The 72,089-nt window shown below is 41.5% G+C and overlaps 1 protein-coding gene across 1 annotated transcript; it reads left to right on the top strand.

Moving 5' to 3' along the window:
* Positions 1-43,579: 43,579 nt before the first annotated feature.
* Positions 43,580-64,195, top strand: LOC142490795 (uncharacterized). The gene is made up of 6 exons (XM_075593217.1): positions 43,580-43,818; positions 43,915-44,070; positions 46,155-46,171; positions 63,020-63,097; positions 63,461-64,141; positions 64,188-64,195. Exons 1-6 carry the CDS (start codon positions 43,580-43,582, stop codon positions 64,193-64,195), a joined length of 1,179 nt encoding a protein of 392 aa, XP_075449332.1.
* Positions 64,196-72,089: the final 7,894 nt, after the last annotated feature.

The following is a 72,089-nucleotide window of genomic DNA, read 5'->3' as shown; positions in this document are numbered from 1 at the left end:
TCCCAATCAAGGGATTTTGGCAGCTCTGGAACAGATCCAGCGGTGGCGTCAGGAACATCGTGCCAATTTGAGTTCCAGGACATTTTGGGCCAAGTCCCAGTCAACCTAAAGACTTTGTTATATGGACTGCTTCACCTAAGAAAGGCTAGTTTTGCAGCCCAGTTTTGCAACCCCCTGTAAGTGTGTTTTCTCTTGTATTTTGTAATCCAAAGTGTGGACGTCTGTTTCAATGGAATACATGACAATTTGTTTTTACTATTTGATTTTGCTCAGTGATATGATCCCCGGTATAAAGGTGTAAATGCCTGGTCTCCCGTGACAATGGGCTAAATCGCTATTGTCCAAATCTGGCTAATAGGGATTTTTCCCATTATTGTGTGGGATGGTGGTAGGGGGCAGTTTAGGGGTCGAGGGGGTGGGTACTAGGTCTAGTAGGGTGCCAATTGATAACCAATGTGGCTATCTGTGCGTCAATGGAGAGCATATGTAACCACAGTAACAATCTATGGATTTGATGGCTATTACTTGATTTTATTGAAATGTATACTGTATTTTATAGTATTTTGTAATGTGTATTTTTTTTTGCTTAAGAAATGGGCAAAAGTGCAGATCTGACTGTGTATCTATGAATTGTATGTATATCTTTATTTATATAGCGCCATTATTGTAAATAGCGCTTCACAGCAGTAATACACATGACATAATAATATAAAAAACAAATAATACAAATAACTCATAATGGGAAGATGCGCTTCAGACATAAAAGTAACATTTAGGAAAAGGAGTCCCTGTCCAGAAGAGCTTACAATCTAATTGGTACATGTAAGTAGAAAGAACATACAGAGACAGTACTGCACCGACACACTTTATTCGAGCAAATACCCAGTATGTACCTGGCAGAAACCTGGAATACGCCGCTCCTCACCTCTGACAAGCCCCGTTGTGTTTGCCTTCCCAGCCTGGGTTCATGCCTGGCTGACGGGCGGCTGATCTGTTAAATGATAATGATTAGGATTTAATAGGCTGCAATGCTTCGTGTGTCTACCAGATGGCATAAATTCATGAATTGTAATGCAGTATATATATATATACTGTGCAGTATTGCAGCCAGCGGGAATAAAATGCTTCAATCCCAGCTTAGAAAATACCTCAATGCACTCGGGCAGAAAACAGTCACAAACCTCAATACACCCGGGTATACCCGAATTCGTGGGACTAGCCAAGCTCGAATAAAGTGTGTCGCCAGTGTAGGAAGGTTTTCTGGTAACTGCGTCTGCAAGGGCCATGGTCAATGTATGAGTTGTACAGTAGGGGCCAAGGAGCTACAATAATCATATGCATTGTTAAGGAGGTGGTTTTTAAGATGGGTATTAAAGGTGGAGAGAGAGGAAGCTAGTCAGATATTGAGAAGAAGGGCTTTCCAGAGGGGTTCGGCAGTCAGTGAGAAAGGTTTAAGGCGAGAGAGGGCTTTAGGCACAAAAGGGGTAGAGATAAGACATTGTTCATTAGAACGTAAGAGTCGGCATGGTGTATAGAGAGAAATTAGGGCTGAGATGTACAGTAGGTAGGGGCAGAAGAGTGTAAAGCTTTAAAAGTGAGGAGGAGAATTGAGTGTGTAATACGGGATTTGATAGGAAGCCAGGAGAGGGATTTCAGCAGGGGAGACGCTGAGACAGATTTAGGAAAGTTTAAAGTGATTCTTGCAGTAGGGATTAGGATAGATAGTAGAGGAGAGATGTGAGAGGCAGGAAGGCCTGACAGCAGGAGGTTGCAGTAGTAGAGACAGGAGAGAATGAGGGCCTGTGTCAGAGTTTTAGCAGTAGAGCAACAGAGGAAAGGGCGTATCTTTGTAATATTATTGAGTCAAAAAAAAAAAAGGTGACAAGAAAATGGAGCAAGCGAGAGAATACAAGGCATACAAGGAGTTTAGAGTCTGAGGTTATGTGTGTAGCGGAGTCCTCTACCCTGCTTCTGGTGCATGGTACTGCTCCGTGCGACCGGGGAGAAGTGGTGGAGGCCATTTTGGATTCAGCACGCATGCGCAGTATTGCCAGCACAGCGGCCACCTTAGGTTTGTCTAAAGTCCCAGAATCCTTGGGGGGAGGGTTTAGTCCCTTGGCTGATCCAGCCAATAGAAGGAATACAGCCTAAAAGAACAGGATATCCTCTCTGGGCAGAGAGCCTGCGAGTGAGTCACGTTGGAGCCAGGACAGAGTAGGTAGTGTCCAGGGAGCAAGTGGCTTCCTGGACTAGGCCTAGATACTGCCGCTAAGGCCACAGATAGGACCTGAGCCAACCATAACTCTGAATTGTAGGGAAGGCCCCAGATAGGGACCCTCCTCACCTTATCAGTACCACTACACTGCTGCAGCGGTGGACGGATGTCCATGTGGTGGCCTGCGGCCTGGGACCAGGCTGCAAGTGTTCAGAGACATTGTGTGAGATGCTCCAGCTGGAGCTAGCACCGCGTGGAGGCCAGGATCCTTAGGCGAGATGGGATTGCTATATGAAGCCCCGCTACATGGGACCTGTTTCAGAAAGTTTGCAAGCTGCCCCTGGTGTACTGGTGTACCCAGGCAGGTATCATATGTGCACCAATGGTTACACGGGGTAGTGCTACCTCACATTGTGTGGGCATTGTTCTGTGCACACCGGTTGTTTTGGTACCCAGGGCATCCTCAATACTTTGGAAGACACATCGGGGTATTGGGATATTGCATCAGTGTGTTTTTGTTTTGTATTGTATTGTTGCATTCTGTGGGGTTACAGTAAAACCAAGTTATATATATAGTCTGGTATTGTTATTACTGTTTGTATTGGTTCCTATGAGGAGTCATCCCGCCAATGCTGGGATCTCTCATAGGTGGAGGCGCTACACTATGAGAGGGAGAGCTCACCCCAGGCTCCTAGAAGGGGAGGCTCAGGCCTCCTGTGAGCATAGAGGTAATTGCAGCACATATAGTCGCCCGCAGTTCTATTACGCATAGGGAAAGTTGGCTACAAGTGCAAGAATGGCAGAGGGAAAGAGGGGCATGTAGATCAAGAGAGGAGGATAGGGCAGAGTTGTAGTTCCTGACCAGGTTGTCATGGTCTGGAGCAGAGCAGAGAGAAGAGAGGGAGGAGCGCAAAGTGGAATCAAAATCTGGTACAGATGCAGCGGCCGTTATTTGAACATTTCACGGAGCCTTTTTCGTGTGCTCTGCTGTATTTCACACGGCATTCACATGGCCAATCACACCAGGCACATGTGTTTCTTGCGGTTGCTTTGTTTGAATTTCATGGATTCTGTTTCTTTGTGTACAAATCTTCACGTATCCGTGGCAGAAATGAATGAATTGTAATGTGTACAGTTCTGTGCTACTGTGTCAATTTCAGGTGTTTAAAAAAAGAACATTAAAATGCCATTTTCTGCACTGGCATCTTAAGCCAGTATGGTTGGAAGAGATCACGCGCCATGACATGGGTATTCCGAGGTATACAACACGTGAAATGTTCGAATAATGGCCGCTGCATCTGTAGGTTAATAGAACGCAAGTCTATGATGAAACGAGGGGTAGATAGAGGTGGAGAAGGAGAGAGGTGATAGAGAGAAAATTAGATGAGATGATAGTCAGAGAGAGGAAAGAGGGAAATGGAGAAATCAGAGAGAGAAAAGTGGTCATCCTTGTGGGTGCTGGCTGCATTCCACTGTAGAAGGCCAAAAGAAGAGGTTAGAGAGAGAAAGCAGGACGCCCAAGGGAGAGAGGGGTCATCAATAGGGCAGTTGATGTCTCCAAGGAGAATAAAAGGGGAGTATGAGGAGATAAAAAAAGAAGAGCCAGGATTTAAAGTGAGAGAGAAAGACAGAAAGGGGTGAGTAGAGGTAGATGGGTGATAGATAACTTCCACATTGGCAGGGAGATGAGAAAAAAGCTGGACAGTGTGATCCTCAAAGGAGAGAAAAGAAAGAGGGAGGAATAGAAATGGTTCGGTAATGGCAGATAGAGGAGAGGAGGCGCCCCACGCCTTCACCCCTGTTTTAAGGGCACGGAGTGGGGGAGAAAGAAAGACCACCATTAGAGAGGGCCGCTTCCGGAGCAGAGTCAGACTGATGGAGCCAAGTCTCGGTTATAGCAAAGCGGAGCAGAGAGTGAAAGAAAAAGAAGTCATGCACAGAGAGGAACTTGGAAAATATATCTACAATAAGCAGTCTTCTGCAATTACACCTTTTGGCCGGGAAAGGCACCTTACAGTCCATTAATTTTAATAGGCTGTAAGACTAATTTTAATAGGCTTTAATGTATTCCAACACCGAAGGTGTCTTATGGCAGAACACTGGTAAATATGGCCCACTGGCTTTATCCTTTGTAAGATTAGAAGTTCTACTAACTCAAGTCACCAGTTCCCTTTGTTATATTACTTTCTACCTGTACAGTATCTGCTTTATTTGCTATGCTTCACCTTGTTTGTACTTGGAAACCCTGTGCTTTATGTAATTTCACCTGGCCTTTGTATCTCATACCCCTCAGTACATATTAGTACTTTGTGCATAAAGTCCTTTCAAGGTTACTATAAACAAAATAAATATGCCTGGTAGTAGATAGTGGAGCACTGTTAGCCATCAACTGGTGTAGCTCACTCCTTAGTTCCTCTCCCTGACTCACACTCTTACTCAAACTCCTCTCACGGCCTTGACCACACCATCGCTAAACTAGCTGATGGCTAGCCATGGACAACTGTCTACTACTGTCTAGCATATCTCCAAAGGATATCTACAACCATACTTATAGGCCAGTCTTTCTCTCCCTGACTCCCCGCTGCAATGACACAAGCTATGTGGCCACATGACTGCTGTGTTTGTGATGCGCTGTGTCACAAGGTTGTGTCATTTTTTTATAGACGCTGTATAAATTATGCCATTTGTAATATAGAATATGGATGGCTGTGAAATGATATTCCACTACTTCTGACCATGTCAAACCATGCGGTTTGGCAAGGACAAACTCACAGCTACTAGAATATGCCCCTTATTAGTTCCTACAGTAATTTAAATATGTTTGTAACCATACTGTAATTTATAATGTTGTCAACATATTATTATGTACTCAGCACATACTTCAAAATGAGAGATATCTCTCAAAGTATTATGTCCTGGTAAAATATTTTCTAAGTAAATACATTTAAGCATCAGGAACCCTAACACTAGGACACCTACTAGTATTACTTTACTGAAGTGTATATATATATATATATATCAAAAGAATGACCTAGGCGCATGGGAGACAAGAAAGAAAAATAACATAGGGTAGTATGTCTAGAAAATTAACCCCTTAATTGGTAAGATATGCACTCACAGCGTTTCTTGCAATTCAGGCCTTTTATCCACCCTGGGATCTGGAACTGCATACAGTGCTCTGGAAACGTTCCTGGATCTATTTCTTCAGTTAATCTGCAACAATTCCTCACTGCCAAGCTTCCATCTCATAGATTTGGGTATATATAGATGAGGAGGTAAAGAACACACAAAATAGTGTAACACTGTTTAATAATAAAAACTTAATAGATCCTAATAGGTAAAAAACTCACATTCTATGAGATCTTTAAAAGCAATTAAGAATGTCAGAGTATCTCACACTCATCAAGTCTACCGGCTTTCAGCTGGGCTCACAGCATTCACTGTTCCTTTAATAATGTCCCTGTACACCTCTGCTGTTCCTCTGGTATATAGTGTCTTAGACTCTAATTGCACAGTCACAGGCAGTTCATATATCTGGGTCCCGAGTGCTCCTCATAACCCTCCTGGTACTCACGGTACTCACGGGGTCTTGGTGCACTTCCAATGTGCTTCGGTGTGTTCCCTCACGTCACTCCTGGTTGTTGCTGCTTCCCAGTAGGTAGCTCTCTGAACCTCCTGGGCGCCTCCGGTGCCTCTGCGCGGCGGGATGACGTCACTCTGTCTCGCGTGAACACCGAGCTCCTGCTTGTGACGTCACAAATGCCGGTAGTACTCACAGGATTAGAGTGTGTCTCCTGGCTCCTGCCAACTCGTGAACACTACAATTAACATGCCCTACGCGTTTCTCCTTTACGGCTTTGTCAGGGAGTGGTTATGAGGAGCACTCGGGACCCAGATATATGAACTGCCTATGACTGTGCAATTAAAGTCTAAGACACTATACACCAGAGGAACAGCAGAGGTGTACAGGGACATTATTAAAGGAAAAGTGAATGCTGTGAGCCCAGCTGGAAGCCGGTAGACTTGATGAGTGTGAGATACTCTGACATTCTCAATTGCTTTTAAAGAGCTCACAGAATGTGAGTTTTTTTTACCTATTATGATCTATTAAGTTTTTATTATTAAACAGTGTTACACTATTTTGTGTGTTCTTTACCTCCTCATCTATATATACCCAAATCTATGAGATGGAAGCTTGGCAGTGAGGAATTGTTGCAGATTATCCAAAGAAATAGATCCAGGAACGTTTCCAGACTACTGTATGCAGTTCCAGATCACAGGGTGGATAAAAGGCCTGAATTGCAAGAAACGCTGTGAGTGCATATCTTACCAATTAATGGGTTAATTTTCTAGACATACTACCCTATGTTGTTTTTCTTTCTTGTCACCCCATGCGCCTAGGTCATTCTTTTGGTATCTAACCCTTTACAGTTTGTGGAGCTGTAGACCTAAACGGCAGCAGGCTGAGGCAGGGACAGTTATATTGTAAGGGTTAATACCCTCTGATTTATATGTGGTAATATCAATGTATGAGATTGATAGTTCTGTGGGATTGTGCTGTGTGTTTCTTTATATATATATATATATATATATATATATATATATATATATATAGTATTTTTACAGATTAATCACTTAGTAAAAAAATGAACTGAATCTATCCCTTCCATATTTCAATGATGACAGCTATGCCAAGCAAGCTAGACTATATCAGAATCTTTTGGTCTATAATGAATTCTCTAAAAATTTAACTGATGATGATTAATATCAGAGAAAATGCACACTAAGCACAAATCATGAACAGTTTATTGCTCATTTTGCATCACAGAAGGAAAATAAATAAGCGCCTGTGCAGGATATTAATTATTTAAATGATTGCAAGCTATTGGTTGAATTATTTAAAAGGGTAAAACATAAACTCCATGAAGCTGAAATTCACATAATTAAACCTTTTTTTCACACTTAAAAGGATAAATCTGTTATTTTGCATCTTTTTTAAACAGATTCTTTTTAATGACAGGTAATTTTCCATAATTCTTCACATTATGAAAATGGCTTATAATATACAAAACGACAAAAACTTCTACATTTATTTGTATTTTGTTGCTAAGCAATGCATTTGTTGCACTATGTTCTTCCCTCTTTCCTACTTCATGAAGCTAGAAAAAAAGAGAATGATATATTTTTACACTTTTCACTTAAATACTACAGTATATTATTTTATCCTTTTTTTTCCCTCAAAGATCATATGCCCTAAAATAAATAGCATGAGGTGTGAATTGGGAGTGGCTAACCGCATTATTAATCCTCTACCCGCAGTGGCTTCCCATAACCCACTCCAGCAGCACTTCTGACTTCCCAGCTGCTGCCTTGTCCAGCTAAAAGGCTAAAACGTGTCTTAATGAGATGACTGGACAAGTGGCTGCAAAGGCTAAAAAACTCAACTGAGCTACAGCCTGTGACCTTGTGTATCCTGTTTTCCAGGACATACTACAGTCCTGAATTAAATATTTGAGATGGACAAACCTGTCAAAATCCAATCTGCAGATTGTACGCTGGATTTTTGGAAACAATCTGTTCTGCGCATGAAAATCCACAGGTGGATTGGGTGCACCTAACTTTGTGCAGATATCTCATAATTCGCCATCAGATTCCATTAACGCAGTTTCTTCAGAATCCTTTTTGTGGATTCCAAAGAATTCAAAACTAAGTGCATTTACAGTATTTTGCCACTCCTGTTTCTTGCCTGTTTTTCTCCCACTTGTGATTGGCAGAGAAAGGTGAGGGTGTGTAAGAATGGGCTGATGGCTGAGTGGGTAGGCACTAGGCAGCAGGCAGGGAGAAAGAGATTAGAAAGAAAAATATTGTTTTATTTTGTTTTATTTTTTGTTTAACTTTTATTTTTATTATGAGTGGGGTGGGAACTTAGACATTTCAATCATTATTTATATTGGAGTGTCGCTTGCCCTACAGGATACTTGACCAGCCGGTCTGGGTGTTGGTAGGCTAATCATTTGCCACCACACCTAAGGGATAGCTTATACATGCAATTATCCTTTGGTGCTATTTGTAGTAACATTTTTGTTTATTCAACATATACTACATATTACTATAGAGGTCACTCTTTACTTTAATCATTGACGTTTCAGATCACACTTTCTGTCTCAGTGACACTGGTGGTTTTAATAATTATATGTTGTATGTGATGCATTTAATAAATTGTATATTTTTGTACGCTAGAGTGCTTGTACTGGGATACTTTTTTCTTTTCGTTCATATATATATATATATATATATATATATAGCATAGTTACCAGTCCGTGAACTAATAAAGGGGACAGCATACAGCAAGGGGTAGTCCAAAAAAAGATGTATTCAAAACATACTGTTGCACAAATGCATTTGTGTAACAGTATGTTTTGAATACATCTTTTTTTGGACTACCCCTTGCTGTATGCTGTCTCCTTTATTAGTTCACGGACTGGTAACTATGCTGTTTATCTCTATGGGACTAGCATCTGCCTATGCTTTGTATTAATGTGCTGACTGGCTCTATCTATTATATATATATATATATATATATATGTAACACCTCCCCCCCCCCCCCAATCGCAGATAGGGACCATGTGGGGAAATACACTTGTGTTACCGGGTGTGGTGCGTTACCTGATAGGCTCACAGAAGACCTGAACCTCTGCCACAGGGAGCCTGGGGTTACCTGATGATTCGTTGAACACAGTGCCTCCACCTGTAAGGGTTCCCACCTGAGTGGGATGGTCCTCTTACAGGAACCACAATAAAAAGACACGCACACAGTGTATGCTAACAACTGTTTTACTATTGCAACTACTAATGACTCCGGTACTCTGTACCACACAGCAAGATGCATATAACCACACACATGGAAGTTGACCGGGTGCACACTTCAACATAGGTATTCCCCAAAGTACCTTATGTCCAATCCCACCCACATGTGTTGGAGATAGCGCTATCCCTTGACGTGTTGGTGCACTACTGTCAGGGTCTCCTTGACCTCCTGCCTAACCATAGTTCTTCTTTGTCCACTGGGTGTGCTGCTGCCTTCTGTTTCCTCTGGGTTCCTCTGTCTGTCCTCTTGTTGCTCCTCTCTCTGTCTTATAGCTCTGTTTCCTGTTTGTTTCTTTGCCTTTGTTTCAAGTCAGACTCCTATGCACATGCCTCTGTCTTTGATCCTGATCTGTTCCTGTACCTGTACCTGTATTTGAGTCTGTTCGCAGTAAAGGCCCTTGCTGAAGAAGTTATGGCTCCCACTCTGAAAACAGTCTTGAGCAGTAAATGTGAACACAATACCACTGATTCTTCAGAACTTCTCAAAGCAAGGAAGAAGAAAAAAAAGAAGGGAGGTATTACTGTGGAAGTTGAAATTAAGGATGAACCTTTAACCCCAGAGTCTGTATTTGATGAAAGAGATATGCTGCAGCTTAAGGCAACTCACAGACTTAGCCCAAGAATAGTGGAAGAAAAGAACGATGTATTTAATCAAGGAAAAGATGCCCTAACTCAGACACTTCAATCTGCATGAAAAGAGATTGTTTGTCTTCATGGACGTTTAGATAAAGCGCAAGAAGCCAAGGCTGCACTACAGAGCTGTCTATCCTCAACAATTGCTAAGTGTGTTCTCCAGGAAAAAGAAAAGCACCAGTTGGAGAGAGCCCTGGATGGCATTTCAGCTGAGCTGGAGAAGGCATATACTGATGCTGCTGAGAATCAGCGCCTCGCTTCTAAAAGTAACGAATTCCTGCAAATCTCTAAGAAGGAAATTGACAGGCTTAATACAGAGATTAAAGTCTCCCAGGAGGAGATTTGCTACTTCAAAAAAGAAATGGAAGTCGTTCGGGTGGAGAGATGCTACTTGAAAACAGAGATACGTTCTATGAGAGACACCTCCGAAGAGTTAAATAGTAGGTTTGAAACTATAAACCAAATGAGTAAGAATTTCTCTGTCCAAGCCAGTGAAGGAGATAAAAGACTCCATGAATCAGAAGAGGAGAAGAGACTATTGATAGAAGAAAAGTCAAGGATGCAATTAGCGCTGGAAAAAGCAGAGGGTGACTGGGAAAAAGAAAAATATCAGTTGGAGAATGACAGGGTGATCTTGTCAAGTAAGCTAAGAAGGCTTATGCTGATTCTGCCCAGTACCAGACTTCCATGGCTCAAGTTGACGCAGCACTGGAAGCATCTCAGAAAGAGGTTCACAGGCTTACTACAGAGCTGGAAGCCTCTAAGGAGAAGAGTTTCCACTTCAACACAGAACTATGTTCATTGAGAGAAATCTTTGAAGGGTTAAATATCAGTTTTGAAACTGTAACCCAAGAGTGCAAGAATCTCTATGTCCAAGTCAGTGAAGGAGATAAGAAACTCCATGAATTAGGAGAGGAGAAGAAACAGCTGGCCCGGGAAAAAATAGACGTGCAGACAGCACTGCAGGATGCAGAGAGAGTGTTGCAAGAAGAACGTGTCTCCTTGGAGCAGCGCACACAAGCAGAAAATATGCTATGGAGTCAGCTGCTAGAACTGCATACACATCTGCAGGACACGAAAGAGAAATGGGTGAATGCTGAGGAAAAGCAGCGAGTTCTGCAGGAAGAAAGTTTCCAGACTGCCTACAAGCTAAAAATGCTGCAAGAGTATTTAAGTACCCAGTGTGTCCCCAAAGAGCAGCATGAGGAGCTGAAGACCACACTGAGCATAACCAGAGCCTCCCTGGAGGAGGAGCTTAGAGCCCAGGTAACCCTGTATAAGAGGGAGCACAAGGCGGTCCAGACACTGAAGCAAGACTTGGGGATGGAGCAGTGTCTCTGCTCCTCTAACAGCCAGTACACCCAAGAGAAAGAGACCTGGAAAAGACAAGCTGCTGAGACCATAGCAAAGGAATTTGCAGAGCTCCAAGACTTGATTAGGGATGCATGGAAGCGAGCTCAACATGATCCCAGTGAAGAGATAAAAGCCCTGAGAAGAGAATTGCAGGATGCACTTAACCAGAGATCTCTCACTGAGGAGTGGAAATTGCAACAACACCTTCAAATGAAAGAGCTAAAGCTGACAGCTGAACACACCTCACAGTATCTCACAGCGCTACAGGCACAGATCGCTGAGCTTAAGACACAGCTTGCCAAAAAAGAGAGGGAGGAGGTGTCCGTCCGTCAAGTGGCTGGCCTGACACTGCGCTATGGGGTCATGATGACTGATGCATTCAAAGTGTTGAATCACAGAGCCCATGAGAAGGCCCGGCTGCAGCTGGACAAAGTCTGGGAGGAGTACCGGCAGCTACAGGTCAGAAATAAAGAAAAAGAAACACATTTAAGCCTTGTTCCAAGTCAGCTGGGAGAGATGGAGTTGCGACTCAACTCCAAAGAAGCTGAACTGACAACTGCTTTGAGTGGGAAAAGAAGTGCTGCTTCAAAAGCTGAAAACTCAAATAGCTGGTCTTTCATTGGGTGATACCACGAAACGGCAGTCGCAAGAGGAGACCATGGAGAGCGAACTCTGTGTCACCACTGACTCATGTGGAAAGGCTGCACCATCCTTGATGCCCATATTCCTTATGTCTCTGCCCCTGCATTTGGGTTGAACACACCCATTCGGAGGTTCCCTGCAGCACCCAATGTACCTGTGGAGTACCCTCTGCCCGCTGAAAAACTACCAGAGGTGGGCCACCTTGAGTCCACTTTTCATCAAGGCATTCGGGAAGAGCCTGGAGGATCGTCCGGAGAACGCTCTTGAGAGGGGGGAGTAATGACAGGGTCTCCTAGACCTCATGCCTAGCCATAGTTCTTCTTTGTCCACTGGGTGTGCTGCTGCCTTCTGTTTCCTCTGGGTTCATCTGTCTGTCTGTCTGTCCTCTTGTTGCTCCTCTCTCTGTCTTATAACTCTGTTTCCTGTTTGTTTCCTTGCCTTTGTTTCAAGTCAGACTCCTATGCACATGCCTCTGTCTTTGATCCTGATCTGTTCCTGTACCTGTACCTGTATTTGAGTCTGTTCGCAGTAAAGGCCCCCTGGTAATCTGGCTTGTCCCTGTTTGTTCCCGTTCTCAGTCCCTGCTCCCCATTCTCAGTCCCTGCTCCCAGACCTGTCCCTGCTCCCCTGTCCTGTTCCAGTCTCCTCATTGCCGACCTCTGCTTGTTGCCCGACTACGCTATCTGCCGCCTGCCTCGGACCCCTGCTTGTTGCCCGACGTTGCTATCTGCCACCTGCCTTGGACCTCTGATTGTGACCCCTACTACGCTCGTGCTGTTCCGGCCACCGAAATCCTACCCGCCACAGGAGTCTCCCGTGACATCTACTTATAGATACCTGCCCGGGCTCCAGCCACGGGTGCCGCAACACAACTGGATTGGATCCGCCTGATCCGACGTGATGTCCTCCTACGCGTGGGGTGAATTCCGGTGTGGATAATATCACCTACTCGCACAGTACCGTCTATACCTTGCAGGGTGTCGTCTGCAGCCGGCAGGCCGCAGTCACTGCTTGGTGTGGCCTCCGTAAAGATAGTCTCTATATAACTGAGGGTCTGATCCCAGATCCAGGAATCAGGCTGCGTGCCACTGAGTGCTTCCTTAACTAACCACACAGCTAAAGGGGGCAGATCTCCTTCCTTAAGGCCTGTCCCTGAAGCAACCAACAAACTGGGGCAAAGATAATAACTGGGCCAGGGGTATGAAGCCTAGTGTAGAGGATACTTGCCTCTCTACACACTAAGCTCCTTCTTCTTCCCCTTCCCAGTCTTCTCTCTCTCTCTAATGTGATAGGTTCCTATCCTGGGGCCTGTCCCTGTGACCACCCACCCTCACTAGTGGGGAGTCAGGGCCTCAACTCTAGCCAGGGGATTTCTGGCCTAGGGCAGAAGCTCGCAGCTCTCTGCCCCCCTTCTTTCCCCCTCTGTGTCCTCAGCCTGACTGAACAATCCCTGTCTGCACACAACATTGTATCTTCTTTGCAGCATGAGAATCTGTCAGCCTTAGTGGCTGTCTGACTGCATGTGACCAGGGTGAAAGTGCAGTCCCCAGAGGCTACTGGGATTTGTAGTCCTTGGCACAGCTCTTTCCTATGGGGACCGCGTGCGCGATCTTTACTGTGCATGTGCGAAGCTGTAATGGCCACCGCTACGCTTAACTGTGCCTGCGCAACCTCCCAGAGCTCTTGCACACTGGCAATGGCCACCGCTACCCTGGCCAACCTCTGCGCATTGCGCGAACCTCGCGCCACAACCAAGATGGCGGTGCCCACCGGGAGAAGTCGCCGTCCCCTTCCCCCACTGCCCCAGGGGTAAGGCAGGGGGCAAAGGAAGATCAGGGGAACCAGGGGTGACCCCCTTACACTCTACCCCTGGTGAAAATACCAACTACCCCGCTTGGAGGACAGCGTCACCCAGCACAAAGTTATCTAATAAAAATGCAGAGCATGATATATACAACTTATCTCATATGCTTTGTATGAATTGGTACACCACATAACGACCACAGTAATACCCGAGGCCAGCTGAGTGTTAGCTGTTTGCTGAGACCAATTGTGGGGTGCCCCTAACTGATAATGTGGGGGTACCTCACTTTGACTTTTGTGAGCCTACGCCTAGATAATCTCTTGGAGATCATGCTCTGGGGTATCAGTCACTGGTTCCTTACTACTTCCTCCCCCTGGTAGAAGGAATAGCACAGTGTCTCTTGGCCAGACATTTACCCGGCCATCAGTGGCATGACTGCGGTAGGTCAGGAGATCTTGACCTTTTCCGCGGTCCACCACATGGTGAATGAAGCGCTCCCTTTTGTGCTTAAAGGAGGCAATTTTCACTGAATCACTCACAACACAGTCCTGGTCCCTAAGAACTTGGGAGGCTTCCATTGGGAAGCGAGCAAGTAGCAATGTCTCTGTACTCAAAGTCTTTGTTTCATCCTGCAGGGGGTAAAGGGTTGATACCATACCACTGCGGTGATTCACGGTGGCCAACAGGTCCTCGGGGACGCTGTCAGTTCCCACCTCGGCTGTCTTGGGACCTGTCCCCGGCACTTCTTGGGTAGTCCACTCACTGTCTTGAAACTCGGGAGCAGTTGGATCCCAGTCCTGGGACCAATTGGGTTGGAGCGCACGGCCTCACAATCCATTCAGTTATGGTGACACATGGCCCACCGTCAGGTCATAAGCAGTGTCACCTCGGGCACACGGATGTCCAGCGATGTTCTGCTGCTCAGCATGAGCCTTAGTTGGTGCCTTTTCCACGGCCACCTCCATCGGAGCCTGTGGGAAGTAAAGAGGTTTCTCACCACTCTGCTGGCTTGCGATGGGTTCCTCTTCCTCCGGTCCCGTCTCTGGGTGTCCCTCCGACACACTGGGAGTCCCCACGGCCGTGGGACTCTTCTGCGGCTCCGGCCGCACCAGCACTTGCTGCCGAGGGATGTCGATGTGCAGCGGGCCCACAGCAGGGTCAGCAGCAGATGCTTCAGCTTCACTTGGGTGGTCTGCCAACTGGTGCATCACCACGGCTGGTTGGCTGCTGTCATCAGTAGACAAGGATGGGGGTAGGGACACCTTACCCTGGGATTCCGGAATCTGTGGTTCTGGAATCTGCAGTCCTGAGTGTGGAACTGAGTCTAGAACTGGGGTTAGAGCGCACGGGCCCTCCGAAACCTTCGTAGCTGGGGTTGATGGGTCAACAGCATCGATCACTCCAGTAGAGAGGTCAGTAGCCTCTTCCTCTGTGGGTTCTGTAGGCCGCAGCAGCATGGGCGTCAGGAACTGTGCCCCGCAGCAGGCACACTTGGGCCCCCAGCTCAAGTCGCCATCTGGAAAGTCACACTTGGAGCATAGGCCTCTGACGTACCTTTTTCCTTCCAATCTCACTGTCTGAACCCCTCCTGGTAGCTGATAGAGCTCAAAATTCATACCACCAGAGAGTTTAAGGTCTTTCTGTAAGCACGGGCACAAAAGAAACGTTACACACAGTCCTTCTACTGGCCAAACACCATACAACTGAGGATGTGGTTCACGGCATCCTGTACTTTCCTCAGTGGAGACAGCAGTTACTGGTTGAGGCTCACTGTGCTTGCTCCCCCTGGTGGAATTTAAAGGAGGGACGGCACACTCTTTCAAGATTTGTTTCTGGCTCTGCACTGAGTCACTCACATTGCGGGGGAGGGGCTCTGGTTTTCCCGCCAGTCCCGGACAGATTTTTGCCACACAATTGAGTGCAGGCTGGTAGTCAGCAGCACGTGCTCTTTCCTGCTTTGGCGGGACACACCATTTTATTGGGTTACCATAGACTAAAGGGTAACCCTCAGATGGGCCCCCTGACATAAACAGTGTGGACGGTGCCTCTGACAGGCATATATCCTCAGTGAAGGTTACCACGAAAAGTATCGTTTTCCACGTGGACGTGGGGTCTAGTTTTTCACCTATAACACATGTGTAGGACCACCCAGGAAGTTTACGCATATGAGCCCGGACCTCCATGACGGGTATAAGTGCTGGAAGGCCTCCTAGGGCACCCCAGGTCTGATCTCAGCAGCACCTCCAAATGTAACACCTCCCCCCCCCAATCGCAGATATGGACCATGTGGGGAAATACACTTGTGTTACCAGGTGTGGTGCATTACCTGATAGGCTCACAGAAGACCTGAACCTCCACCACTGGGAGCCTGGGGTTACCTGATGATTCGTTGAACACAGCGCCTCCACCTGTAAGGGTTCCCACCTGAGTGGGATGGTCCTCTTACAGGAACCACAATAATAAGACACGCACACAGTGTATGCTAACAACTGTTTTACTATTGCAACTACTAATAACTCCGGTACTCTGTACCACACAGCAAGATGCATATAACCACACACATGGAAGTGCACCGGGTGCACACATCAACATAGGTATTCCCCAAAATACCTTATGTCCAATCCCACCCACATGTGTTGGAGATAGCGCTATCCCTTGACGTGTTGGTGCACTACTTATAGATACCTGCCCGGGCTCCAGCCACGGGTGACGCAACGCAACTGGATTGGATCCGCCTGATCCGACATGATGTCCTCCTACGCGTGGGGTGAATTCCGGCGTGGATAATATCACCTACTTGCACCGTTCAGTCTATACCTTGCAGGGTGTCATCTGCAGCCGGCAGGCCGCAGTCACTGCTTGGCGTGGCCTCCGTAAATATAGTCTCTATATAACTGAGGGTCTGATCCCAGATCCAGGAATCAGGCTGCGCGCCACTGAGTGCTTCCTTAACTAACCAAACAGCTAAAGGGGCAGATCTCCTTCCTTAAGGCCTGTCCCTGAAGCAACCAACAGACTGGGGCAAAGATAATAACTGGGCCAGGGGTATGAGGCCTAGTGTAGAGGCTACTTGCCTCTCTACACACTAAGCTCCTTCTTCTTCCCCTTTCCGGTCTTCTCTCTCTCTCTAATGTGACAGGTTCCTATCCTAGGGCCTGTCCCTGTGACCACCCACCCTCACTAGTGGGGAGTGAGGGTCTCAACTCTAGCCTGGGGATTTCTGGCCTAGGGCAGAAGCTCGCAGCTCTCTGCCCCTCTTCTTTCGCCCTCTGTGTCCTCAGCCTGACTGAACAATCCCTGTCTGCACACAACATTGTATCTTCTTTGCAGCATGAGAATCTGTCAGCCTTAGTGGCTGTCTGACTGCATGTGACCAGAGTGAAAGTGCAATCCCCAGAGGCTGCTGGGAATTATAGTCCTTGGCACAGCTCTTTCCTATGGGGACCACTTGCGCGATCTTTACTGCGCATGTGCGAAGCTGTAATGGCCGCCGCTATGCTTAACTGCGCCTGCAAAGTGTCAAAAGGAGGGCTACTGGGTGTGGCAAAATGTATACAACAAGAAACAAAGAAGTCCAGAGCAACATCCAATGTGCAAAAATACACAGTGAAATACCTACAGTATATATCTCTTGAAAATGGGTCATTTAGTAAATACACTTTGGCCAAAGGGTTAACTTAGGGGATTTTAACAAAATAGAAAAAAATAAAAAAATAATTTCGTCTGTGTGTGTGTGGTTTGTTTGTGTGTCTCTCTATTTATTGCTCTCTCCTTCGGTCTCTCCCTCTGTATCTGTCTCCCTGCTTTCCCTTCTCCAAAATCGGTGTGCAGGCAAGAAGTGGGAGTGGAATTATACACCTACGGCTCAAATTTTGAATGGCTGATTGATCTGCCAGCATTTATTTTTAAGGTACTTCAAAGAATTAATCAGTCGCATTTCTTTTTTACAATCCAACATCAGATCAGAAGCAAACACGGCCCATGGTATGAATTTATCTTAAACCCGACATCGGATTATTTAAAATCCGAGAAACCAAGACTCAAGGAGGGATTTGAAATGAAATACCTGGGAAAGTTTGGGGAAATGATTAGGACCAGTTCACCCATCTCTTATGTTTACCACTACGGTTTCCGTTACCGTATATCGATCTGCCAATAACTAAGTTTAGCTTGTGTGGAGTAATATCTAGAGTAATATGATACTAAACTTTATACATTTGTAACCAATTTTTTTTATAATGTAAATGTAAGAAGATTATTAGTTATTTGAAGCAACAAATATTATTATATGCATACATCTGGTTCAGCCACAATTGAGTATGTATTGTAAGAGAGCAATGAAAACTGAGCCCTCCCTCCCAACAACGATGCTCATTTAATTGATTCTCATGAACTAACTTAGATATTGGTTTAAATTATTAAGGGTGATTATTTATCTCCTGAAATGCTCTTGTTTTATTTGATCAATTTCCAAGCATATACTGTAGGAGTATCCAACGTGAAAAAAATAACATAATTAATTTGATGGGTTTTAAATATCAACTGTGAAATATGTGATGTGTCCTTCAATCTGCCATTCACCTTCAAAGAAAGTGCTATCATATCTATATTCTGATATGGTGCTGATTCCAATCAGTGAATTCTGTTATAGGCCTTTAAGCAAAAAAGAAACTGCTGATGATGGCTATAAAAATAAATGAAGCTTATCGCTTCTTGACATCTTTACCACTTTCTGAAGCTTCCTGAGTGAGCCATAGTGACAGACAATAGCTGAGAGATTGTGTGTAAAATAATGAGAAAAATAAATGCATCTTCAGAAGCAGCCAGAAGGATCTGCTACTAACATTCATTACCCAAGGTCTTGGTTGTTCACAGTGTGATGTTATTAATTAATGTGTTGAATGAGTTAAAAAGTGTAACAAGAAGATACTGTTCAGTAGTAACCTTATTGACCATCATTTTGATTATTAACTGAATGAGCAAATACTGTATGTCACATTTGGTTGTATCTTGTTTTCACTAGTAAATCCTTATTCTATATTGATGTCACAATGCAAATGGTATTTATCTTTTCATGTCTGCACATCTTTCTTGCTTTCATCAAATTTAAGCTAACCATCCGATTATTTACCAAATTATTACATGGTGTGTATGGAAAGAACTCAGTGATAAATCATTATTCGTCACATTAAAAAAGAGTAAAAACATTTTGACATCAATTTAATTTGGAGAATATTATTTAAAATAAAGAGAACCAAACTCAATCCTCAATATGAGAAAATCTTTTGTGTATTGTTGACATTTAGATTTCAGTGTCCAATAAATTTACTTCAACCTGAAATTGTATTTGCAACTGGAATATATGGTTTAAATATTTTATTTTATTGAACATTATCGAAAGAGCACACACATTCAACATATAATTACAATTAAAAAGGCTAAATACATCAAATGTTCCTCATTCTATCAAAAAATGCTGATCATGTGCTTTTTACTATATTTTGGCATAATATTCAATATCCTTTACATAATCTTTTCTGTTTACAGTAGTAAATCTACTGTTCAAGCAGAAGCAACAATTTCTCTAATAACTATGCTTTGTAGCAGAACTCAATAAAAAAAATACACATGAATAGTTACAGTGAATATTTATCTCAAAAGTATTCATACAGTACAAGCACATTTATGATACAGTAAATTTGTGTTGCAGTGCAATAACTCTACAATGAACTGAAACAATTTAAATAGTCAACACAATAAGTCACAATACAGTATGAGTGATTCTACATATATTCAGTGATCATGTTTGCATATTATTATGTGATATACTGTACATTATCATAGTGTATCATGTGAATGATGTCAATTCCATGCTGATACATAATTATATTTAAAGCAACATACATTGGCATATCATGAAATGCAAATACTGATACTTTGTCTTACTGAGGTTCATCCAACTCCTGTGTTATTCTGGAAAATCTTATTTAACTATAACTTTTTTCAGCCATATAGTATTTAGACACCTCTAGAAAGGTTAGCGTGAGTTTGAAAATTTTATTTATGCTTTCTAATTCTCCGTGAATAATATTGTATTATTATTGTATTGAATACATTTTACATATACAGGTGGTCCTCGCTATCCGACGATACGTTATCCGTCAAATGGATTATCCGATGCCAGATAATGCATTACGCTGAATGCATTATCCAACGTCGGAACGGATTATCCGACGCTCACCGCCGTGGATTAACATTGGATCCACAATGCGACGGTCTGCTATCTGGCGGTGGTTTGTAAGACGGATTCCAGCGGATTAACGAAGACCGCCTGTAGTGTCTGAGGGATGATAGCTTTGATGGTACTGCATTTAAAGATATTCCTGAGTCTGCCCAATATTGTTGCCTCACCTTTACCTGCTGCTGAGAATTTCCATTAAGCCTAAATTAAAGCCATTCAGTAAAACTTAAAAAAAAAAAAAAAAACTGAATATCCAAGAAATTATTTTAAAAATCAACAACTGCGTGTATCCTGATAGCCTGCATGTATCCAACATGAAATGATTGCCTTTCTGCTCTGATATTCAACACAGGTTCAAAATTCCCCTCTGTCTCTATAGTAGAACCCTCCATTGATTTAAGTCCTTTGCGTTGAAGTCTACATACAGTACATACAAAAACAAACATATACATACTGTATACTTACATATTATCTTTCTGGATATAGATATTTTCAGCATCTACCTGTATCCTTGATAGCACCATTGTCCAGTCTCTACTCTCATATCCTAGTGGCTGAGCGGGGTTACCCCACCTCTTTCCCCTTCCCCCCCGTATTACTGTATAGATATTTTTAAACACACATCACTGTTTATACACCAGATCTTGAGGAATCTACAATTGCAAGGACATTCACACCCCACTCAGGCCTTCTCTGATGAGGGTTAGTGTCATATAACAGCATAAAAAGAACAATTTGAACTATTTAATACTCTTTGGCTCATTAGAACATTCTGAACAAACTGGAAACAACAAAAGACATTTGTACATCATTCACCTATCACAGCAATACAGCCTTAAAGAAAGTATACACAATCTTACTAGAGCAAAAAAATACAGCTAAAAAAGACTATTTTGCTCCTCCACAAACAAAAGTGATGTATTTACCTCCTCTACTTTTTTCAGTAACCTCAAAGTTTTACCCCTTCCCCCATATTGAATGTTTCACTACTGATCTGATATATTAATACCTATATTTTATTTATTCACTCCTCCCTTTATGCTGACGGTCCCTTTGAACCATCCTATGCATACATCCTTCAATTTCTATTTATTGCAAAAATAATCACCTTCTGTGGCAGGTAAGCAAGATTGCAAAAAAGCCACCTCTCTCTTCCCTACCTTCCTACATCTTTTACCTTCCTGCTTATCTGCATTGTCAGAGTGAAGATAGAAAGGGTGTCCAATATATAGTACTGTATATAGTCGAGAGAAAAGCAGAATTAGGGTCCTGTAACAGGGAAAGTTTTGTTACCTTCGACTACAAGGTTAATACACACTTGCTGTCCAGTTCTGGTTTTCCATTGAGCAGAATTTGCCTGAGATACAAAACTAAGGAGTAGAGAGGGGCAAATATATAAAAATTTGATCCATGTTTTTGCAATATTTTGATTTGCGATCAAATATTCAACATAGAATTTGGCATTCAAAAATGAGGTCGATTGTACCTAAACCCGACACCATATTCACGTTGCCCTCCCTATTTTGTAAAGCAATAATATTCAAATCTGGGAATCGATATTCGATTAATTTTATTAGATTTTATTGCGAATGTCCAAACAAATGTCGCCTAATGCAGATATTCGCACTTTCGCATGGGGCGAATACTTGTGCATACTTTGTGCATAAATATTTATTTATTTTTAAAGAGACAAATGATTTATCAAAGAGTAATTTTGAAATCTGGACAAAAAAAAAAGGCATGACCAGGGAGGTTCCAGGTGGTTCCCCTCTCCCCCCCGCCTTGTACCCACATGTAACGTACAAATAAAGACAGGAAATGGGAACTGGAGGTAAAATGGCTGCGGCTATTTATTTATACAGAAAACCTAATGGGGTAAATGCACTCCCTGCCAGAGTGCTCCTTTGACAGGAGGGGGAGGGGACGGTCAGCCTGCCCTTGAACCGCTGACCTGCGAGCGAGCGTGCTCTCGAAGTCATGGATAACTGACCTTGCCCACTCGTACACCCCCCGGGCTCAAATGCCCAGCTCCCAGTCTGGCAAGAACAAGCACCTACCCCCCAAGAGCCGCTGCGACAAAGGCAAAACTGGTCAATGACCCCTCCTGTTTAGAACCTCGTTCCTTTCACTCAGCACAGTATCAGCAGTTCATGCTGTAACAGAACAAAGAAACATTAACACGGCATACAATGCATAAGTCCACATTCCTGGGAATACCCTGGCCCTGTTCAACCTTCTGCTGCCGTTCATTACATGATTGCAATCACTACCTAAGGGGATGGGTGAGCGGGAATCGTCTGGCGGGCAGCAAAAGAGGACGTGCTGCCCGCCAGCCTGGCCTTTAAGTAGGCCTTCCGGGAACTCCTCCCCTAGGCCGGGGAGGGAGGTGTGGGGGTGGGCCAGCGAGGGGAAGGCCAGACCCCCCTGGTCATGGAGCCCCCCCGCCTATGGCTAGGGAGGCCGCTTGACCAGGGAGGTTCCAGGCGGTTCCCCTCTCCCCCCGCCTTGTACCCACATGTAACGTGCAAATAAAGACAGGAAACGGGAACTGGAGGTAAAATGGCCACGGCTATTTATTTATACAGAAAACCTAATGGGGTAAATGCACTCCCTGCCAGAGTGCTCCTTTGACAGGAGGGGGAGGGGACGGTCAGCCGGCCCTCGAACCGCTGACCTCATGTCCCCTACGTGAGCGGGCTCTCGAGGTCATGGATAACTGACCTTGCCCACTCGTACTCCCCCCGGGCTCAAACGGCACAGCTCCCAGTCTGGCAAGAACAAGCACCTTTCCCCCAAGAGCCGCCACCAACGGGCCTATTTAACCCCCCTTAAACTAGGCCCGTACCGCCAACCCTGTCAGAACCCTCTCCAAGCCCTCCTGCAAACTTAAATAAGTCTATCCCGCCTGGCATGCCTAGCAGCAGGACCCATGCTCATCTACCAGCCCGGGAACCAGGGAGTCTGTAGTGCGCTTCAGTGTATTACACAGGTCTGGAGATATCAGACACTGGAGTAGGTATGAGGGAGCTATGCAGGGCCACAGAAATAATGGGTGCAGGGGGATAATATTGTTACATCCTCCTCCGGTTTGGGACCCACTCTCCTCGCCTACTCCTGCGTGCCACCGTCAGAAACGATTCAGGAAAATGGAGGAAGTTCGGCGCAACTGCGCATGTCTGAAAGAAGGCTCCCGGATGTCTCTTCAAAAACTTTATTGTTCACACACCAGGGCTACACCAGCGTCTCCCCCTCAACGCGTTTCACCCTTACACAGAGGGCTTACACACAGGCCTGGGGACCATCACGACTCATTGCCCCCTACTACTGGGGTATGCACCCTCCAAAAGTCTGGGACGCCGGGGATTCCATTCTGCTGCAATGAAGAGCTGCAGTGATGCACAATAAACCCTGTTCAATATACCTCTGCTTGGTGACAGTTCCTTGGCAGGAGGGGTAAGAGATGTTGAGTGGGAGCTGATGTCCTGCAACCCAGAAGCCCATCACAACTGGAGGTGCTGAAGTACCAACAAAAGAACCCAGAGATCACTATAAGCCTGTCCTGGTCTCACTACCATCATGCAGACGACTCAGTATTTCCTGGAACCTAACAGGTACCGCACCACACACATTAGTAACAGCTGTGGATCTCCCGGGGGGGGGACAGTGTTATAGGTAAAATGTGCCTCCCTTTCTCTAAGCCTATTCTTACTGCAGGCATCTACTGCCCTCTATAGCCCCACTACAATCCCTGACTGATATGAGTCACTTTATTGGCACATTCTCCTCTCTGAATGGGAATAGTGAGGTGTTCAGGCTTGGTGATTTCAAACTCAATTAGCTTGACCCTAAAAACAACACAATCTGGACACAATTCAAGGCACTAAATTTAACTGATTTCCCAACCCACACAGACAAACCTAAAATCTTCCAACATTCCTTGCTAGATTGGATCCTACCCTCTTGTCCCAACAGAATCAAATCCTCTTGTAATCCAACCTGACATTTTCAGCGACCATTCAATAGTGTACTGTCAGGAAAGTCAAACCACCTAAATCAATCCCGAAAGTTCTACTTACTAGAACATTTAGAAACTTTAACCCACAACAGTTTTGTTTCTGATCCTACCAACTGCCCTTGGTACAGAATCAACTTGATTCCTGACCCCGATTCTTTACTTGCTTATTTCAAAATAGAGTTCATAAAACTTTGTGATACCAATGCTTCATTATGCAGAATTAGAGTTTGAGGGGCCCACCTTCCGTGGGTTACAACTGACCGTATTGAGTTTTACCATTTTAGATATTGGCACTACCAAAGATATTTACTACAGATACTTGCTAAATATACTGTATCTACAAGGCAAACAAGACTAGCAAAAGCCCGATATTACTGAGGGAATCTTTATCAAAATACATCAAATCCAGCAAATTTCTAGAAGGCCATCAACAATATATTCCAAACTTTTAGCTATCAAAAACCATCTAATTTCCAAAAGGATGATACTACCCTGACAAATCACACTAACATTGTAAACACATTCAATGAATACTTTGTGAGGTGGACTAACTCTCTACTATCAAGGCACAACTCCAACTACAAACAAGAAGCTCAATCTGTACGCACCCCCTATAGTCTCACCCCAATGTATCCCATATTTGAAGATTAAATTGCCATCTTTGTATATATTAAATTATAATACACAGAATCTGTGAGTTCCAGTGAATTTGTCAGATAGTAAACAAGAACAAAACTAGATGGATGCTTTAGATAGTTAGATACTGATTTTTTAAGACCACCACAGTCAATAAAAAAGACAAAGATAAATAATAGAATGAGACAGACCACAAGTAGGAAGTTGTTATTGATTAAAAAATAGACTCAGCAAATCAATCCCAGACAAGGATTTACTGTGGTCCTTTAGTATAAAAGAATATAGAGTCATCAAGGACTTGGAGGAGTTATATGAAGAAGGTAGAATAGATGACTGTTTACGACATTTGGGGGTGGATATAACCTATGATGAAGTATCTATGGACAGAGGAGATAGCTAATTAAAGAAGAAAAACTTTTTTCCATCATGGACCACCTGCCCACCAGTAGATATGTTAACTAAATTTGTTTATCATTACATTAAAAAATTAGAAATTATTAATACTGATGATAATCTAACTAAGGATGAATGTCAGGCTTTACAAGAATGTATGAGTAGGACGGATTTTGGCATTACATCCATGGATAATGGTGGGTTTTATCATTATAATGAATCAGTCTTAGTATGTTAAAGAAAACATGAAATTCTTAAATAATATTCAATTTAATAAAAAACTTACCTGTAATCCAACTAGTAAATTAAATATCAAATTAGATAGAATTATCTCTGAGATCATGAAGTCATTTTTAAAGAGAGAGCAAAATATCTGTGTGTACCGATCCTAAGGTACCAACATTTTATAGCATACCAAAAATGTACAAATCTCTCTCTGCTTCACCAGGTACTATATGCCCATTGTGGCTGGTATAAGCTCTATGTTTGAACCCAGCTCTACTTAAATTAATAGTTTTCTGCAACCTTTAGTTCAAACTCTCTCCTTCTTTTTTATGTGAGACGACTGATTTGATTTACATTTATTTATTTTATTTATAAAATGTTTTTACCAGGAAGTAGTACATTGAGAGTTACCTCTTGTTTTCAAGTATGTCCTGGGCATAGAGTTAAGATGACAAATAATACATGGTTACATAGTTACATAGTACATAGTTACATAGTAGATGAGGTTGAAAAAGACCTACGTCCATCAAGTTCAACCTATGTTAAATTTAAACAAAAGATACTTTATCCTATATTGTATTTACAGTATATTGATCCAGAGGAAGGCAAAAAAAAAAAAAAAACCCCAGTGAAATTTCATCCAATGATATCTCATAAAGGGAAAAATAAATTCCTTTCTGACTCCAAATATTGGCAATCAGATTACTCTCTGGATCAACATCGTTCCAATGTTAACTTATTCGGTATATCCCTGTATATATTTCATTTCTAAAAAGATATCCAATCATTTTTTGAAGATTTCTATTGTATCTGCCATCACAGTCTCCATGGGTAATTCCATATTTTAATACAAATGTGTCTTTTTGTCTGTATTTTGTGTATCGTGTGTAAGCGAATTTATGCCAAATAAATTACAATTTATTTCATTACCTTGTTTTGCTCAATTAATGTTCCCGGTAAAAAGGTGTAAATAACCTGGTCTTCCATTCTATCTTCATGTCAACAGATGTGGGATCAGTGAAATTGACTCTTTTTTAGATGTAACCACTAAAAGTGAATAATGCATTTTATTAGGCTGTTCAGTCTAAGTGCTAGTTTAGTAATCATCTGTATGTATATTTTCCTTTAATAGCATGTGAAACACTTTGTTTTTTTTAATTATGTAAATCCTGTCATGCATGCACAACTTGTGCTGTTCATGGTTTGTTTACATGAAATCAACAGCTGCCAGATAGCAGTAATTAGTAAAAGAATTACCAAAGTGAGGAAAAGAAGCTATGTGCCTCTATAGCAAAATTAGGACACTAATCAGAACTAGTGAATTTGTGCCCAAGTGAAGAAAATTACTGCTCTGGGCATGTCAAATCCCATTATAGCACTATAAAAGATAGTATTAATTAAATGGGTCATTTTCCATCTGCAGATTAGTTTATGTAAACAAGATTTTGTCTCATTGAATTTAAATACTGAATTGCATAAACCCATAGCTAAAATAGGAAAATATGTGTCATACCTTATATTGCTTCTTGTTTTTGGCCAGTCTAGGATTATTCAGTGTGGTACCTTCCCAAGTTTTAGTGTAAAAGTACAGGAAAACAGTGTTTCATACTGTGGGTCCGAGGTTCCATTTTTCAATTATTAGACATATTAATTTGAAACAATACAATTTTACAATCAGCAACATCATCCTTATTTCTATTACTTCTATGGGGGTAATTCTACATATGCCAAAGCAGCTGTCCGTACCATTCTTCGACTAAATTTCCATTGAAGTCAATTGGAAGTCCAAACAGATGCCTCAGGGTGCATACAATAATTCCAAAGGACCAGGAAAACAGCCATTTTAAAAAGTAGTAAAAAATCAAAAGAAATATGTAGGCACAGATTTATTATTATTACCATTTTGCTTAGTTTAAAAAATGTTTTTGTATCCACTGACTTTATTTGATTTGTTTTATCCTGGTTTCATGCTATAAACTACTTTCATTTTTACATTTTAGTTTCAAATCTATATTGTTGTCAATTGTTGTGATTCTTAGAAATGCCCTTTCTGTTATGATTTTGAAAAACAAGTGGTTGGTCACTCACACTGGCCTGAAATGTGCAGCAATAGAAGAATATAAAACATATCTACCATTAAGTTTGTATTTCTTTAAATATGTGTACAGTATGTTCAAAGTTAGAACAAGGCAGCAACTTATATAAAAACAAATACAGAAAAATGTAAAAATGTACATCATTTACATTTTAACCAACTTGAAGAGATAAATGCAGGATGCTGTGAAAGAGGGAAATGAAAGCAAAACATAAAAAACGTATTAACCTTTTTTTCCTCAATATTTGTCAAAAATGTTTTTAGCCCTGTATATTGGGGCATACAGTACAAATGGGATGAACAAAAAACATTGTATCTATGTGTTAAAAAAAAAGAATTATTCAACCTCCATCAAAATCATCCACTAGTTTGAATCTGGTGTAAACCATAAAAAGTCTATTTATATCGTTTGCCTAGAATGAAGTGGTTACTGTATATATCAGCCAAACATTTACTTGACACCACACAGATGTTTTATTACATATTGTAGGTGAACAAAATGTATTATTTTCACTAATAATTTATATTTACTAATACTAGGTATACTTAAAAAAAATACACATCCGTCTGTTTTCATTTCAATTGTATCAATCAGGTATTCAATATAATGCAATGCGTCAAACTTAATTTCGAAAAATAAACAATGTGTCATACAGTATGTATGATGTCACTGAACAGCCTTCAAACATAGGGTGCACAGTTTTTGGAGGTTTGATCTACTTTTAAGGACTAAAATGGTGACGCATAAAAAAATTCCAAATTTAATCGTGGTACAAAACACCCCAAAAGATATTAGAGATTTAGCTCCTTTTGTTTAGACAAACTCGATTCCATTCTTCTACGGAAATATGAATATGCAGCAGGGGTACGCAGGGGTACCAAAGAGAAAAATAATTCCATACACAGCGCACAACAGTAGTAAAGTGATTAAGTTAAAATAAACAATTTTATTATACCAATGTTTAAAATAAGGCATCCAAATGCAATGAAAACAAATTGATTAAAATAGAATTAAATTAAGTATAAATTGATTCTCTGTACAATGGGGGATGTGTCTTGAGCTATGTATGGTAACAAATGTACCCCTCTAGACCGCAACACATTAAATAAACTGGATGAACTAAGGGCATTGTGCCTTATGCATAAACCCTAAGCCATCGTTCACGCAGAAACATGGCTAACCCCTAAAACCCTCCAGGCAAATATCGCCATTCATGGATACTCCATTTCAATGAAAGATTGGTCAAAGAGAGGAGGAGAGGTGTTATTTTATATTGCAGAAAACTTACATTTACACTATTATATTTCCCCCCAAGCCACCCTCTTTTGAAATCCTAGTTGGCAAAATCTGCCTCTCCTTTTCTAAGTTTGTCCTGATTGCTGGCATCTACCACTCCCCTAAAGCCCCTCTACAGTCCCTGACTGATATCACCCAATTTCTTAGCTCCATTTCCTCTCTGAATGAGAAGAGTGAGCTGCTAGTTCTTGGGGATTTAAACTACAATTGGCATAAACTCATAAAATCCAGCTACAGCTCAAGTTACTAAACCTAAAGCAACTGATTTCCCAATTCACACGGACAAACCTGAAATCTCACAACCACTCCTTGCTAGACTGGATTCTCTCCTCAAATAACAAAGATACGCCCTTTCCTCTATTGCTCGACTGCTAAACCTTTGTCTCAGGCCCTCATTCACTCCCGCCTCGATTACTGTAACCTCCTGCTATGCGGCTTTCCTGCCTTTCACCCGTCTCCCCTACAAGCAATCCTAAACGCTGCTGCCAGAATCACTCTACTATTTCCGAAATCTGTCTCAGCGTCTCCCCTGCTGAAATCACTCTCCTGGCTTCCAATCAAATCACGAATCTCGCACTCAATTCTCCTCCTCACTTTTAAAGCTTTACACTCTTCTGCTCCTACTTACATCTCAGTCCTAATTTCTCGCTATGCACCATCCCGACTCATGCGTTCTTCTCAAGGATGTCTTCTCTCTACCCCCTTTGTATCTAAAGCCCTCTCCCGCCTTAAATCTTTCTCACTTTCTGCCCCGCACCTCTGGAATGCCCTTCCCCTCAATACCCGACTAGCACCCTCTCTATCCTCCTTTAAGACCCACCTTAAGGCACACTTGCTTAAAGAAGCATATGAGTAACACCGTGGCTAATACTATATATGATACATAAAGCTTGGCCCCCTGCAGATGCATTTACCTGAACGCCCTCCTACTGTCTCTGTACATTCACCCCACCAATTAGATTGTAAGCTCCCCGAAGCAGGGACTCCTCTTCCGAAATGTTACTTTTATGTCTGAAGCACTTATTCCCATGATCTGTTATTTGTATTATTTGTTATTTATATGATTGTCACGTGTATTACTGCTGTGAAGCACAATGTACACTAATGGCACTATATAAATAAAGACATTGATACATACATACATACATACATGCATACATACAGTACATACCAATCCTGGCAGAATCCAATCCTCTGGCATCATTCCTGACATTTTCTGTGACCATGCAATAGGGTACTGTGTATGGAAACTTAAATCACCCCAATCAAGCCCTAAACTTCTCCTCACTAGAACATTTAGAAACGTTAACCTTTCAACAGTTTCTGTCTGACCTTACCAACTGCCCTTGGTGCAGAATCGACTTTTTTCCCGACCCCGATTCTGCTCTGGACTATTTCCAATCCGAGTTCTTAAAACTGTGATACCCATGCTCCACTATGCAGAATAAGAGTACGGAGGGCCCAGCGTCCGTGGGCTACAACTGACGTTATAGTGCTATACCATTTCAGGGATGCTTTGTGGAAAAGCTACAAAGTAACTAGCACTACCAAGGATCTTAATAACTACAGATGCCACACAAACACAGAATGACTCGTCGCTCTCCTAGTAGTAAAGAGATAAATACCTCGGTGCTTAGGGAAAGTTTAACAAATGAACACTTGGACAAGTGACTAGAAGAGGTCACTATAAGCCCTAATAATAGCACTCAGAGTCACCATACATAAATCTATATGGTGGAGATGGATGCACAGTGAAATCACTAGGACCAAAAAGGAGGTATATAACCTCCAGCCAACGGACTTCAAACACCAATTAAAACCAAAAATAATAAAATGTTATTAAGTAAATTACCGACGCAAACTAAACAACTATAGGGAACAAATATAAACACACACTGGATTTAAAATCCTCACGGACCAAACGGTGATGGGCTAATAAGTGGGACAGGCTTTATGTGTTAATACACATATATATCAGAAGGGTACACCATATTGCAAAGGTAGGTATATAACTTGGTAAAGTCACAATAGCACTGTTTGTCTATAAACTGGTGGTTTGCTGAAATTCTTACTAAAAGTATACAGCATAGCATGAACCCTTAATGGAGGTATTAATGTTACTACCCCGTGTGTAGATGGAGACACAATGTGTAGTGCAGTCAGCAGGGGTACAGCCAAACAACGGAAATCCATATATAAGGACACCAGTAACAGTGAACTAAAATCACTGGACAAGTTAGCTTAGAGATAAGTTATTGTTGATTTAAAGCTAACTTGTCCAGACAGACAGAACTTGTGCTCTCTTCTCCTCCCAGCACAAGACTAACTAATTTTGCTACTCTCACTTGGAAGTCTCTGGAAGGGGTGGGCTCATGGACTGTACCTATCCCTGATAGGCTTACACAGGCCATGAGTCACCATCTTACTTTCTTCACTTACAAGTGGCACATAAGGGGGGGCGGGTCACTGGCCCATAGATAACCCTATTACTGCCCTGAACATACTAGGGGCTTACATACCAGATACACTATGTGAGAAAGAGAGGTATTATGGGACATAAACTGTTACACGCTCCCCTAGGTGAAATTCCCAACAACCTCACTTGGGTCCAAATTTGTGGCACCATCTGTTATTCTGGATATGATACAAATTTTCACATGACTAGCATATATACATCAGCCGATATACATACAAAACCCATATCACCCACACTGAATAGGCTCTGGGGCCACCGGCTTGCTGGCGGCCTCCACCCTATCCATGTAGATACATGTTCCAAGTAACCATTCCCTCATAGTGGAACAAATAAGGGTGTTAGTTAGGAACTCCTTATAACTGGTTTTACGCTGGAGATAGTCAGTGACTGCTAACTTTAGCCACTATGACGGTGATCCTCAATCTCCTGCATAATGGGTTCAGGAACATAGGGAAAATGGTACCCATGAGACTGCCGGAACCTGGCTTCTATGGCCCGGTCAGCTCTAATCAACTTAAGTACCTTCCAACCAGCTCCCTGGCCGGTTAGTACCCAAAATCCTGGATCCTTAGGGTTTACTCTCCTTTTTAAACTATCGGAGCTCTTAGGAGTATGTACCCGCAACTTGATTTCACTCTACACCCACCTAGTCACTGTCACCCAGTCACTGTCTCCCACCCACCCAGTCACTGTCTCCTACCCACCCAGTCACTATCACCCAGTCACTGTCTCCCACCCACCCAGTCACTGTCTCTCACCCACTCAATCACTGTCTCCCACCCACCTAGTCACTGTCTCCCAGTCACTGTCTCCCAGTCACTGTCTCCCACCCACCCAGTCACTGTCTCCCACCTAGTCACTAACCCACTCAGTCACCAAGTCGCTGTCACCCAACCAGTTGCTGTCATCCATCCAGTCGCTGACACCCAACCAGTCGCTGTCACCCACCCAATCAGTAAATGTCAGTCACTAACCCACCCAGTCAGTCACTAAACCCTAGTCACTAACCCACTAACCCAAGTCACTAAACCACCCACCCATGCACTAACCCACCCAGTCACTAGCTCACCTAGTCAGTCACTAACCAACCCACCCAGTCAGTCACTAACCCACCCACCCAGTCACTAAAAGTCACTAAAGTCACTAACCCACCCACCCACCCAATCACTAACCCACCCAGTCAGTCAATAACCCACCCAGTCAGTCACTAACCAACCCACCCAGTCAGTCACTAAAAGTCACTAACCCATCCACCCACCCAGTCACTAACCCACACTGTCAGTCACTAACCCACACAGTCAGTCACTAAAACCCAGTCACTAAAGCAACCACTCCCCCAGTCAGTCAATAAAAGTCAGTCACTAAAGTCAGTAACTAACCCACCCACCCAGTCAGTCACTAACTCACACACCCAGTCAGTCACTAACCTACCCAAACCCAGTCAATCACTAATCCAAGTTACTCACCCACCCAGTCATCCACCCAGTCACTAAACCCCACCCATCCAGTCACTCACCCATCCACCCAGTTAGTCACTAATCCTCCCACCCAGTCAGTCACTAACCCACCAACTCAGTCACCCACCCACCTAGTCACTGTCATTCACCCACCCAGTCACTGTCATCTACCCACCCACTCACCCACCAAGGCACTCAGACAGTCTCCTGTCTTTTGTTGAACATATACAAATAAACAGGTTGCATTGTAATGTTTTTTTCTGTATCACAATAAGGAAACAATTAAGTAAAAGTTGCATGCTAAAAAATATTTTTTTGTGGTAGGTGCGCTATGGATTCGGGAGGGGGCCCTGCTCCTTTCATTTGTCCTGGGCCCCATGATTTCTGTTGGCAGCCCTGATTGCAGTCTCAGGAAGGAAGGTATATTTGAACAGGATCACACTTTATTCTTACACTGCAGATGGTCAGCATATACATTTCACATAGTGGTTACAGCAGTTCTTGGGGTTTCACCCTCAGGATGTACCCTGGACCTCCACTCCAGGCCAAGGGGCCCTGAAGCAGTCCTTGCGGAGGGATTACAGATTGGTAGAGCCCTACACAACTGTTGTGGGTAGACAAGTCTCTCTCAAGAAGATACAGGCACTCCTTAAATTTAGCAGTGCAACTCCTTAAGTACAAGGGAAGCAGGTACCAGGTCTGATTCCCTGATTGGACACACACAGGCCTTGAACCACCTCCTCCCCTGTGACTCATTGAAGCTGCAGTGGGTGGGGAAAACTCATGATTACTCCTGGCAGGCCTGCACTTACCAGGGCTTACCGCCAGTGGGGGCAGCCTGGTAGCTAGAAACCAGCATTGGCTACATAAGTTTTTAAGGTAACATTACCTTTAGGTGATTAGTGTGATGTGGTAACTGTATGAATTATTACATTTAGTATTTTGAGATAGTTCACAATAAATAACTGTTTTGATATCTATAAGTAAATGTACTGTATGGTTTAGCCAGTGTTTTGGATGTGTTAAGAGTTGGGAGGCTTCCTCTGTTACAGTATGTCTGGTATATAATTTTTCAAGATAAAAAATATGAACACTTACTTGTGGAACAATAGAGCATTATATAATTTAACTAAAATACAGTACAGCTAATGATGGGGATTTATGGCTGATGATGCATACGAAATGTAGCTAATATGTTTCTATTCTTTAAAAAAAGGCACATACTGAAATTGTCCTTAAAATTCTGCAGTGCATTTTATTATTTCACAATTGAGCAAACATTTTATAAAGATCTATGTTATATTATTTCTTAATAAAAGAATACAGCAAATGAGCAACCCATGCACTGTATAAAATGTAGTACTTTTCCCCACCAGAAGATGTTAACTTCAGCTACTGCATTTTACGCTACTTTAATTAAATTAACTTCTTCCATAGATTACCGTCTACTATGGTATCAATGACAACTTATATCTTACTTTTGCCATACCTAACAGTAAAGATGTACAGTAAAAAAAGACTATGTAACGGTGTTTCCCTGGGCCCTTCTGATCCTGACCCCATATGTGAAAAACTGTCCCATTTATATGTCTGTGTAGTGTGGTGCACCTGCTGGCTTACAGGACTCCTGAGTCTCCCGCTTGATGTTGTTGGGGATATCACCATGACAGGCGTCTGAGGTAGTGTGCTGAGTCCTACTCACATTTGGTACAGCGCCTCCACCCCATCAAGATCCCTACGATAGCAGGGAGGAGTTTCTGAAAGGGAACTCCCGGGTGCACCTTCTCCCTGAGTAACTCCACTCACAGGCAAGAAGGGTCTTTCATGGGCATCTTTATTAGCATGTCGTGTGGCAGACTGCCCATCACAGCGGGCGACACTTAGCCGCACATCTTGTAGCTGCACTCCATTCAGAAGGTTCCTCCTGTCCTCTAATTAAGTTGTCTTTCCACCTCTCCCCTAAGGGAGACCACCAGCTGTGCCAGAGCCCTGGACACAGTGTGTACTAAGCTTGTCACTTGCCTCTCTGACAGACAGACTTGAACTGCTGCAGACCTTGAACGCCAGAGATCAACCACTGGATGACACACACTAACTTTTGGGAGTGCTGTGCAATATATAGGCTCCAGAAAGACCCACCTCTGTGTCACTAACAGTGGACACAAAGCATGCTGTCACTTCCTTTGCTACATGTGACACATCAAAGAGGTTTGAGGGCAAACCTCCATGATAACTACTGGCAACCCTGCCTTTTTACCAGGATTACTGCCAGCATGAGAGAGATCTGTACACCAATTTTACACATGGCTACAACCATATTTGTTTCCCAATATCATTATCTCTATATGGTGTTCCATTGAAATGGAGAACAAGTCCATCTAAGACGGTGTGGACCCTGCAGCAAAAGACCAGTGTGGAAAAGAAAAACCCAGCCCCAAAATGCCAGAAAACATTACAGTTTTTTCCAGATCCAACTAATTTGGATACAGGCTCATTTAATCCATCTAATTATGAGTGCATCTCTCACCATTCACACGTGACACCTAATCAGACACACTACTTGTTTGTTCCCCCTCCCCCTTTTACTTTTTTTTCTGCACATAGGTCATTTTTTTCTTTCACAAAGATGTACAGTAGCCTGACTTATTTTTGTTTCTGCTTTAGGAAGATGTGGGATCCCAGCCGTGGCTTCTCCCAGCAGCAGGAAATTCTCACTGCGGGTTTGTCCCATCCGGAAATAATGGACAACTCGCAGTGCTGCCGAGAGAAGACATGGCTGTCACTTAAGTCTGAGTGAATAGAAATAATTTTCAAGCCATATGGGTTACCAGAAGGTTAAAACACAAAACAAAAAATTATTTAATAATACATCAATTTACTCTTCTAACTGAAATCTAAACAAAAACTTATTTAATAATACATAAATGTACTCTTCTAATTGAAATCTATTTATAATTTTAGCTTATATATAAAAGTTATCTTAAAAAAATTCTCTAAAGAAAGCAGCGACAGAGCAAGTCAGCAAACCCTGGTGTGGGTGTATTAGTATAGGACAAATGTCTGTAATCAATATACTATCATGACGGTCCTATTTGTTGATATAAGTGCATAAATACAGAACTAATCAATATAAGTCTGTATATAGTGCAATTGACAGTGTGGAAATAGGCTTAAGTATGCCTAGCTTTATACACTTCATACACTAAGACTGGCTTCCATATGCCCAAGACCGTCTCTAATGCGTCACTACTCAGATTGCATCTATATTCCCATAAAGTGTATACTCCTCAAAGATGGGACATAGTACTCCTTAAGTGTGCATCGTGTCTATAGTGCGCTAAATATCACCCGTTTTCTCGATGTAACCCGTCAGTTACTGGGTAATAGCCTCCCGCTCCGTCATCAAGCTCCAAGACAGAAACTGGCTGACGTCATTGGTCTGCGCGTCGCCTGACACCCGACGATCGTTTCACGCCTCTTGGCGCTTCTTCAAGGGGGAGGATTTCTTCTCTGTTGGTCATCTTAGATCATTCCTACACATAATGTGACTATTTCCCATGCACCACTTTTTACCTATGTGATTTGAATATTAAGGTTGAGCAGTGGTTATACATTTCCTATGGCTGTCACTTACACTGAAGCCATGGCTTCAGCATAAGTCAGTCTGGCTACATCATACTGTATACAGTACAGTATATTTTACATTTTTGTATATAGCACTAAAGTCCCAAACTCATAACAAGATAAATGGTGCATGTAGAGACATTATAAATAAGTCAAGAATAAATTAAAAATAATTATACGGTATGTAAAAACTATGGTATGATTGTGAAACAAGCAAATATCTCTTTAGAGATTTCTTTTTACCCCTACTGTCATTTATGCTTTTTTTACTACAGTAATTCATTTTATATGTCAGAATCTTCATTCAAGCATATCCTACAGTATGCTAACTACTCACTACATTAAAAATGAGGATACAAAAATCTGAGTAGTTTAATTTACATAGCAATAGAATTACACTTAAGATGTGTAATCAATATAATTGATGGGGAAATCTGTTCCCTTACCAGATTGCTTAGTGTCAAAATATTGTCCTTTCTTATGGATATTTAGCATTCATTTGCATATTATAATAATACATTACATAATCTAAAATTAATCTTTAAAAATGAATGAATTGCTCTGTATGTGATATAATATAAAGATAAATATATTCATACTAATACATTGCTCCACATTAAAAAAACTAACAATTAATAATTGATTTCTGAGTGTTTTGCTATTTTGTCTCAGAACTACAGTACTGTACATTTGAAAGTTGCCTATTTGTATTTTGTTCTTCACTGTAATAAGTTCCTCTGGACCCAGGCATCCTTTAATGGTAATATTTGTACTAAGTCATTAAGTGGCATATTGTCTTTCAGTATGAGACAGCCAAATCACCTTAGTGAATTAGATATGCTTGCTGGTGCATTGCTGTCATAGTTCTCAAATAATTACCCATATGTTCAGGTAGGTTTAAAACGTGTCTGTCATTCCCATGCTAATTGCAGATTGATGCTGCACTCATTTTTCATTTATGGTATAATGTCAGACCTATGGGGCTTGATGAGTTGTTTACTTCTTACTGTTATATTTCAGACTTACCGTATAAGAAGTCATATTGGAATTGGCAATGTGTTTGAGGTGAAACATGTATTTTTCATTACATTGCTGCACACATTTTAAAATTATATTAATCTGGGTATAGTATATACCATTCAGAAATAATTACAGTCTAAGATCTACATTTTCCCTACCAGATGACTAAATTCAGCATGAAGCCTGAAAAGTGTTTCATAAACTTTGCTCACGGAATTTTGCTAGCATTTTTTCTTTTCACTCGTAAGTATAACGCATACAAAACAAAGACTTTCTTTTCTGATTTGAAAGGTATACAGTAGATTTGTAGAGTATCAGTGCATCAGGCTGAACCAGTCCCTGGAGCATATAAAGGTCTGTAGCAGGACCACTCCCAATGAATTAAATATATACTACAATTACCCTAATAGGGTTAGGGGACTAGTACCTAATGCTGTAAAGCACCAATAAAGAGTACAAACATTGTCCCATACAGTTAGAAATAAGGGTATGAACACCCACAGAATTAACTCACTGTTTGTATCCATGGTCCATAGGAGTAGCCCGCAGCAGTAGATTCAATAGCGTGCAGTCCACCAAGGCAAAGCAGGAACAGGTGAGGAAAAAGGCAGTGCACTGCCTGAAGAAACAGGAGGAGGCTCAAGGACGCAAAAAGGTCTATGGGCCTCATGCAGTAAGCGCCGAAAATGTGCAATGGCCAAGCTTACCGATTTGGCATGATTGTGGCGATTTTCCCTCTCCGTATGCAGTTTGTGCCGAATCCCTTCCCAATCAAGCCGAAAACATTTCCGCCCACTCTCACGATGATTTGCCGATCACACACAGGTGTATCGGTGTGCATGGCGGGGTGCTGTTAGGTTCGCCAATTAAACTTCTTGCTGAATCAGGTGAAGCAAGCATGTTTTGGCTAGCGCGGCCTATTTAAAGGCAACGTTAATCATTCTCTGTGTTGTTGGGAGTGAGAGAGAGACGCACAGAGCTGGGCGATTTAATATTTGCATATTGACTGAGAGAGTTGTTGTGTATTGTGAGTGCTTTGTCCTTTGTTGTTTTGTTTACATCTTTGTCTTGTTTTGTATGTGTAAGTGTTTCGTGTGATTGGCTGTACATTTGTTTTCTGTTTTTTGTGAGTGCTAGAGGTATGACCGCAAAGCGTGGGAAGAGTGATGCTGGTGTGAGTGGTAGTGCTAGTCGTGCGAGTACGCGTCGGAGTGAACGTAGGGTTCAGGGGAGTGATGTTGCTGGGAGTGCGAGTGCTGTTGCTGGGAGTGCGAGTGCTGTTGCTGGGAGTGCGAGTGCTGTTGCTGGGACTGCAAGTGCTGATGCTGGGAGTGCGAGTGCTGTTGATGGGAGTGTGAGTGCTGCTGGTGGCTCAGTTGCTGATGGGGTGTCTGGTGGTGGCGTGCTTGCTGGTGGCCAGCTTTTGCAGTCTCTTCCATTGGAAGAAGGAGAGTCCAGTCAGCACCAGCCAAGCTCTGAGCCTAAACGTGCTCGGAAGAAACGTGTGGAGCATCCACGTAATCCTTGCTTCAATGACAACGAAAACACAGCTCTTGTCACTGGGATTCTGGAGCACTACGACAGTCTGTTTGGCCATTTAGTATGTAAGTCTACCTTTGCATTCATTATTCAAATACATGTTATCGTAGGTCATGTGAGGTGTCATAATATGCAAATATGGGTCCATAATGTCTAGCAATTTAACTTTTGTTGTAGACACATATTTTAATCATGCTTTACAATGACAAGAACACTCAGTTGTTCAATTTGTGCAAACTTCATACAATATTAATGCAAGCTTCATTACATGTCTATGTTTACAAGTGAATGCTCATGGGCTACACATATTACACCTAAACAAGCATGTTTGGTATCTCTTGGAACACCTAGCATTGTAGGAAATGGTTCGTTGTATTAATAAGAATTAACGTCATATATTTTTTATGTATTTCAAGCGCGGACAAGTTCAGCATCCAAAACAGAAAAGTGGAGAGAAATACTACTTGGTGTGAATGCGTGTGGGAATCGTGTCAGGGACAAGAATAATTGTTGCAAGAGATTTGACAATATTAGGGTAAAATTAAAAAAAAAATACAACAACAACGCTTCCATGCTTCTGGCACTGGAGGTGGCCCGCTAGCAAAACGTCTCATCTTAACTCCATTGGAGGAGCAGCTTCGGGAAAAATTACTTCCCGTCGTCGTTGAGGGTTTGGCAGGTGACAGAGATATTGGAATTTATTCGTCAGAATTTCCACCAGGTGAGAAATGTTACTGTACTAGGCGTGTCGTAGGTTACAGTTATTTTATATATTTCCGCTGCTATTTATACTTTCTTCCCAATAGAACCATACCTACATCTATATATGTATATATCTCTCTCTCTCTATATATATATATCTATCAATATATATTTATATTTCGTTGTCCTACTACAATCACTAAATAATATATAACGTGGCACTGCGTGCTCATTTGCATGTCATCTCCCACAATCCTTTGCTGCAGTGGAAGCAATTTATACTGGCAGAATATGGGGAACAACAGGGTTGCACACATGTCTAAGACATGCAAATGAGCAAACATTAATATGTACTGTTGCAGTACATACATATATATAATAGTAATTTATAGTGAATTTATTTAACACCTACAAACACGACATTACTGCTTCTTCAAATCATGCATCGAAGATATTGCATGCAACGGCCAACAAACATCTCTTGCACTAACACATTTGCTTTTGTTTAGAAAAAGGTTATTTTTTTGCTGCATCTCATATACAGAGAGCATAATGAGGCACACGTTGCATATGTTATGTAATTGTGTTCATAGGTAGCACACTTCAGACTACTATTTAGCTCATCTACCATTGTGTTCAAGCAGCTGCAATTAATATGTCATCACAGCATACACGTGAACTCAGGGGGTGGGGTTGTGCACACAGCCAAATAACAGGGTCATGTTAGGGTCAACTTTGTTGACACCATTTTCTGCTGCTTGAATTAATTGAAAGGTCAGGGTGATGTTAGTTTTTGGAGGAGGGACTACAGTTCTTAAAACCTTACAAGCTAAACAGAAGTTAATCACAGTCATTTGAAATGGTAACTCTATGTACAAATTCACCCACCGAACCATTATGTATCAAAGCGTACGTTACACATTCCTTCACTCAGATCTATTGTTCAACTTAGATCAACACCACATTTTCACACACGTAGCATCTGTGAGCGACACACTGCATGTGTTGTTGAGTGGCAGCCACATTCAGGCCTGCAACAGCTTCTATTAATGTAGCACACATATCCTGTAAAAAAAAACAATACATTTTCCAATATTACCTACTTAATGATAAGCATTGTCAACGTTGATCTCATGATAGTGATGTACATTATTATTGTGATATTACTGCACAACATACGCAGGGTATGTCCAATATTCTTAATATTTTGCTAACACATTACTGCATAAACATTGTATGTTGTATGTTAGTGAAGTAAAAGTCCAAAGTACACTGGCATGTACATTGTTATTACAACGATTAATGTTCAGTTTGCCACACACATTTTCAGTTCATGAAGTGATGCTGTTAGTTAGCCATAAACACTCAAGATACACTAATTCAATGTTCATTATGTACACATGTCCATTAACAACTGATGTTATTGTTCTATATAGTTGCTCCTGGAGGACATGTGTCACCTGAGACTGAACAAGTGTCTTCACCGGGGTCATGCAGCTCATCGCACCTGGAAGATGAGTGTATGAGGTGCAGGGCATATAATATGTTCATTTATATATGTTATGTTGTCATGTTAATTAATTGTTTTTGACATGTTATTTAAATTGGATCACTTAGTGTCATTGAAAATGAAGTTTTTTAAGAGAACATGTATTGTGTTTGTGATGTAAAGTATCATGTAGGAGTTGTGAGGTTTGGACAACCTTTCATTCATTCTTATTTCACACTGAGCCCAAACATAATTCTTAAGTCAAGGTACATTTTAATGTGACGTCATAAAACGTATGGAAACATGTTAGGTGTTAGTTGTTAGCACAGTGTATAATTACATAGTAAAACAGCAGACATTAGCATGCCATTTCATCATGTGTTCATTTATTTTTAGAACATGATGATGCCAAAGACACAGAAATGCAATCAAGTGACCATGAAGAGGCTCCTATTCAAAGAGTAACAAAGGCCATTCCTCCAGCAAGTAACACATACGCAGCAATAGCAGCTTATGAAGAAAAAATTGTTGAAGCAGAAAATCGTCGCCATTCAGATCTGATGTCAGTGCACGAAAGGATGATATCACTGCTGGAAGAAACGATATCACAATTGTCACATCTCCACAGAGTCTTCATTGAAGTTCCTAAACAGATACAAAAATTAAACACGACATTAGAAGCAGTAGTTGTTCAGCTAACCCAAGCTAATCACTTGAGAATGACTACAGCAGCACATCATTTCAACTTTAACCCATCAGAGGAAGGATCTTTAGATGCTGCTACTTTTTCACCCCATGCATCTGATATTCATTCCCCAGGTCGGGATGTTACCGGTACAGTAGCTGAAAGTTCTGTGCATGTTCCTCTCAACATTCAACAGCTGCCATCTGTAGAAAGTCTGGAGCTGACACCTACAAAGGAGGCACCAAAAAGAAAAATGCACAAGCAGTTACTACTGACCAGTTTTTGGACACAAACTAAAAAACACAAACATGAAACGGAGCAACCATCAGTTGTGCACTGTGTACCAACTTGTTCAAAGTGTCACAGGCCACAAGCCCTGCCCGTGAAGTGTCACAGGCCACAATCCCTGCCCGTGAAGTGTCACAGGCCACAAGCCCTGCCCGTGAAGTGTCACAGGCCACAAGCCCTGCCCGTGTAGTGCCACAGGCCACAAGCCCTGCCCGTGAAGTGGCACAAGCCAGTCAAACTGGCTCTGTTTTGCTTAAAGTTGTAGCCAAACGGAAAAGAAAAACCCAAGAGACAACAAGCAGGCCTGTGACTCGGTCTCAAAAGGAAAAAAAAGAATAAATGTTATAATTAAGTAAATCTGTATTTGCCTTGTTTTGTTGATTTGAGATTATCTAATGAATATTGTATGTATGATGAAGACCTGTTGTTTCCAAACATTCAAGTATGTCCTTGTACACGTGAAGGTTTGGAAATGTTCACAGTCCGAATGAATGCATAATGTAATTAATATTTATGTATTAATCATCTGTTCAGTAATGGTCCAACATTACACACTTGCAATGTTTTGAGAAGCTGACATTCACTTAGCTGCAAAAGATTGTATTTGGGTGTGTTTGGTAGGTAATTTAGGTAATCATTGCATGTTAATAGTATTCACATGCAAGTTAAAATAAATATATATTTAACTGCTAACATTCTACATTTCAGTTTTGTGCAGGATGAACTGTCAAATATTACTTACTTTCACCTTCCTTGAAGCTTCTTAATGTTGGCCTTTCATCATGTACTGTATGAGTACTGGTTTCAATAACATATCTGTGAATGTGTAGTAATATATATGTAGTATCTATGGATATATGTACACACACAGTGTAAAAAAAAAAAAATATATATTAATGTTTTAAACATGTAAATATGTCTAGAGGTTTTGTATCAAAAGATATATATGATGCTTCCTTGTGAAAACACAATATTGAAATAAAACAGGCCTTATGTTAGTGAAATATACATGATCTGAACCTTTAACAATATGGGCCTAATATTATGAAGCACATAATTCACTCACCTTGATCACCATTTTAATAGTTTTCAAACAAGGCCTACTTACTGCCATCAATATGTTCAGTATAGAACTGGATTAAATAGATATATTATATGTTGTAAACTCACAAAAGGCCTTGTTTGATGTTAACTCCAAATTGGACACAGCTGACTCTAATAGGCCCTCAAACATACTTACCCTGTAATGTTTAAACCTTTAAATAAGTGTGAGCAATCTAACAATCCCTGTTTACATACAATGCATTAAATTCAGTAACATACACACACACACACATATATATATATATATATATATATATATATATATATATATATATATATTTCATTGTTGGTTTTAGAGAGAGAGATATATATATATATATATATATATATATACACACACACACATAGTCAAAATGTGTGACACAGACAGAGAGTTAACCAGACAGAAAGATACACACACTGAAATGTGGAACAAAACACAGAGAGAAAAACATTAGCAGGTGTGTTTATATCTCATTATGTCAGTGTAGGCAGTATTTTCATAATGCCAACACTAGATTTTCTCACCCACATTTTTTTTTAATTAAAATTGTACCCTTGTTTTGAGAATGTAGATTACAGGAAAAATAATTACACTTTCACTGTGAAATAACTATCTTATCCCAAATAATGTGTGCCAATTATTTATACACATTCTAATTGGTGCTTGAAAAAAGGAGTGCAACATTGAAATTGTATAGCGACCTTGGCAAAAGCCACAAAAGATAACATTTAAATAGTTTCACATTCAGCAGAAGAAAACTTCAACTCCTGATTCACACATTATTTGAGACGCAGCAATGGCAGACCAGACAACTTTGAACACGCATCCGCACAAACCTTTCAAAATTATGATAGCAAAGGCTATCATCTCAACTGCACAACACAAAGCCAACGTTGGGGTAATCTATGACTTGATCAGAAGTAAATATCCATATTACCAAGACTCGGGCTGCGCTGAAATTTTTAAATCATCTGTACGATTCACTTTAACAACAAATGAGTTATTTGAACGTGTCCAAGATAACCTACAGGAAAGGTATGGATTTTGGCAGATTGCACCACAATTTATACTTACCATGGAACATGGCACATATGTTCTGATAAATAGCATATTTATTCCTAATACCAATAGCAATGGATCGGCTACTAATGTTCCGTCTGAATCAATACCTGCTGCAATATCTGCACCCTCCATTCCAGAAGCACAGATGCAAGAGGAACATAACTATTATGATGTGTTTCCCAACCTTTTTGGTCAATACCCATTTGAATGGCAAAACCAAGAACTGTACGTACCTCCGGACGTATCGTTTGAAGAAGGCAGTGCCGATTCCTATGAGCGCCTCATGGAGATGTGTCTCCTACAGGATTCAACGGTTGCCTCAACCATGGATGAAAATCCACTGTTTTTCTGGAGCGACCAGTTGCAGCCAAATGAAATGTTACTTCTACAAGAATGGTAAATATAATAATCGTTATGCGTTGACTCACCGTTAAAAGTTGTAACTTTTAAATATCCACCATTTGTACGCTAAATGCGTGGATACAGCGTAACATTGCAGACAGCATTACATGTAGCGTTCACAAACACATTGTTTCCTATTACAATATACTACAACCAGATACCTTAGTACACATTGCTAACGGAAAAAATATACCTAGTTTCCTATATCTTAAAACATATCATTGCAACATGTTACCATAACTGTAACACACAACTCTTTGTTTATCATGCAACATCTAAGAGGGTCGGCCACATATGACGTGGGACCCTTGTCATGTGCCAAGGCATCCTTAAAAAGGATTACGGATGTAAGCCCCGCCCCCAACCAACGTGCGCGCGTCAAAGCCTATTGGCTGTGTCCGTTTGTTATAGTTACGGTCACTGCACTGTGTCATGCGTGCGCGCCTGTGTTGGTGGGCATGCACAGTGCGGTAGCCCAATGTTAATTCAGTGGGAAGAGTGTTTGCGTGCACTTCACGCTGCCTTAACATTACGTCACACGTATTGTATTCGCTCATTGGGTGATCGTCCGTTGTTTCCGTCCACACACGTCCGTTTAAAAAGATTATAGAAGTACGTGTTCTGAACGAATTTAGTTTCGCGTTCATTGGATTTCAAATACATATTATATGCTTAATGCTAGTAACAACATGTATTGAACGCACAGCGTACACATTGTTTAGCGCATGCGCTAACACTTAGTTGATCCAATCAGGAAGTGCGTGCGCAAATTAAGATGTGCGCGCACATTATTATGTATACAGGCAACGGAAATATCATATCCATAGTTATGCCTGCAATGCAATTAACAAAAGGATACATAATGATGTTTACTTGTAACCTTGCACTTCTAACATATAAGTGAATTACGCGTGGATATACACAATCATATAGAGATGTGTAACGCGTTGTAATGGCTACACATATATAAAGGTGCCATCTGTGACCATCATGTTTTTGCTGTATTTCAGAGATGTCGGGGAAGAATCAATAGGATCAATGTATGATTTCAGAAGAGTCAAACGTTATATGAGATGATTGTGAGGAGGAGCGACCGACTAATATACTACATATGCAAAAAAATTATAATGCTTGTAGCGCATATTAACAAACAATACAAAATGTGATACGGTTATGCCTATATTTCATAACCACTTAATTAACATAATGATGTTGCTAAACAGTGCAGTTTTTACATTTGATGTGTGTACTTTATTTTTAACTAACATTATATGCCATGCTCTGTTTAATATATAACAACCAATCCCACTCAGCAAACACATTTGTGTAGTATATTGTATAATGGGACGTATGAATGTAGAAAGTATGTAAAGGAGACTTAAAACCAAGTAGCCATTTCATGTAAAAGTTATCAAGTTACATGGGGATGTTGTTTTAATAGTTTTGGAGTGTGGGAAAAAAAACTATGTCAACATGTAGTACTCAACTATAATGCATGAATTTATTACAATTAGGTACTGATATTGTAAACATATAAGTTTCTGTGTATATTTCATTTAGCAAACTAACTATAGTTTACTGTGTTTAGTAAACGTTCAACACATACAGAGTAAAATGAGTATGATGATATAAGCTAACATAATAAACCTGATGTTATCATTTGACGGTGTTATACATGCATCATTCACAAATGGATACAGACACAAACAGTGGTCTTGAAATGTGTGCCTATGCAAATGTGAACGTGATTTACGTTCATATGTTGACAATACTTTCAAATGATCTTCATAATAATGATTAACTGACGTGTATGACATTCCAACTATATTACCAACATTGTCATTGGGTGAAATGAATTATGCAAAATTACTAATAAATTTTATAAATATTTTGGTTTGTATTAACAGTTTGACACTTGTTACATGTAGGTCACATCAACACACATGTGTGACTTATACATACACATGTGACAATGTCAAAATAATGTTTACAATTCATTGATACCATTACTAATCACATACATTGCAACATACAAGATGTACAAAGCATTGGTGTGATTACAGGCATTCATGTATGGAGTGTTATGATCACTCATGTGCATCCGTGGTTAATCACCTCCTCTAAGCAAAACACTAGCAGCATTTATCCCCTTCTCTCCACCCACCCCTATAATAGAATAATGGAATTTTTAAGGGTACATACTTTAAATGTGATGTCAAGTCACTAATAATTTTCACATACAATGCACATGAAACATCAAGAGTATGTAAACGCATGTACATGATAGAGAAACGAGATGTATGTAAGATTTCTAGTTGACAACTATGTTGGGTTTATACATCCTATAATAATACGTATATAGAGGTAGGCACATCTTATGAAAGATGTCAGTTCATATACATACCATGATCAGTCATAGAGGAGATATACCTATAAAAAAATAGAACAATACTTAAATTGTAAACATTGACATGACATCTTCATTAACGTAAGCAACACACCAAAGTGTCTATTTGGTGTTACATATGAAACACCATGTATATTTACTAACATAAAAATTGAAAAGCTGCCTGGTGTACACATCATATTGATGCACATGTAACAGTGTAACAATAAGATTGTATGTAACCATACTGCAAGAATGAATGACTATGGCCATACTCTGTGTATTGTGTTTGCATAATCAACAACACAATGTAACGAAATTACTCATTTGTAACACTTGTTGTATTCACATACACACAACTAGTTTACATTCGAAGAAGGATTATATAACCTGTGCAAGAATAACATACCGGTGCCACATGCCCTTGTCCACACAGCAGAGAAGAGAAAGGTGTGCTAGCCATATTCATCTGTGTCCTAACAGAAGGTTATTATAACAAATGTAGTGTTAATATAACATAATGAATATATCAAAGTAGTACTAGGAACATATATGTGTTTACTTACAAGAAAAAAAAGTATTTATGACATTCTGGCGTGTCTGGGCACCACTGGCTGTTTGTTCATTTTCAGCTGGTACATTGGTACACTGGTACATTTGCTCCTCTACCAAAGCCTGACCTATGTCTGTATGTACATTATGTCTGAGTGCCACATTGTGCAAAATGCAACAGGCAATTATAATATCAGACACTTTTTGTGGCTTATATTGAAGAGCCCCACCAGTTCTGTCGAGACACCTAAATCTGGTCTTGAGTAGGCCAAATGTCCTCTCTATAACAGATCGCGTAGATATATGGGCAGCATTGTACCTCTCCTCTGCTTCAGTTTGAGGGTTTAGCACCGGAGTCAAGAGCCACGGCCTAATTCCGTATCCTGAGTCACCTATAATCAATGGAGCACACATAAGGTAACATTAGTGATAACATTCTAAAATAAAATCATTCCTAAACAAAAATTAGTTTTGTGTTACAACATCCAAATATGTACTGCTGCGACACACTTTATTCGAGCAAATGACCAGTTTGTACCTAGAAGATACCTGGAATGCGCCGCTCCTCACCTCTGACAAGCCCCGTTGCGTTTGCCTTCCCAGCCACGGTTCATGCCTGGCTGACGGGGGCCTGATCTGTTAAATGATAATGATTAGGATTTAATAGGCTGCAATGCTTCGCGTGTCCACCAGATGGCATAAATTCATGAATTGTAATGCAGTATATATATACAGTACTGTATATACACAGTATATATATATATATATATATATATATATATATATATATATACTGTATAACAACTACCCTATAACCCCTAACATACAGTACTGTATACATACAGTACTGTATATGCACATACATAAATGATACTACTGTATGGGCGGCGGGGGAGAGATATGTTTGCAGCAGAGAGAGTTCCGCTGCTCTCTCTCTCTGCGCAAACATCGGCACATTAAAAATTATTTTAAATACATTTTTATTGATAGTGTAGATGTGCAGGGGGTCTCTGGAGCTGAACCACACTGGTTTCAGGTCGGGGGACCCCCTGCTCCCTGAGATACAGCCCCCTTTATGAGGTGCCGGTATCCCTCTGCTTGGTTTAAAGGTCCCGATCACGTGATCGCGGCCTGTAAATCAAGCAGAGCAGAGGGATACCGGCACCCCCTAAAGGGGCCTGTATCTCGGGGAGCAGGGGGTCCCCAGACCTGAAACCAGTGCGGTTCTGCTCCGGAGACCCTCTGCACATGTACAGTATAAATAAAACACATATATAAATAAACACTCGTTCTTTACCTTAGCGGCTATGCGCTATGGTAAAGAAGCAGCATTTCTGTATTTTAATAATATTGTACAGTGAGCAGGGGGTTCCCTGAGCCAGAAATTAATGCTCAGGGACCCCCCCCTGCTCCTGCTCAATATTATTAAAAATACAGAAATGCTGCTTCATTACCATAGCGGATAGCCGCTAAGGCAATGAAGAGGTTAACCCACCGTGCCCGCTTTATTGTGGGTAGTGGGGATGGGTGAGGGGGGTATTTGGCCCTTGGTGTGAGTTTAGGACTTGCGGGGGGGTTGCGGGTCCACTTAACCCCTTCACGACCGTAGCAGTTAATACCGCTACGGTCATGAAGGGGTTAAGCCCTCCCGCTACCAACCCGCAAGCCCTAAACAAGCACCGTTGGGGCTAATACCCCATTCACCCACCCCCGCTACCCACAATAAAAAAAAACTCACACACAGCAGCCGCCAAAAAAAAAAAAAAAATCTAAATAAATAAATAATTAAATGACAATAAATACATTTGAAATACATTTTTATTGATAGTGTAGATGTGCAGAGGGTCTCCGGAGCTGAACCGCGTTGGTTTCAGGTCTGGGGACCCCCTGCTCCCCGAGATACAGCCCCCTTTATGAGGTGCCGGTATCCCTCTGCTTGGTTTAAAGGGCCCGATCACGTGATCGCGGCCTGTAAACCAAGCAGAGCAGAGGGATACCGGCACCCCCTAAAGGGGCCTGTAACTCGGGGAACAGGGGGTCCCCAGACCTGAAACCAACGCGGTTCAGCTCCGGAGACCCTCTGCACTTCTACACTATCAATAAAAATGTATTTTAAATGTATTTATTTATATTCATTTATTTATTTATTTATTTAGATTTATTTATTAATTGTGGTGCTGCTGTGCGTGATTTTTTTTTATTGGGGGTAGCGGGGGTGAGGGGGGTGTTTGGCCCTTGGTGTGAGTTTAGGACTTGCAGCAGCAGCACAATTAATAAATAAATCTAAATAAATAAATGAATATAAATAAATACATTTAAAATACATTTTTATTGATAGTGTAGATGTGCAGAGGGTCTCCGGAGCTGAACCGCGTTGGTTTCAGGTCTGGGGACCCCCTGCTCCCCGAGATACAGGCCCCTTTAGGGGGTGCCGGTATCCCTCTGCTCTGCTTGATTTACAGGCCGCGATCACGTGATCGGGACCTTTAAACCAAGCAGAGGGATACCGGCACCTCATAAAGGGGGCTGTATCTCGGGGAGCAGGGTGTCCCCAGACCTGAAACCAACGCGGTTCAGCTCCGGAGACCCTCTGCACATCTACACTATCAATAAAAATGTATTTCAAATGTATTTATTGTCATTTATTTATTTATTTATTTAGATGTATTTATTTATTTTTTGGCGGCTGCTGTGTGTGAGTTTTTTTTTATTGTGGGTAGCGGGGGTGGGTGAATGGGGTATTAGCCCCAACGGTGCTTGTTTAAGGCTTGCGGGGGGGTAGCGGGAGGGCTTAAAAACTCTCTCTGCTGCAAACACATCTCGCCCCCGCCGCCCATACAGTAGTATCATTTATGTATGTGCATATACAGTACTGTATGTATACAGTACTGTATGTTAGGGGTTATAGGGTAGTTGTTATACAGTATATATATATATATATATACAGTATATATACTGCATTACAATTCATTATAGGGGACGGCTTCAAAGAGAACAGCTCGCAAGCGCCACCATGTGTTTTTACATGGCATTGCAGTATTGCAGCCAGCCGGAATAAAATGCTTAAATCCCTGCCGGGAAAATAACGCAATGCACTCTGGCAGAAAACGATCAGAAACCTGAATACACCCGGGTATACCCGAATTCGCGGGACTAGCCGAGCGACAATAAAGTGTGTCGCCACTGTACTCACCCAGCAGCCAACCATGTCCAAAATGGCCTTCTTCGAAAGCATGGAAGACTGATGAGTTCTTCAGGATAGAGGAATCGTAACTGGAACCAGGGAATTTGGCTACCACATGCATTATCTTCATCGTGGCATCACATACCACCTGTACATTCAGGGAATGGTAGTGCTTATGGTTGCGGTAAGCATGCTCACTCTGACTAGGTGGAATCAAAGCAACATGGGTGCAATCGATTGCACCCAGCACACATGGTATCCCGGCTATGGTATAAAAGCCATTCCTGACTTCCAGCCACTCTGTCTGCTCTTTAGGAAAATGAATATAATTCCTAGCGCGTCTATTGAGTGCATAGAGAAACTGGGTAAAGGCCCGCGAGAATGTAGATTGCGAGACCCCGCCCACTATGCCCACAGTTGTCTGGAATGACGCGGAAGCAAGATAATGTAATGAGCACAGCATTTTAACAAGCCCAGGGACTGCACGGCCTCTGGCTGTCAAAAAATCTAAATCTCCCCTTATCTCTTCATAAAGAGATAAGATTGCTGCTGAACTCAAACGATAGCGACTTACTATCTCCTCCTCACTCATCCCATCTAACAGGGTTCTCTCCCTGTACACACGCGGACGAGCTACAACTTGTCTCCTCGGTCTTCTCCTCTCTCTGTCCCTCTCCCTGTCCCTCTTCCTGTCCCTGTCGTGTCCGCGTGCCTGTCCCTGTCACTGTCCCTGGCTCTGTCCCTCCCTTGCCCTATGTCATTCTCTTCATCAGCCAGCCACTCATGCAAAAGAATGTTCCTCCGTCTCCTAAACAATCGCATCATTTTGAAATCAATAGCTGTGAATGAGCAGGTATTGGGCGTCCTTTAAATAGCTATGTGATGATGTCAGGTGAGTTTGTAAAATGCAACGTGTTACATTAACATATTAAAGAACTTGGCTCCCAAGTTGTATCCATTTGATGTAAGAAGTATTATTTCTGTGTATTCAGCAGGCAATCGTGATATTTGACAATGATGTAACGTGAAGCTTTGTACAAGCATTCATTGTAAATGATTAGTGTAATGTGTAATGCATGTAGCACTTCTGAACGCAACACTCAGTCATGTAAGTATGCTAAAAGCATGAGATTGACGTAGAAAAAGTTTGCAGCAACATGTCTAATTTGCCATGTTAGTGTCACATGTTTACAACAATGAATTCTCGTGTGCATATGCATACATTTATGGCATCAGGATAGTTGCTATTGAATCAGTTTGAAAGGTGTAACAATGAGTAACTATTGTAGATGTGTGTATAAGTTAGCATGAATTGCTTGTAATGCAACGTTTACAATGTAAACATGCAATGTGATTGACTGTCCAATAGCGGACGTCATCAAAAAAGGGAGTACCCAAAGTACATGTAAACATGAGAAGAAAGATGTACATGAAAGTTTGATGATGCGTTACACATTACAAGCATTGTGTAATGTAAAGCAACATGAATATACGGTGGATGTGTTAGATGTGTGACATGTGTAACATCATATAAACAATTGTCGCTCAGTTCAGTAAAATGTGTCATATGATGTGAGCTTCTCCTTTAAGAGTTGAGTATAGGATTTTCCTTTGACACATCATCACATGATGAGTAATGTGACACGCTAATGATGAAAACATATAAAAGTACAATGTTATGCAAATAATACACGTCAGGTGTGACACAATGCAGTGAATGCCCCCCACACTGTAATGTTCAACACATTTGTATTGTGAGCAATCGTACGTAAACAGTACTATAATGTTATACGTCCCCGCTCCATTGACTCCATTGATGTACAGAAGAGTTTTTTTTTCTAAGTGCCATTCCGGCAGCTTTAGCGATCGTTCTCCCCTCCAACTTGCCAACTTTAGTTGGCGGGAGAAATTGGCCATGAAGTCTCAATTTCTTAGTGCCGATCAGCCCCGATAAGCTGATTTTGCTACTTGAATAAAGCCGAATTAAAAAAGTGGCGAAAAGTGCCGAAAACCGGCTTATCGGCAGGCGACTGGCCATAACAAATTTATCGGAAACGAAAATTGTCGAAATCAAGCAATTATCGGCGCTTACTGAATCTCAAACCCAATTTTGGCAGTAAAATGGCGAAAAATACCTTATCAACGCTTACTGCATAGAGCCCTTAATTCCTTAAAAAAGATCAAACAAAGTCCCCCATAGCCACAGTAGGTATCCCACCTACGCATTTCAGGCTGGATGCCCTTTATCAAGTTGTATCATATTCCCCCAAAAGCCGGTATATAAATACATGCGACGATCGCGCTAACGCATGATGTCACAATCCCCAAACCAATCGGCTATCATCTCCGTCGTGCATACATTCCTATTGGATGGGGAGGTAGTGTCATATTCAAAAGAACTTTATTAAAACTAACAGGGCCCTGAATATGAACAATTGTGTGTGGGCTGTTTCAAAGGAACCCTCTGATTGGCTAATGATAATAAAACTTTATAGAGAGTTCACACAGCCCACATTGACTATATAAATTGTGACGTCATTCGGCTTTATATTTTACCCAGTGCAGAAGAAAAAATATAAAAAGAAGACACAAACTTATAAAACAAAAAAATAAATCTAATATTAAAAAATAAAAAAATAATGAATTCTGAAACAAAAAAATATAAGATTTAAAAACATTATTTGCACAAAAAAATCAGAAAATACACACATTAAGGAAGCAGAAAAAAACAATTTCCTTTAAAAACTTACTTTAACAAATCCCCTGATCCTGCAGATACATCAGTAGCATAAGAAAACAATGTATTTATTATTAATCATGGCACCAATAGCCCAATATACGCTGATGTAAACATTAGAGCCAGGGGGATGCAAAAGGCAGATTACTATGTATGATTAGGAAAAAATATACAATTGATCATATCAAATCTAATTTAGTTTAAATATATTCATACATAAATTAGAGAGTTTGTTAAGTTAATAAAAAAAGTAAGCATGTATTTGCATACAGGGACTCTATAACATTTCCTCATAATGTTATTTATTGCCAGAAATGTATTTTTTTTTTTTTAATAAACACTGTTTTTATTCCATGCATTTGTTGGTATTTTGTTAACCAATATTAATAGAAACGTGCATTATTGCTGGCTATATTGAGCTATATGACACAATTATGTATAGAAGAAACAGCCAGTCCTGAACCAATGGCAGGGAAAATTTGTTGCCATCTCACAGGCTTCTCATGTGGCATATTCCCCCTGTTCGTGGATATTTGACGAGTTGACAGAGAGTTGTCCATGGCGGCAAGTTGTCGACAACAAGTTGTCCCTCCTGTATTTAGAGGTCAAACGGAATTATTATTTGTTTTGTTGCAGTAAAGTGCGTGTCCGGCAGATGGCAAAGTGAATGGCTTTGCCTATATGGAACATTTTATGCTACATAGGGGACAATTGCCTAAAGGGGACATTTGATGCATACACTGGCGACACACTTTATTCGAGCTTGGCTAGTCCCACGAATTCGGGTATACCCGGGTGTATTGAGGTTTGTGACTGTTTTCTGCCCGAGTACATTGAGTTATTTTCCAAGCAGGGATTGAAGCATTTTATTCCCGCTGGCTGCAATACTGCACAGTATATATATATAAACTGCATTACAATTCATGAATTTATGCCATCTGGTAGACACGCGAAGCATTGCAGCCTATTAAATCCTAATCATTATCATTTAACAGATCAGCCGCCCATCAGCCAGGCATGAACCCAGGCTGGGAAGGCAAATGCAACGGGGCTTGTCAGAGGTGAGGAGTGGCGCATTCCAGGTATCTGCCAGGTACATACCGGGTATTTGCTCGAATAAAGTGTGTCGGTGCAGTATACTGTATACTCAATGTCTTAAAACAGGTGTCTTTAAGGCCAGATAAAATAAATGACCTTAGTCACTCAAGATGTTATAAAATGTAGGTTTTTCACATTTTATTACAGAACAGAATGTATCGTACATTATTTTACATTGCCTTGACAGTGACAATTGCATGGGACATACAGTACATGATGTCAACTCCTTGTAGTCGACCCAAATGCAGTTTCGCATACATGATATTTTCTACAATTAATGCAGGGATAGATAAGAAGACAACTATATCTGACATCTACAGTATGACAATATCATTGACAAGAACGAATACTTCAAAAATTCACCAAATCAGTGCAGATGGAAAAAAGTAAGACACAATCTGACACAATCTGACTTTGAAGGATTGCTTTATTAGAAAACCACGTACAAGTTCAAAAGTAGGTTTCTGGTCACTGCACCCATCTTTGTGGGTATGTTTGATCATGGCAACTTCAAAAGGAGAAAGATCGGGACAAGCCCATTGAATAATTGTATTTCCCAATCCGAGTCCCTCCAATGTGCCACCACCCACTTACATGTACTATCAGCTTCAGCCGGTCTTCTTGCCTCAATGCCAATACTACTACGAGTATGGTACAACCGACACTGAAAACTAGATGAACCTACATCCTGAATATCTGCCCCGACGTGACTACCAGCCTCAACCTTATTATATGGCTCTGCCTGGCTATCTGTTCCAAGATCTTTATCATCAGGGATCAAACAACTCTGTGATCGACTCCAGCATCTACACACAGTACACCCCTGGCATCAACATTGGGTCACCTCCACCCGGTAGGCAAGGTTTATATGGAAGGTAAATATGATGTACTGTACAGAAGTAACTGGAATTATCAATGACTCACATACTGTACGGTACTGTACTGTGTGCGTGCCATATACTATTAATGCAATGATGCACGCGCACTACTGTATAATGTGCGTTCACGTATGCGCACTTTGGTGTGCACTCGTGCATGCATACTACAGTACCTGTATGCTAAAAGAATCATAGAATTTTTTTTGTTTTACAGAAATTAAAGCGTCAAATTGACAACCTGAAGATGATGTTGTTAGAAGACGTAAAGAACTATATTTCAAACTTTCATTTTTTTAACTTTTATATTATCAGCTTTACTATTCTAACAATGTGAAATTCATATTATGTTTCTTAACTTTTACGGTACTTTTTAAATGATTGTATTTCATACTTGTTTGGCACAGCACATACTGTATGTGATTGATAGATTAATGTGATTACCTTTAATACAATTTCACACTGAAATTTAGCTTAGATTAAAGTTAGATCAAGGTCTGTGAGGTCAATGACACAAGGCCTGCAATGAGCATTAGAATCCCTTGAACAACAATGGAACATTGAACTTGTAAAACATTTTTTTTTGGTGATCCAATGGCCTCGGATCCAGGACGGGCGTCTCTGCGGGAGTTTGTACCAGGACCCCTCCGAGATGGGAAAGGGTCTTCCGATCGGGTTGACTGGACCTCCCGAGCTGGTGGGTGGTAGACCCCTCGATTGTCTGCTCTCCTGTCTCTGGCATCACCGGAAGCAGCTGGTGTTTTCACGGACCGATACCAGCTGTCCTGTTGGCTGTCGTTGCCAAGAAAGTTTTCCATAGAGTGGACTGCTGAATCCAGGGAAATTGCAGCATGCCTCTTTACCCAGGAGCGGGAGGAGGGGGCAGTATCTGTATGAACTACTTAAGCACAAAATGTTCAAGGATCTCTGCCTTGGTATGCTTCTCTGGTTGTATCCACCTGGTACATAAGTCTACTAAGCTGTGGGCTGTGACCTGGGGTCTGTCTCTGTTTGTGTATTTGACTGTCCGGAACTGCTGTCGGTAGGTCTCTGGGGTGTGGCCAAGGCAATCCAGAATAGCAGCCATTAGCCGCTGATAGTCCATGGCTTCATCTGCCGGAAGAGCCTGGTAGGCTGCCTGAGCTTCTCCTATGAGGAGTGGAGCCAGAGTCGTTACCCAGCGATCAACTGTCCAGCCGTGGGCCGTGTCTACCCTTTCAAATGTGAGGAAGAATGCATCTGGGTCTTCGGTTGGCTTCATTTTAAGCAGCATCACCGGTGGGTTATTTGGCATCTCCAGTCTGACTTGGGCTGGGTCTGTGTCCAGCATTTGGAAGAGCTTTTCTGTTTGCTGAGCCTGCCTCTCATCTCACTGGGCCTGTTGCTCAGCTTGCCGGGCCTGCATCTCATCTCGCTGGGCTTGCTGGTGCAGGAACTGAGAAAAAAATTCCTCCATTTTTTTTCCAATATGTGGCCCTTCGCATACAGGGGCCGTCGTATCCCACTTCTGACACCACCTGTGGAGAACGGCCTGTAGGCGAGGTCAGACAATAGTCTGCACGTGTAATTTCAGGTTTACTCCACATTGGGAGAACTTACTCGCAATCCAAGACCTATGTATCAGGCTGGCTTGCTATCTCCAGTTCCAAACCTTTTAACATACATCACAACATTCAGGAAACAATTTTAAAATTCTTACTGTCCTTTAGAAAGAGGGTTGGGAATCCATCTACATAGCAGCTTGCATATGACAGCTCTGTAGTATGAGACAGCCACCTGTTACAAGAATTGGCTTCCTTATACAGTGGCGGCCGATCTGAGTTTTCTGCGGCCGCCACCGCAATGTGCGGGCAGATGCGGATGGTTTGTTTTTTTGCCGACGCGTGCCACGCGTCACTGATGCGCGGTCGCGCGTGCCAGGGTTCCCCGAAGGTGGTGGCGTGGTAAGGGGGATGTGGCGAAGCAGAGGGGGACCCAGAAAGCAGAGGGGGACCCGGAGAAACAGAGGCGGAGGTCACGAGGGGAGGGGAACAATGGGAAGGATGCGCGGAAGATGCGGCTGGCGCACGGCCAAGTTTGGCGCCAGCCCGAAAAAGCCACAGCACAAGACGGGTAAATGTAAGAATAAAGCTGGCCGCAGCAGTATATCATGCTGGTTGTCAGGTGTGTCTGCTTACTTCCTGATTGCCCAGCTATTCTTACTAGGTTAACCTTCCGAGTGCTGGATGAATGACTCAGGTGTATGTTTCCCAGGCATAATTATCAGTACCTGACTTCACTCTGTCACACACACACACACACACGCACACGCACACGCACACGCACACGCACACACACACACACACACACACACACACACACACACACACACACACACACACACACACACACACACACACACACACACACACAGTCTCAGGCAGTGATCACTGTTATTAAAATTTCACATAGTTCTACTGTCTAATGGAGTGAACTGTTTGTTTTAACCCCTTGTCATTTGCTAATTTCTGTAGACAAACCAAACTTCTTGAGCCCAACCTCCCACCACCTCGCGACTATAAACAGCTCCCCTGGCCCAATATTAATATTGAATATTCTAATTCTTTACACACAAAGAGTCCAAGAGCCAGCCAGTTTGAAGCAGTAAAATAAAAGAACATTTTAAATTTGGAAGAAGAGACTTTGTTTTTTTGTATTATTAATTTTTACTTTATTATCTTGTGCTAATAAAACATTCCGTTATCTAAAAATACTTTTTTGTGTGTTCACGTTTTTACTCTTTATATTTCAATGAAATAAACTTGAAGTACATATAGTACTGCAAATCTGTGTGATATCGGATCGTGCACACATGAATGGGAATAAGTGACAGGTTGCATAGCAGTTAGATTTTTAAGACACAATAACTCATGATTGCCATACGGGGGTGTACAGGGGGCAACACCCTTTTGCGGGGCGAACAGCGGGGGTAGAGGAATGGCTATTTAGCACCCATATACACACAGAGGGTGGGAGTCATACGCCTGGTAGTCAGCAAGGCATATGTTGGACATTTAACGAGTCCAAGTGTAAGTTCAACAACTACCATTTCCAGCACACCTGCTCCATTTGTGGGGGCCATCATACGCGGACAAAATGCATTAAGAAGGGCGCACATGGATTTTAGGGTTCATGGCGAAAGGTTGACCAAGAGGGCCAAATAATCGTTGGAGCATGGTAACTTGGCTGGCAAGGTACCCCAATAGGGAGGCAGACCGGCTACTTATGGCTGGGTTCAAGGATGGGTTCAGGATTCCGTTTGAGTATGAAACGGGATCAAGTTGTGAATGTAATTGGAAATCGGTCAGGATAAACTGTAATGTAGCTAGGGAAAAACTGGAATAGGAAGTCGAACAAGGGAGGATGGCAGGCCCCTTTGCCTTTCCCCCTCTTAATAATATCAGGATTTCCCCATTGGAGTGGTCCCAAAGAAAAAGATGGGGGCCTTCAGTTTAATCCAGCACCTATGCTACCCAGAAGGGTCGTCAGTTAATGACGGAATTGATTGGGACTTATATTCAGTGACTTATGCGAATTTAAACCAGGCTGCAGCGCTAGTTGGGAGAATGGAGCAAGGAGCATTGATCTCCAAAACAGACATAAAATCGGCATTCAGACTTCTGCCAGTGCACCCAAACTATTTCCATTTGCTGGGCTGCATGCTAGATTGACAATACTTTGTCGACTTATGCTTACCAATGGGATGCGTGCTTTCTTGTTTTTATTTCAAAACATTTAGCACATTTCTTGAGTGGGTGGTGCGCAAAAGGGTGAAGGCGGAATGGATCATCCACTACTTGGACGACTTCCTGTTCATTTTCCCCGTGGGTTCAGATTTATGCGCAAGGTTGCTGTTCGAATTTTCATCCATGGCATGCGAGTGTGGCGTCCCGTTGGCCGATGAAAAGACGGTGCGGCCAACAACCGTACCGTCCTTAGTTTTCTAGGCACTGAAATTAACTCAGTGAGGATGGAGTACAGGCTACCGCCTGGGAAGCTGGTCGCTCTGGACATGGGGCTCAGGGAATTCATAGCCCTGAGAAAAACCTCGCTGTGGCATTTTCAATCTCTGCTCGGCCACCTCGTCTTTTCAGCGCGGATCATGCCGGTGGGAAGGGTGTTCACAAGGTGCCTCTTGGCTGGCACAGATGGGGTTCGACACCCTAACCATTTCATTTGGATCACTGAAAAAATCCGCTAAGATTTGGTAGTATGGCTCGAATTTTTACAAAAGTATAATGGCAGGACCTTGTGGCGGGTGCGCCCAGCCCAGAACGCGGACCTGCAACATTTCACAGACGCCTCAGGATCAGTGGGCTTTGGGCAAAAATAGAAGGTTGCGAGGCGGTTCACTGCTGCCGCCGTGGTATGAATGCAGACACGCAATGAATAATAAAAAAGTATTTATTTGTGCATATTACACAGAAATTCGCTGCAGAGCAAACTCTGACGCGTTTCGTTCCTAGCAGGAACTTTGTCAAAGAGTACCCAGCACTAAGCCCTATGATGCATATATACTGCGCTCCCCTCATGCAATTGGATGATAGGTAAGTAGGTAATTAAACACACAGTGTGAATACACCTGGAGACCAATGAACCCACAGGAGTATGAGTACAGTTAACACTATAATCTCCATACTTAGAGCACACACAGATGCATCAATAGGGCACACAGATATTAACACAAACTTTTCAATGACAAACTAATGGATTAAAAACAAAGAACAACCACAAGACTAAGGGCCTCATGCAGTAAGCGACGATTATGTGAAATCGGCAAGCTTATCGATTAGTCATGTTATTGGCGTTTTTCCCTCTCCGTATGCAGTAAGTGCCGAATACATTCAAAATCAACCCGAAAACAAATCCGCCCACTCTCACGATGATGAGCCGATCACACACAGGTGTATCGGCGTGCGTGGCGGGGTGCTGTTAGGTTGCACAATCACAAATCTTGCTGAATCAGGCGAAACAAGCATGTTTTTGATTGCGCGCCATATTTAAAGGCAACGTGTACTGCTAATCATTCTCTGTGTTGTTGGGAGTGAGAGAGAGAGAGAGACGCACAGAGCTGGACGATTGAACATTTGCATATTGACTGAGAGACTTGTTGTGTATTGGGTGAGCTTTGTCCTTTGTTGTTTTGTTTACATCTTTGTCTTGTTTTATATGTGGAAGTGGGTCGTGTGATTGCCTGTACATTTCTTGTCTGTTTTTTGTGAGTGCTGGAAGTATGCCCGCAAAGCGTGGGAAGAGTGATGCTGGTGGGAGTGGGAGTGCTACTCGTGCGAGTACGCGTCGGAGTGAACGTTCTGTTCAGGGGAGTGATGTTGCTGGTGCACCGAGTGGTGTTGCTGGGAGTGGGAGTGCTGTTGTTGGGAGTGGGAGTGCTGGTGCTGCGAGTGGTGTTGCTGGGAGTGGGAGTGCTGTTGTTGGGAGTGGGAGTGCTGTTGCTGTGAGTGGGAGTGCTGGTGCTGGGAGTGGGAGTGCTGTTGCTGTGAGTGGGAGTGCTGGTGCTGGGAGTGCTGGTGCTAGGAGTGTGAGTGCTGGTGCTAGGAGTGTGAGTGCTGGTGCTAGGAGTGGGAGTGCTGGTGCTGGGAGTGCTGCTGGTGGCGCAGTTGCTGATGGGGTGTCTGGTGGTGGCGTGCTTGCTGGTGGCCAGCTTTTGGAGGCTCTTCCATTGGAAGAAGGAGAGTCCAGTCAGCACCAGCCAAGCTCTGACCCTAAACCTGCTCGGAAAAAACGTGTGGAGAAGCCACGTAATCCTCGCTTCAATGACCAGGAAAATAGGGCTCTTGTCACTGGCATTCTGGAGCACTATGACAGTATATATGGACATTTAGTAGGTAAGTGTAACTTTACATTTATTATTCAAATACATGTGATCCTAGGTCATCTGAGTTTTGTTCATATGCAAATATGGGTTCTGAATATCTTTCTATGTTAATTAGTCTGGAAACACAGCTTTTTTTCATGCCTTACAAGGACAACTAAACACAGGCGGTCAATTTGCCAGAACTGCATACAATATGAATGCAACCTTGCTTACATGTATAGGTTTAGTAGTGAATGCTCATGTGCTGCACATATTACACATAAAACAGCATGTTTGCTATCACTTGGAACAGCTAGCAGTGTAGGAAACTGGTGCTTATATTATTATTCATTTACCTCATATCTTTTATATCTTTTATATGTTTTTCAAGGGCGGACAAGTGCAGCAAGCAAAAAAGAAATGTGGGACACAATAGTCATTGGTGTCAATGCCTGTGGGAATAGTGTCAGGGACAAGTATCATTGTCGGAAAAGATTTGATGATATTAGGTCCAAATTGAAAAAGAAAATACAACACCAACGCGTGCATGCTACTGGCACTGGAGGTGGGCCCACACCACAACGTCTCATATTGACTCCATTGGAGGAGCTGCTTCGGCCAAAATTACTTACCGTCGTCGTGGAAGGCTTGGCTGGTGACCGTGACATTGGAATTTATCCGTCACAATTTCCAGCAGGTGATAAATATTACTGTACTAGGCGTGTCGTTGCTTACAGTTATTTTGCATAGTTACACTGCTTTTTATACTGTCTTCACAATATAAGCATACCTGCATCTATATATGTATATGTCTGATTCTGTATATATATATCTCAAAATAGACATATATGTAGTAGTCCTACTAAAAGCAGTAACTAATATAGCACGTGCCATTGCGTGCTCATTTACATGTGAATTCCCAAAATGCATAGCTGCAGTGGAAGCAATTGATGGTGGGCGAAGATGGGGAACAACAGGGTAGTACACGTGTAACACATGTTCATGAGAAATTATTAGTAGCTACAGGTACAGAACAGAAATATGTATCATGTTATTGTGTATTTTATTGATTTTACTCCGACAAACATGACATTACTGCCTATTTTAAGCATGCATCAAAGAAATTGCATGTAACGGCCTACAAACATCACTGGCACTAACACATCTATAGTTGCTTATGAAAAGGTCCATTTTTGCTTTATGTCATATACAGACAGCATAATGAGGCACACGTAGCATATGTTATGTCATTGTTTTCATAACTTAAACACTGCAGATGACTACTTAGCTCATCTACCATTGTGTTAAAGCAGCTGCAATTAATATCTCATCACAGCATACACTTCAACAGAGGGGGTGGGGTTCAGCACACACACTAATTACAGCCTCATTTCACGGTCAACTTAGTTCACACCATTTGCACCTGTTTCAAGTCATTGAAAGGTGTGGCTGATTAGGCTTTTTGGGGAAGGGAATACCTTTCTTACAACCTGAATAGCACAACTGAAGTTAATCACACTCATTTGAAAGCTTAACTCTAGCTACTAAATGCCCCAACAACTCATTACTTATCAAAGCGTACGTCACACATTAGTTCACTCATATCTATAGTTGAACTACTATGAAAGACACATTATCACACACTGCATGTGTTGTCTTGTTGAGTCACAGCCACATTCAGGTGTGCCACATCTTCGATTAATGTACCACACATATCCTCTACCAAAAACAACACTTTTTGCAATATGACCACCTTCATGATAACCATTGTGAATGGTCATCTCATGATAGTTATGTACATTATGATACTGATATCACTACACAACATATGATTTTTATGTACTCATTTAATCTATTTATCCTCACGCATTACTGCAGAAACATAGTATGTTGTATGTTAGGGAACTCAAAAATTCTAAGTACACAGGCATGTACAGTGTTATTACAACTATTTATGTTCACTTTCACACACATTTTCGGTTAAGGAACTGATGTTGTTAGTTAATCATAAATACAGAACATACAATAAGTGTTTGTTCAATATTTACACATGTAAATGTAAAACTTATGTTATTGTTATATATAGTTGCCCCTGGAGGACATGTGTCACCTGAGATGGAACAAGTGTCTTCACCTGGGTCAGCCAGCTCAACACTACTAGAAGGTGAGTGTATCATTTGCTGGCCATATAATATGTGCTCTTCTATATGTTATGTTGTCATGTGCATTATTTGTTTTGCACATCTTCTTTAAATAGGATTACTTAGTGTCAGTGAAAATTAAGTGTAAGGCAACATGTATTGTGTTAGTGATGTTAATTATCATGTAGGACTTCTGAGTTTAGAGCAACTTTTCATTCATTCATATTTCATACTGAGTCCAAACATTATTCGTAAGTCAAGGTAGTTTTTAATGAGGTTATAAAACGTATGCTAACATGTTAGGTGTTACTTAGGACACAGTACAATTACATAGTAACACAGCATACATTAACATGCCATTTAATAATGTGTACATTTCTTTTTAGAACATCATGGTGATGAGGATGATGAGTATGATGAGGATGACGCCACAGAAGAGACTGAAATACAATCATGTGACCATGAAGAGGTGCCAATAGAAACTGTTGTACCGCCAAATCGTCCATCAACTTCCACATACGATGCAATTGTAGCTTCAGAGGGAAAAATAGTGGACGCAGAAAATCGTCGCCATTCAGACATGATGACAGTGCTGGAAAGGATGATTGGACTGCAGGAAGAAACAGTATCACAATTGGCACATCTCCACAGAGTCTTCATTGAAGTGCCTAAACAGTTGCAAAAAATCAACACCTCATTCGAAGCATTAGTTGTTCAGCAAACACAAGCTAATTACTGGAGAATGACTAATGTACCACAATTCAACACCTCCCAGCCAGGATCTGTTCATGCAGGTCAGTTTTCACCACATTCATCTGATATTCATTCACCAGGCCCAAATGTTACCGGTCAAGTAGCAGACATTGCTGTGCAGGTTCCTGATGACATCCTACCGCTGCCATCTGTACAAATTCAGCAGCAGACACCTACAAAGGAGGCGACAAAAACAAAACAAGACACACATGAAACAGACCAACCATCACTTGTGCAGTGTCTACCAACTTGCTCACATGTGTCACTGGGCACAAGCCCTGTCCGTGAACAGTCACTACCCAAAAGCCCTGTAGGTGAATCGCTGCCCAAAAGCCCTGTAGGTGAGTCGCTGCCCAAAAGCCCTGTAGGTGAGTCGCTGCCCAAAAGCCCTGTAGGTGAGTCGCTGCCCAAAAGCCCTGTAGGTGAATCACTGCCCAAAAGCCCTGTAGGTGAGTCACTGGCCAAAAGCCCTGTAGGTGAATCACTGCCCAAAAGCCCTGTAGGTGAGTCACTGGCCACAAGCCCTGTAGGTGAGTCACTGGCCACAAGCCCCGTAGGTGAACAGTCACTGGCCACAAGCCCTGCCCGTGAAGTGCCAGAGGCCACTCAAAGTGGCTCTGTTGTGCCTAAAGTTGGTGGCAAAAGAAAAAGGAAAATTCAAGAGACAACAAGCAGGCCTGTTACTCGCTCGCAAAAGGAACAAAAAAAATAAATGTTATAATTCAGAAAATATGTCTTTGGCCTTGTTTTGTTGACTTCAGATTATCTAATTACTATTGTATGTATGCTGAAGACTGTGTTGTTTCCAAACTTTCAACTATGTTCTTGTACACGTGAAGTTTTGGAAATGTTAACACTCATAATTAATTGTGTTATAAATATTTATGTTGTAATCGTCTGTTCAGTAATGGTCCACCAGGAGCCAGTTGCTAAGTTTAGAGAAGCTGCCATTGACTTTGCAGCAAAACATTGCATTTGGGTGTGTTAATTGATGTAAGAATTGCATATGCATATTAGTCACATGCAATTATTAAAACACCTAAGTAAGTGCAAACATCTTTCTTGTACGTGTACAGCAGGATTATGTGTAAATTATTACTTACCTTTGCCTTGCTTGCCCATTGTAATTTTGTCCTTTAATCAGTTGTGTGTTCGTTTCTATAACATCTCAGAATGTATAATAATATATATACACACACACACACACACACACACACACACACACTGAGTGAGTGTGAGTGTGAGTGTGTGTGTATATATATATATATATATATATATATATATATATGTGTATATATATATGTATATATGTGTATATATATATGTATATATGTGTATATATATATGTATATATGTGTATATATATATGTATATATGTGTATATATATATGTATATGTGTGTATATATATATGTATATGTGTGTATATATATATGTATATGTGTGTATATATATATATATATATATATATTACTATATAAACTGGTATACACAAAGTAATACACTTCATGGTTCCTTGTGAAAGCACACTATTTTAATAATACAGGCCTAATGTTTGAGAAATATCCTAAGTATGAGACTCTAACAGTATTGTGCTTAAACAAATGTTTATTACTTAATTCAATCATGTTTCTCACCATTTAAATAGGTTTCATACAAGGTATACTTAATGCCATCAATGTTGTGTGTACTCCTGCAATATAAAAAAAAAAAAAATATTATATATAAATATATATATATTTTTATAAGAGATATATTTATATATATATATATATATATATATATATATATATATATATATATATATATACACACGTATTTAAACTCATGCAGACAGGGAGTTAACCAGACTTTCACATACACACAGAAATGTAAGCGGGGAAAAAACATTTCTTTTTGCAGGTGTGTTTTTACTGATATGCCTGGCTAAGAAATATTTTCACACACTGTTCTTTGTTAGTTTTCAAAAAAACACTATGTGAACGCATTCACAGTCTAGGGATGTTTTTCACAAACGAGATAAAAGAAGGAGAAATGTTTCTCCCACAGTCCCATATCACGAACCACAACTGTTAACCCAATTAGACAAACAAATCCAATTGGCGTTTGAAATAAGGAGTCAAAGTAGTTACTTTTGTTGACCTTGACAAGGAAAAACAGGAGTTTGTTAGCCATTCAGCACATTCATTTTGATGAGCAAATAACACAGACCTGCACACAGCTTTTGTGCTACTCAGACATGGCTGATGAATTCGTTAACAATATTAATCCCCTTTTAGGGTATAAGTACATGATCTGTGAAGCCATCTTGAACAGTCGCGGACAGAAAGCAAGCACACGCCAAATCGATGATTTCATTCGAGCAAAATATCCTTATTACCAAGACCGTAAGCATGCACGGAATTTTAATTCCTCAATAAGATTCACTTTATCAAGTAATGACTTTTTTGAACGTGACCAGGATAAGCTACAACACACCTATGGTTTCTGGAAGATTGCCCCGGAAAAACAATTTATCCTGAAAGACGGCACTTATATTGTCGTGAAAGGCATATTTATTCCTAATGGCAATAGCAATGTATCCGCTACTACTGATCCGTTTGAATCGATACGTGCTGCAATATCTGCAGCCTCCATTCCTGAAACCCACATTGTACAAGAACAAAAGTACTATGATTATGTACCAAGCCTTTCAGCTGAAATTGCATTGGAATGGGAACCGGAAGAAATGAACCTACCTCCCGACCAATTATTTGAAGAAAGCAGTGGCGATTCCTATGAGCGCATCCTGGAGGAGATATGTGCCATACTGGATTCAGCGGTTGGGTTAAGCGTGGATGAAAATGGCTTGCATTTCTGGAGCGACCAGTTGCAGCCAGGCGAAGAGTTAATTCTAGAAGAATGGTAAATATAACAATCGTTATGCGTTGACTCTGCGTTTAAAATTTTTTTTTTTTGTAACCACCATTTTCACTTTCAATGCGTGGATACAGCGTAACATTGCAGACTGCATAACATGTAGCGATCACAAACAAATTGTTTCCTAATACAATATAGTAGGACCTGAAAGAGTAGTACACATTGCTGACGGAATAAATATACGTACTTTCCTATCCCTTTAAACATATTAGCAACATTTTACCATTACTCTAACACATACCTGTTTTGTTATCATGCAACATCTACAACATTGAAAACCGGGTCCACCACGTATGACGTGGGACCCTTGTCATGGGCCAAGGCGTCCTTAAAAAGGATTAGTGATGTAAGTCCCGCCCCCAAGCGACGTGCGCGCCTCAAAGCCTATTGGCTGTCATGTTTTGTTATAGTAACGGTAACTGCAGTGTGTGATGCGTGCGGCTCAGTGTTTGTAGGCGTACCCTGGGCGTTAGCCGAATGTTAATTGAGTGGGAGGAGTGTTAGCGTGCGTTTCACGCTGGCTTAACATGACGTCACACGTATTGCATTTGCGCATTGTGTTATCGGCCGTGCTTTCTGTTCAAACACGTCTGTTTAAAAAGAATACAGATGTACTCGTTTAGAACGAATGTAGTTTCGTCTTCATTGTATTTGAAATAAAGATGTTATGTTTACTGGTATTTTCAACATGTATTGAACGCACAACGTACGCTTTGTTTTGCGCATGCGCTAACAGTTAGTGGAGCCAAGCGTGAAGTGCGTGCGCACACAAAGATGTGCGCGCACATCTTTCAGTATACAGGCAACGTTCACTTCTTATACATAGTTATGCCTGCTACAAATTTAAAGAAACATTACATACTGATGAACAGTTTTACTTCTAACATATAAGTGAGTGACGTGTGTATCTACACAATCATATAGAGCTGCGTAACGCGTTGTCACGGATGCATATCTAGTAAGGTGCCATCTTTGACCATCATGTGTTTGCTGTATTTCAGAGATGTCGGGGAAGATACAATCGGATCAATGTATGATTTCAGAAGAGTCTACCTTTATATGAGATGATTGTGAGGAGGAGCCACCGACTACTATACTACATATGGAACTAATTTTATATTGCTTGCAGCGCTTATTAACAAACAATTAAAAATGTGATACCCTTATGCCTATATTGCATAAGCACTTAATTAACATAATGATGTTGCAAAAGAGTGCCTCATGAATTTTTATTGAGTGTTCTTTAATGACTACTAACATTTTATGACATGGTGTGTTTTATATATAACAACCATTCCCACTCTGCTAACACATTTGTGTATTCTAATATGTAATGGAACGTATGACTGTCGAAACTATGTAACAATAATAATAATAATATGAGCATGTTCATGTATAGGGCTGCTAGTTGTACGCAGCGATTTACAGACACATGTTTCAGCCTGAGGTCCCTGGCCCGTGGAACGTACAAATGTTTTTTTGCCGCATGAGGCACAGGGAGATAAAGTGACTTGGCCAAGGTCACAAGGAGCCCACACCGGGAATTGAACCAGACTCCCCTGCTTCAAACTATCAGTGCCAGTGTGTGTCTTTACTCAGTGAGCCACTCCTTCTCCCAATGTAAAGGACACTTACAACCAAGTAGCCATTTATTTTTAAAATCTCTTGTTACATGGGTATGTAGATAAAATGGTTTGGGACTGTAGCAAATAATGTTAGTGGCCAGATGTTATGGTCCCCTCCAATGCATGATGTTCTGAATATGACATCACCATCATGTTATGAAGTACGTTTCTGTGTATATTTCATTAACCTAACTAACTATAGTTTACTGTGTTTATTAATCGTTTAGAAATACATAGTATAGTCAATATGATGATATAAGCTACCATAATAAAGCTGGTGTTATCATTTGTCGGTGTTATACATGGATCCTACACCAATTGATAGAGACACAAACAGTTGTCTTAAAAAGTGTGTCTATGCTAGTGATGAATGTGCTCCCGTAAGTAAACAAATAAGTACAGTTATCCCCTTTTCTCCAACCACCTCTATATTACATTAATGGAAATTATAAGGAAACATACATAAAATGTGATGAAATGTGAGTAATCATTTTGTAATACAATGCACATGAAACCTCAAGAGTAGCTAAATGCATATACATGATACAGAAAGTACATATATGTAACATTTGTGTTTAAACCAATATGTTGGGTTTTTAGTTCCAATAATTATAGGAAGATTGAGGTAGGCACATCTTATGAGAGATGTCAGCAAATATACATACCATGATCAGTCATACTGGAGATATACCTATAATGCAAAGGAACAATATATAAATTGCAAACATTGACATGCCATCTTCAGTACCGTAAACAACACAGCAAAGTGTGTATTTGGTGTTAAATGTACAACACCATGTATATTTCATGACATTCAAAATGTAAATCAGCCTGGTGTACACATCATCTGGATGTACATGTTACACTGCACCAATAACATTGTATGTAAGCATACTAGAAGCATGAATGATTATGGGCATAATGTGTTTTGTCTTAGCATAAGGAATAACACAATGCTAAAATATTATTGCTTTGTTACCCAAGTTGTATTCACATACACACAACTAAAGTACAATTGAAGAGGGATTATATAACCTGTGCAACAATAACATACCGGTGCCACATCCCTTTGTGCACACAGCAGAGAAAAGAAAGGTGTGCAACCCATATTCATCTGTGTCCTAACAGAAGGTTATATAAAGAAACATTATTGTTAATATAACATAATTAAACTATAAAAGTAGTACTAGGAACATATGAGTTTGTACTTACAAGAAAAAAATGAATTGATGAGATTCTGTCGTGTCTGGCCACCACTGGCTGTTTGTTCATTTTCAGCAGCTACATGGGTGGGATGCTCGTCTACCAAAGCCTCAGCTAGGTCTGACTGTACATTGTGCCTGAGTGCAACATTGTGCAAAATGCAACAGGCAAGGATAATATCAGACACTTTTTGAGGCTTGTATAGAAGAGCCCCACCAGTTCTGTCCAGACACCTAAACCTGGTCTTGAGTAGGCCAAATGTCCTCTCTATAACAGATCTTGTAGATATATGGGCTGCATTGTACCTGTCCTCTGCTTCAGTTTGAGGGTTTAGCACCGGAGTCAAGAGCCACGGCCTAATTCCGTATCCTGAGTCACCTATAATGAATGGAGCACACATAAGCTGACATTAGTGATCAAATTGTACAATGCCAACATTCCTAAATCAACATGTGTTTTGTGTTAGAACATGTAAATATGTACTCACCCAGCAGCCAACCATGTTCAAAATGTCCCTCTTCGAACGCATGGAAGACTGAAGAGTTCCTCAGGATAGAGGAATCGTGACTGGAACCAGGGAACTTGGGTACCACATGCATTATCCTCATCGTGGCATCACATACCACCTGTACATTGAGTGAATGGTAGTGCTTCCGATTGCGGTACACATGCTCACTCTGACTAGGTGCAATCAAAGCAACATGTGTGCAATCGATTGCACCCAGCACACATGGTATCCCTGCTATATTATAAAAGCCAGTCCTGACTTCCAGCCACTCTGTCGCCTCTGTAGGAAAATGAATATAATTCCTAGCGCGTCTATTGAGTGCATAGAGAAACTGGGTCAAGGCCCGCGAGAATGTAGATTGCGAGACCCCGCCCACTATGCCCACAGTTGTCTGGTATGACGCGGAAGCAAGATAATGTAATGAGCACAGCATTTTAACAAGCCCAGGGACTGCACGACCTCTGGCTGTGAAAAAATCTAAATCCCCCCTTATCTCCTCATAAAGAGCTAAGATTGCTGCTGAACTCAAACGATAGCGACTTACAATCTCCTCCTCACTCATCCCATCTAACAGGGTTCTCTCCCTGTACAGACGCGGACGAGGCACAAGTTGTCTCCTCTGTCTTCTCCTCTGATCTCCTGTCCCTCTACCTGTCCCTCGGCCTGTCCCTCTCCCTGTCCCTGTCGTATCCGCGTCACTGTCACTGTCCCTCGGTGTGTCCCTCCCTTGCCCTATATGATTGTCTTCATCATCAAGCATGTCATAGAAAAGAATGTTCCTGCGTCTCCTAAACATTCGCAACATTTTGAAATGAGTAGCTGTGAATGAGCAGGTAATGTGCGTCCTTTAAATAGGTATGTGATGATGTCAGGTGACATAGTAAAATGCAAGGTGTTACATTAACATAATAAAGTACTTCTGTGGCAAGCTGTGTGCACTTGTTGTTCTAAGTATTTGTTGTGTGTATTCTGCAGGGAATGATGATATTTGGCAATGATGTGACGTGAAGCTTTGTACAAAGATTGCTTGCAAATAAATAGTTGCATGTGCAATGCATGTAACACTTGTGAACGCAAGAGTCAGTCATGTAATGAGACAAAAAGGCTGAGATTGACGTGGGAAAAGTTTTGTGTAACATGTGTAATTATCCATGTTATTGTGACATGTTGGCAACAATGAATAGTCGTGTGCATATGCATGCATTTGTGTAAGGAGGATAGTTGGTATAGAATGAGTTTACAAGGTGTCCCAATGCTGAATTACTGTACATGTGTGTATAAGTTAGGTTGAAGTGCTTGTAATGCAACGGTTACAATGTAAACATGCAATGTGATTGAGCGTCCAATAAGTGACGTCATGAAAATAGGGAGGACCCAAAAGTATATGTAAACATGAGAAGACAGATGTACATGAACGTTTAAAGATGCGTGTCACATTACAAGCATTGTGTAATGTAAAGGAAGATGAATATACTGTGTATGAGTGACATGTGTGACATGTGTGACATCATGTAAATAATTGTCGCTGAGTTGAGTAAAATGTGTGATATGATGTGAGGTTCTCCTTTAAGAGTGTAGTATAGTATTTTCCCTTGCCACATCATCACATGATGAGTAATGTGACCCGCAAATGCTGCAAACATGTAAAAGTCGAATGTTATGCAAATAAGACACATCAGCTGTGACACAATGCAGGGAATGCCCCCACACTGTAATGCAAATCCCCCTTGTATTGTGAGCAATGAAACGTAAACAGTACTATACTGTTATACGTCCCCGCTCCATTGACTCCATTGATGTACAGAAGATTTTTTTTTTCTAAGTGCCGTTCCGGCAGCCTTAGCGATCGTTCTCCCGTCCAAAATGCCAACTTTAGTTGGCGGGAGAAATCGGCCATAACATCTCAATTTCGTAGTGCCGATCAGCCCCGATAAGCTGTTTTTTTTTGTTGAATCCAGCCGATTTAAAAAAGTGGCGATCAGTGTCGAAAACAGGCTTATCGGCAGGC

The sequence above is a fragment of the Ascaphus truei genome, chromosome 3 (assembly GCF_040206685.1).
Source record: "Ascaphus truei isolate aAscTru1 chromosome 3, aAscTru1.hap1, whole genome shotgun sequence".
Lineage (NCBI taxonomy): Eukaryota > Metazoa > Chordata > Amphibia > Anura > Ascaphidae > Ascaphus > Ascaphus truei.
This window is presented reverse-complemented; position numbering and strand designations above follow the sequence as displayed.

What these genes read in the sequence shown, in the direction of transcription:
- LOC142490795 (XM_075593217.1), top strand. Translation starts at nt 43,580, where the DNA reads ATGGCAGACCAGACAACTTTGAACACGCATCCGCACAAACCTTTCAAA. An exon ending in CAAGATAACCTACAGGAAAG is followed by an intron (nt 43,819 to 43,914) that starts GTATGGATTTTG and finishes TAATACCAATAG; the next exon opens with CAATGGATCGGCTACTAATG. An exon ending in CAGCTCAACACTACTAGAAG is followed by an intron (nt 63,098 to 63,460) that starts GTGAGTGTATCA and finishes ATTTCTTTTTAG; the next exon opens with AACATCATGGTGATGAGGAT.